The sequence below is a fragment of the Chenopodium album genome, chromosome 5, assembly GCF_948465745.1.
Source record: "Chenopodium album chromosome 5, dcCheAlbu1.1, whole genome shotgun sequence".
NCBI classification, from domain to species: Eukaryota; Viridiplantae; Streptophyta; class Magnoliopsida; order Caryophyllales; family Amaranthaceae; genus Chenopodium; species Chenopodium album.
In genome coordinates, this window is record NC_137838.1 from 72,742,402 (window position 1) to 72,812,240 (window position 69,839).

The 69,839-nt window shown below is 32.3% G+C and overlaps 4 protein-coding genes across 4 annotated transcripts; all 4 read left to right on the forward strand.

Annotated features, from left to right (window-relative positions):
• Positions 1-15,548: 15,548 nt before the first annotated feature.
• On the forward strand, positions 15,549-25,650 carry LOC145633121 (uncharacterized). Its single transcript, XM_081685407.1, has 6 exons — positions 15,549-15,658; positions 16,059-16,571; positions 17,496-18,001; positions 22,976-23,114; positions 23,783-24,280; positions 24,971-25,650. Exons 1-6 carry the CDS (start codon positions 15,550-15,552, stop codon positions 25,489-25,491), a joined length of 2,286 nt encoding a protein of 761 aa, XP_081541533.1. The 5' UTR covers position 15,549; the 3' UTR covers positions 25,492-25,650.
• A 2,421-nt stretch (positions 25,651-28,071) lies between these two features.
• Positions 28,072-30,767, forward strand: LOC145631002 (protein TEEBE-like). The gene is made up of 3 exons (XM_081683112.1): positions 28,072-28,167; positions 28,983-29,480; positions 30,063-30,767. The coding sequence occupies exons 1-3, from the start codon at positions 28,074-28,076 to the stop codon at positions 30,578-30,580; spliced, it is 1,110 nt and encodes a 369-aa protein (XP_081539238.1). The 5' UTR covers positions 28,072-28,073; the 3' UTR covers positions 30,581-30,767.
• Positions 30,768-32,870: 2,103 nt separating this feature from the next.
• LOC145632249 (protein TEEBE-like) lies at positions 32,871-35,072 on the forward strand. Its single transcript, XM_081684573.1, has 3 exons — positions 32,871-33,015; positions 33,587-34,084; positions 34,478-35,072. The coding sequence occupies exons 1-3, from the start codon at positions 32,919-32,921 to the stop codon at positions 34,996-34,998; spliced, it is 1,116 nt and encodes a 371-aa protein (XP_081540699.1). The 5' UTR covers positions 32,871-32,918; the 3' UTR covers positions 34,999-35,072.
• Positions 35,073-36,011: 939 nt separating this feature from the next.
• LOC145632248 (insulin-degrading enzyme-like 1, peroxisomal) lies at positions 36,012-54,140 on the forward strand. Its single transcript, XM_081684572.1, has 26 exons — positions 36,012-36,575; positions 36,686-36,761; positions 37,445-37,512; positions 38,624-38,715; positions 38,835-38,908; positions 39,046-39,089; positions 39,402-39,453; positions 41,529-41,651; positions 41,743-41,855; positions 41,941-42,103; positions 42,900-42,992; positions 44,059-44,144; positions 44,321-44,407; positions 45,771-45,874; positions 47,759-47,861; positions 48,057-48,152; positions 48,254-48,443; positions 48,682-48,743; positions 50,475-50,579; positions 51,389-51,590; positions 51,670-51,878; positions 52,317-52,441; positions 52,514-52,565; positions 52,655-52,741; positions 53,294-53,416; positions 53,500-54,140. The coding sequence occupies exons 1-26, from the start codon at positions 36,453-36,455 to the stop codon at positions 53,749-53,751; spliced, it is 2,904 nt and encodes a 967-aa protein (XP_081540698.1). The 5' UTR covers positions 36,012-36,452; the 3' UTR covers positions 53,752-54,140.
• The last annotated feature ends 15,699 nt before the right edge of the window (positions 54,141-69,839 follow it).

A 69,839-nucleotide genomic window follows, 5' to 3' on the forward strand; every position in this document is an offset into this window, starting at 1 on the left:
AAAAATATAGTTAGGTCAAATAAATTAAGGTTAAGGAAAATATAGGTGAAAAGAATGTATTATCAGTTAACCTGGTTTTGATGTTATATGTCCAATTTGTTGCAACAATAGGCTCCACACCTATTAATCAATTCATGTCTTGTGTCGATCATATTTAGAAAAATTTAAGAAACTTAGATTCTAGAACTCAGCAAACTATTTGTAGATTGGGATGGATTCTTCCTCATCTTGTTTAATGTCAAAAAAATATTCACTTCTTTTTTTTTTTTTTTTTTTTTTTTTTTTTTTTTTTTTTTTGCCAAAAAACCATGGATTATAAGGCATATAATTAAGTTATAACCTTCAATTTTTCATTTTTTATTTGTATTACTTTTCTAGGTATAAAAGGAGAGATCATCGAGATGTTTTCTATGAACCTCATGAAACCTCGATAGGCCATTTGGGTGGTTTGAACCATCAACTTTGCCTCTAAATAATCAATTTAGTCGTTTATTTACTTAGTCGTTTATTTACACACACCTTCCTTAATCAGAACAATTTAGTCGTTTATTTCGGGTCTGTTCTCTTCAACTTAATTTCAGTTTAATTCAATTCATCTCCAATCAGTTCAGTTTAGTTCCTAATTTCCTTCTCTCATAAACTATGCAGTTCAGTAAATCAGAACATGCCCTTCTTTTGAGTTATCATAGGATTATATAAATTATCGATTATTGATCATATACGGCTCCAAACAATATTATATGACCTCAGTATGCATGCTCCTATCATCTTGAAATAGTTCGATACCAGGTCCTAAAACCTTCAAAACTAGTTTGAAAGCAGGATTATAATCTTCAGTTTTAGACAATTTTTGGACACATTAAAAAAAACCCAATTAGAGGTATTACCCATGAACCTCTCTACATCCGGGAGACAATTTGGGTGATTCGGTTTTTTTTTTTTTTTTCTTTTAACTCTCAATTAAATTATTTACCTATACACTTTCTCTCATTCACTCAAAAACACCACAAGTATTATGTGACTTGATGAGGGTCGAATAGTTTTCAAACAACATTACATGTCTCTAAAATACGTCCACTACGATCTTGTGAGTGTTCGACACCGGGTTCTGAAATTTTCAAAATTGGTTCAATTTCATGTATGATATAGCCTTCAAATTTTGCTTTTTAATTTAAATACCATTTTTAGATTTGGAAAAATTACAGATGCTTCATGCTAAAAAAAAAAAAAAAACAATTTCTAAGTGATATTTTGACTTACTAAAGGTTTTTAACTATATATAGATAGCATCAAGTGCATGCATATATGCAAATTTTACAATAAGGTTCATCTACATTAGAACCATTATTTAGTTTAAAAGAAAAAAAAAAAAAAAAAAAAAAAATATTTGGATATGAAGGAATATTTTTCCCCTTTAATTCTTTATTCAATAAACATGAAGATGAGCAAGATATTTTAATTTTTTTACTAGACAAAAGTATAGAATATATTCTAGTTAATTAAACTATAGAAAAGGAAACTAGATGACTAACCCTAATTTAATTTAATTTTCTTAATATAAGAACTATATAAGATCCATCCCTTTTGGCTTGACTGCGGTTTATGATTATAGGAACGTTAAATAAAATCTGTTACTAATGATGTTACCCATAACACATGACATTGGCAATAATTTGACTCATTAATAACATTTTAAGAGCTACCCAATCTTTGCTTTCTTCATCATTTGATTGACTATTATCTTCCATTGTTCTCTTTTCTGAAACCAATACCCAACTCGACCCCACCAAAATTATTAAAAAAATTAAAAGAAAATAAATTAATGATAAAAAAAATTAGAAAGAGAAAAAATGTGAAGGCATGCAACTATATATGCAAGGTAGAAATCTATATAATATACTTTAAAGAATAATCCGTACAAATTTTTTTGTATTGTTTAATTAGTAAATTAGTAGACAAATTAGAATCACATCGCCTATAACTTTTGACTTTGGTTGAAACAAAATCATGTTATTGTTTGGTTGGTCACACAAGACTACAAGAGGTACAGAATGTCAATATTTATACATAAAAACAACCACATTATTGTCAAATACTAATGAGATGATCTTCTGAATAATTTTTAAACATGAATGCCCTTTTTATAGACTTTATTTATATAGCTTGCATTGTACATTTGTACGTAGTATGGATAGGTAATTATTATATAATATATTTCAATAATTCAATTTACCTTGTGGCAAGGAAGATTAAGGTATGGTTAGATTTATTTTTTTTTTCAAGAAAAAAGGTAGATTAAGGAAATTTTGAACTTGTTTCAAAAAAAAAAAATTAAAAAAAAATTTAAAAAATAAAAAAAATAAAAAAATAAAAAAATTGAACTAGATATATAGTTTGTTTGCTTGTTTTCTCTTAATAAGACATTACTAATAATTTAATGGATCGGACCTCAATTTACAATAATAATAATAATAATAATAATAATAATAATAATATATAAAACTTTTACCAACTTTGTACTCTGTACATAATATGCTTATATATGTTATAGAGTTTACTCACTAAATTATATCTTTGCTTATATACTTCCTTTGTTTATTTAAACATAGCAATATTATTATGAAAGTTTCACAATTATTACTCCATCCGTTTGTAATAATCGTAATAGTAAAGGTGGACACAAATGACAAAGTATGAGAAATTAAAGTATAGGGACTAGGAAGGGACTAAGGGCCTGTTCTGATATACTGAACTGAGCTGAACTGAACTGAACTAAACTAAATTGTTTATGAGAGAAGGAAATTTAGAACTTAACTGAACTGATTGGAGTTTAACAGACTGAAATTAAGCTGAAGAGAACGGATCCTAAAGGGAGAATTTTATACTCGAAATGTAAAGTATAGTTGGCATGCATGGATCTATTAAATTGTTAGTATAAGAGAAAAAAATATAATAATAAATAAAAAAAATAGTGTGAGTGGGGTTGATATGAAACAAGTAATAAAATAGTAGTGGATCCCTACCAAAATAAGGTTACAACAACTTTTTTGTGTGTCCGACCACACCGTGTGGCAGGGGTTACTTATAGAGTTACTTATTTAGGAGTTACTTGTATGAGTGACTTATTTAGGGGTTATTTGTATGGGTTGCTTATTCAGAGGTTACTTGTAGAGGTTACTGATTTAGGAGTTACTTACTCAGTCAGTTAGCGTGGTTTATGTGTCAGAGCAACCCTTGACTAACCAAGTAACCCTTAACACTACTAGAAAATAGCTGAATTCCGACGGACTGCTTCCGACGGACCCAATATTCCGTCGGAAAAAGGGAAATTTACGACGGATTTTTTTTTCGTCGGAAATTTCCGACGAATCCATCGATTCCGTCGGAATTTTTGTATTTTCCGACGGATTTATAGTCCGTCGGAACATAATTTCTTTTTAAAAAAAAAAACCATTTCCGCTACAAAACCCTAAACGAACTTGAGAAGCCAACCCGCCTCTTTTCTCTTCTCCTATCCACTCTCTCTCTTCTCCCTTTATGTTCCTCTCACTCTCTCTCCTCTGCTTCTCTCTCCTCTCGTTCTCCTCTCTCTTCTCCCTCTTATCTTCTTCTCTCGATCTCCTCTCCTCCTCTCTCTGTCTTTCCTCTTCTCTCTGTTCTCTCTCCTCTCGTTCTCCTGTACTTTCCCCTCTTTCGACCACCACACCACGGCATCAACAACAAAACACCACCGTCATCAACAACACACCAACGACATCAACAACAATTAACCACCGACATCAACAACAACAAAGGTTAACTAATTGAAAGGTTTTTTAGGCCAAATTCGGCCATGAAAAGTTTAGATCTAGACTTTTCATGGCCGAATTTGGCCTTGTTAACCGTTTCCGTGGTGAAATTCGAAGCATATTTCAATTTCAGGTATGTTTTATGTTTTAATTTTTCGATTTTTGTTTCCGATTATTATTTTTTATTTTTTTTTAAATATGGATTTCGGTGGTGGTGGTGGTGGTGGGTGTGGCTGATGTGCGTGCGTTTAGCATTTGCAGTGGTTTGTGGTGGCTGTGAGATCTGGGCTTAGGTGGGGTTGGGTTTGGTCGGGTCTGGGTTAGGGTTTGGGTGTTTAGGTGGGTGGATCTGGGTATGGGTGAGGGTGGGGTTTTGGTTAGAGTTCGGTCAGGGTGAGGGTAAGGTGGTGGTGGTACTGTGGATAGGTTAGGGTGGTTGTGGTGGTGGTGCTGTGGATTTGGGTATGGGTGGGGGTGGTGTTGTGGATAGGTTAGGGTTAGGAAGTGGGTGTGGTTGGGGTTGACAGGGGTGTTTTGGGTGGTTAGAGGTGGTGATACGCCGTGCCGGTGGTGGCGCGACGTATTTTTTTTATTTCTTGAAATTGTTTTCCGACAGAATTTCCGTCGGAAATTTCCAACTGAATTCTAAATTCCGTCGGAAATTTCCGACGGATTTTGCCGGTGCCAGAAACTGACTCACGACGGAAAATCCCGTCGGAATAGTGTTTCCGACGGAAATTTCGTCGGAAAAGGTCATTTTTCCTACAAACGCTTTTCCGACAACCATTTCCGACGGAATTCCGTCGGAAACACCTTTTCCGACGGATTTCAAGGTGTTTTTGACGGAATTTTTCTGTCGGAAATGGGCCTATTTCTAGTAGTGTAACCGTATAATTTACCCCTGAATGAACGAGTAACCCCTGATCAAACAAGTAAACCCTAAATAAGTAACCCTAGAATAAGTAACCCCTTACCAAACGAGTAACCTCTGAATAAGTAGCCCCTACAAGTAACACCTAACCAAACGGGTAACCCCTTACAAGTAACCCCTATCACACGGTGTGACTAGTTACATATAAAAATGTGTGTTTTTTTTAAAAAAATAAAATAAATTATAAGGTAATTATCTTCAAGGGATACTGTGGTCATTTTAATTTTAAGCTTTATGAGTGATTTTTATTATTATTTTTTTTAAAAAAAAAAAAAAAATTAATTTTATTTTTAAGACAAGTAACTTTTATATCAAGATAACTATGGTCTACGGATCATTTTAGGGCAACTCTAATTTCTATGTACAGTATTATAGTATACCTCTGATTTTTTAAAACTTTGTGTTTTTAATTTAGTTTTCTGTATAGGTTTAATCCATTTTCTTGGGTGTATTCAGTATTAATCCATGTTTTTCCATAAAACAATTTATCCAAATTTGACACAACCACATGCTCTTGGGCCTTGTTAGATTCCCACAATCGTGTATCACTTCAGTACTAGGAGCCTAGGAGTAGCAGATTTGCAAATTGTATAATGAATACAAATATATACACCTATTATAATTACAAGTATAAATTTTTCTCTACTTCTTCCCTTTGAATTGGTATCTTTTTTTTTTTTTTTTTTTTTTTTTTTTTTTTTTTTTTTTTAATTATCTATTGGCTTGATGGGAATGTTTCGTCTTAACTCTCACGTCCTCTAGTTCTAGTTTAATTATACAAACAATGAATCATTTTGAAAAGAAGAAAAATAAGTAAATTGTTAAGGTCTTTTGTTGGTAAGTTATAATTAAGGCCGGCCATTTGATAAATAAAATCGAGATATAGAAGTGAGACGTTCTCCAATAAACTAATTGACTGGAATAAATAATGAATTGAGCTGAGGTGAACTTAAAATAAGTCCAATAAAACAAGGTCTAAGTTTGAATACATTTTCGATACCTCATCAAGATAAGTGGAAAACTCAAACAGACTTAAATAAGATGGCTCCTTAAAACGATTGAGAGAAAAAGTTAAGATTTTTGAAGTCAAAAAACCGTTGAAAGCATAATTGATTATCTTGAAGCTATTATCATTGGGAATTAATCGTCATCCAACATGGCCTACGACATAAGCGAATGGAGATCGATTCCAAACCATGTCTTAGTGCTAGGCGAGCATTCTTTCATTATTCACACTCGATACAATATGAATTGAAAAACATCAACTAAACCAAAAACTTTAACATATGGTTAAATTAAGTTCAAAATTTGGTTATGTCAATGTATTACGTATAAGAGTACAATACTTGTATAATTAAGAAAGAATCATACATAATAGTTTAAGTCTCAACAAAATATGAATTACGTTTATCATTATTGTATTAAAACTAAACTCAATTAAGAAAATAAAGTACGCCCTAACTTAAACAAATTATTATCTTCTTTTTTTTGAAACAACAAATAATTATCTTCTTTGCAAAGAAAATAGTCTCTTTTTTTTTTTTTTTGAAAGAAAGAAACACCTAGTCTTAATAGTGTATTTAAAAAGAATTGGAAAAAAAAAAAAATCAATTAATGAGGAATAATTTTACGGGTTCTCTGCTACATGCCTAGGAATGCTCCTTGCGACCTTGCCTGAATGGCTACACTAGGATCAAAACCAAAAATGTCATATTCTTTGTTGGTAGGCCATCTTCTGTCTTTGGCTGTGATTGAGGAACATTTTTTTTTTAATTTTTTTTTATTATTATTTATTTTTATACCGATTATAAGGAAATGAAAATTTGAAAACTAAACCTAGCTTGTCTCTAACTAACGTAGGACCAACTTAATTAATTAACTCATAATCATGAAATTATAATAAGAACTCCTGAAGTAAAGAAATTAAGCTTGGGGGAGTGATGACTTCAGCCATAATTAGCTATGAAGTCCGCGATTATGTCTCTTGGTTATAAATATCTAATGGTGGAAAGACATCAAATTGAAAAGAAAAAGGATGACTCTAGACATCAGCAAATCAAATCTGCAATATAGAAGTGAAATGATTAGGATTTGTTTTTTTCGGCTTAATTTCAGTTCAGTTTAGTTCATCTCCTAATTTCCTTTTCTCATAAACAATTCAATTTAGTTCTATTCATTTGAGTTCAGTTCAGCTCCAATCAGTTTAATTCAGCTCCAATCAATTCAGTTCAGCTCTAATCAGTTTAGTTGCGTTCAGTTTATTAGAATAGACCCTAAGAGAATTTTTTTTTTTTTTTTTTTGACAGCCATGAAAAAGGGAATTACCCCCTACAAACATAAGTAATATAAAAACAATGAAAAACAAGCGTAAGCTCATTGATCTCCTTTGTAAGCATTCTGCAACCTTGCCAACCTGTGTTGATCCCCTGAATCCAGCTGAGCGTTCTTTTGTCTGCAGTTTCAAGCTTCAAGTGCCAACATCTTCGTCGAGCTGCAGCCTTTAGACCTTGAAGAACTGTCTCTAAATACCCCGCTGATGTGTCCTGATGTTGAGCATACACCATACCTTGATCTTGATCCATCCCAGTGCTATCAAGCTTCCATATCCATCTGCTCTGTCCTTTCCTGCTGCCATCCTGTTTTATGAAAAGTCTGGTCTGCTCACACTCACCATAACCTGTAATCAGATGAATGATGTTTAAGTATAATATTAAAACTCACATTGTTTCTTTTCTCTATTACTCCCTAGGTCTTAAAACCAAGCTAGAAAATTAACCCCTTAATATCTTCACAAAGTGTTAAAATCTCAGCAAGAATGATGCCCGAGTTGAAGCCTATAAATGATAATTTTTGTTAATTACTTTGTAATCAAAATTTTAATCTCTTTGCAAATCGGGGTTCCTGCATAAATAATAATTTTCAATGTCCAATCAATTGATTGATTTTGGTTGAAATATATGTAATTCTTGTATTACAATACATGCAATATTATCATATGTCTCGCATAGTATTATTAAAGGTGGACACAAACAAAGAAACAAAAATGAGTTTGAAAAACTTTAAATTAATTGATCATTTGTTAGGTTAGAGAATAAATAGATGCTAAGATTGACCTACCTAGGCAAAATGTAAACATCTTTAGGCACAAACAAACATATATTACAAAGTATATTTTTCCAATTATCTAGTACGAAGAGCAACATAAAAAAACAGATCCGAATCAAAATCTTTTTCTTTCTTTATTTATTATCTTTTTCTTATTAATAACTTTCTTAGGGATGGACTTGACACCACTTGGAAGTACCCCTCAACCAATACCATGTGCAAGAGCCATGGTGCAAACAAGCCCCACTTTTCAAAAGAAATTGCCACACTCTTCAAACAAATTAATGAAAATTATTAATGGTGATGGTATATTCTCCTTCCGTCCCTTAAAAATTGTTCCATTTCGAGTTTTCGACTTTTCATAGTCTATCATGTACGCCTTAAATTTATATTTTATTATAACAAAGGTTGTTAATGCGCAAGATACGCTCGCCATAACTAGCCATGTTCAGTAAGCTCTTACAATTGGCAATAAAATAAGGAAAAATATATAAACAAATATTTATAGGGGTATAATGTCCACACACTATTAATCTTAGGAAATTTTGTTTTTTACCACCTCACAAAAACACGAAAATCTCTTTTACCACCTCCCAAAAAAAGTATTTTACTTTACCACCTCATAAAAAACACGAATATAGGTTTTACCACCACTTAACGGTTTCCATCCAAAAATTCCGTTAAGTGTGGCCCACAGTAACACGTGTCAGCATTTTATTTGTTAAAAAAAAAAGAGAAATTAAAAAAAAAAACAAAAAAAAACCTAAAACTACTCCGGCCACCACCGCGGCACCACCCCCGCGCCACCGCCGCCTTCCCCCCCAACTCACCACAGCACTCCCCGAAACCACCACCTGCGTCGCACCACCAGCCCCAACCCACCTAAACCCTCCCCCTCCCTTTCCCGCAACCGTAACACCCCCAAAAACCACCAAACCCAAAACCCTCCTTCCCTAATACGGTCACGATTTCGGCCACAAATGGCCGAAATCGGCCGGTTTTAAGGCTGAGTGGCCTTAACCGGCCGATTTCGGCCATTTGTGGCCGAAATCGTGGCTATTTTGGGGGGATTCGTGGTCATTGAGGGTTGTGGGTTGGTGGTTTTTGGGTCGATTGCGGTTGCGGGAGATGGAAGGGGGCGTTCAGGTGGGTTGGAAGAGGGAGGGGGTGGAGTTGCGCCGCCAGTGGTAGGTTCGGGGGGTAGTTGTGGGTTAGGTGGTGGCGTGGTGGTGGCGCTGTGGCGGTGGCTGGGTAGCTTTAGAGTTTTTTAATTTTTTTTTCTTTTTTTTTATTTTTTTCTTTTTTTGGCCAATAATAGCACGACACGTGGCTTTATGGGCCCACTTAACGAATTCTTAAACGGAATCAGTTAAGTGGTGGTAAAACCTATATTCGTGTTTTTTATGAGGTGGTAAAGTAAAATACTTTTTTTGGGAGGTGGTAAAAGAGATTTTCGTGTTTTTGTGAGGTGGTAAAAAACAAAATAGCCTTAATCTTAATAGTTCAAAAAAAAAAAAAAAAAAATATTAATGAGGGAAAATAAATAAAACACACAGTTTAAGGATAGAATAGTCCTCACACTATTCATAAATATTTTTTTCTCATACTTTTTGGAAGGCAGAGTTATTTTGGTACAAGTCAACAAGATTTCACGCATAAAACTACTAATCATTATAGATTAGTAGATAATATACCGTCAAAGACCTTAAACTACCAAAAAATACAACATAGTACAATCTTTTGGAGATGTATATCTAAAATCATGTTGCTTAGGCCCTGTTCTCTTCACCTTAAAAAAATAGTTTCAGTTCAGTAAAATTAATTTCAGTTCAGTAAAATTAATTTCAGTTCAGTAAAAATAATTTCAGTACAGTAAAAATAAGTTCAGTTCAGTAAAATTCAGTTTTCTTAAAGAAGAATTATAATAGAAAATCAGTAAAAATAATTTAAGTTCAGTAAAAATAATTTCAGTTCAGGAAAATTAAGTTTTCTTAAAGAAGAATTATAATAGAAAATCAGTAAAAATAATTTCAGTTCAGTAAAAATAATTTAAGTTCAGGAAAATTAAGTTCAGTTCAGTAAAAATAAGTTCAATTCAGTAAAAATAATTTCAGTTCAGCAAAATTAAGGTGAATCAAACAGGGCCTTAGTCCTAAACTCCTAAGTTTATGTTTTTTTTTTTTTTTTTTTTTTTTTTTTTTTTTTTTTTTGACAGTAAGTTTATGTTGTTTAAACTTATTATGTTCTGCACATAATTAATTTGATTATTTTTTAGAGTTATTATATTTGTGGATTGAAATTGTTTATTAACTCTTGTTTTTATCTAAACATATAAAAGAAAATAAGGTGAAACAACCATAAAACTTAGTTAATTATTATTAGAGGAACTTTTCTATACATCCAATGTACAGTAATTTACTGTACATCGGGGATAACTTTTATCAAATTTAGGGTAATTTTTACAATTTTTTGTGTAAGTTTTATCAATAAAGCATAAATATTTCGTAACTATTATTTTATGTTAAGGTAAATTGTATTCAATTTAGGGTAACTTTTGCTCAATATAGGGTAGCTTTATAATGATTGTACAATATTTTATTGTACATCCGATTTATTTAAAAAATTTTGTGATATTATTATACCCTTACTCAATGTCCAAATTCTTTTTAATAGAATAAGAATAAGATATGATTTTAGTCATTATACAACAACACTTGTTATACTACCTAATAAGTTTTTATTAAATTTAAGTATTGGCATATTAAGACCAATCATATATCGTAAATTATTCCTATTTTTGACCAATCATAATTTGTAATTAAATTATTCTAGGACAATAATGTTATGAGTAGTACACGTGACTATTAATTCCGAACAAATGCCGATATATAAAAAGAGGTGGAAAAGGTAAAGAGGTTTGTGGGGGATGGGGGGAAAGCAGATAGCATTACAGTGTGGGAATCTAATAGAGAATTGATTGAGAAAGAAGCTTTAGCTTTTAGCAGACATGCATCATGAGCTTTGTATCATCATTTGTCTCTCCTATTCGGGGCATCATTTTCTCCATCCCTTTCATTCTTGTTGGATCATGCTCAATTTCATGTTCATCCCAAGTAATTAATTATATGAAATTAAAGCATAAATGGGTTATGGGTTATGATTTATGAAATATTCTTCATTTAAATTGGCATTTTAACTGATCAAAATTTATATTGGCACAATTTGTATGATTAAATTTGCACGTAATGTTTTGTCAAAAAAAAAAAAAAAAAAAAAAAAAAAAAAAAAAAAAAAAACCTGTAATGTGCATAAGGAAACTTTTACTGAGCGTAACTTATATTAATTGACAGGAAACTTTTACTAAGGGTAACTTATATTAATGGACTGATTTTACTATACTTGTAAAACTAATACCCTTAAAAAATAAATAACCTAGAGAGTGCGGACAATAGATTAATACTCCCTCCGTTTTTAAATACTTGTTCCACTTTTCTTTTCCGACCGTTTTTAAATACTTGCTCCATTTCCTTTTTTGAAAACCTTTTATAATATTTAATTCATTTCTCACACTTGGTGGACCCAACATAATACTCTGTCTCCTTCTATTCTTCCACTACTTTTGCTTTTTACAATTTTTTATTTTCTCAACTACCCCATTACCTACCAAGTGAAACTCTTTACCAGAAACCAGAACTTTCTCTCTCCTCCTTTCTCTCACCAAAACCCTAGCCTCCATTGTTGAATTTTGAAGGGGCTTCCATCGATTTTAATCTGTGGAAAACCCCAATCCTTGTTTCTTTATTGTTTTTTTTAGGTTAATAATAATGTTTCCTCCTTTTGGGAGGAACTTTTCTCCCTCGAATGAAAAGGTTTCCGATCTCCTTCGAAAGACAAGGGTTTTTCGACCTCCTTCGAAAGACAAGGTTTATCTCCTTTTTTCGAGGGAGAAATTTCTTAGTTTTGAATCCATGGTAGCAGATCTAATGGATTGTCGTGGAGTTATTTCGTTGGTGAAAAAGTTATCAAGTTATCGAATACGAACAGATGAATCAGAAGAAAAACATCCTCACGGCTACAAAGGATCGTTAGATTGCCTCTCTAACAAGGCTGTAATTTTCAGCGATATAAGCGGGAGATGCTCCGCAGTGCAAGATCTACTCGACGATCGTAGTTTTTATGAAGGAAAATTCTATTTGATTCAATATCTTATGTATTTGTTAACGTCGAATCTCTATTGTAGATGTCGTATGACTTTTAATTAATGAAATATTTTTGCTATTAAAAAAAAAAAAAAAAAAAAACTACCCCATTACCTCCATATTTTATTACTTTCTCCAATTTTTCCTAAAACTCCACGCATGGAGAAATGAAACAAGTATTTAAAAACGGAGGGAGTAATATTGATATGAGTATATAGTGTATACTTTATGTGCAGTGCTTAGTTAGTTCGAACTTATAATCATAAATAATGCTTGAATTAAGCCATTTAGTATATGCAATTGATTTACATCAACAATAATATTTGAACAAGCAAATCAAATTGATACTCAAAAATTTGAAAAAAAAAAATTGTTTGAAATGAAAAACTGTATGAAATATCCATTTGTTTGTATTAGTTCTCAAAACTACAACACGTATTTTTTCATCTTATCTCCATTAATCTCAAGAAAAATTAGATCAGATTAGTTATAATAAGGGGTGAGAAGATAAATTCAAGAAAAATAACTTTAAATTAGGTCTAATAAATATCAATAAGAGATATGAATATCTAAATTTGAGTTACGACTAAAATAGATTCTAATAAAGTTCATGTAAATTATTATTTTTTTTAATAAAAATTACCAAAATTACTCCCTCTGATCCATAATATAGTGTTTGTTTCTCATTTTTCAAGTAAATTAATTAAGAAAAGTAGATGTTGAGCTAGGCTTGTAAATTAATTACAGTAGAGTATAATGGTGAAACAACTTTACTTATTCAACTCTTATATGATCTAAGGAATATAATATAATTAGAGCAAGTTGAGATTAGTCTGAAACTAATCATGCATGAATGTTGAGATCAAGGGGAAAAAAAAAGGTTGTTTATCAATGAGTAACTAATTAATATAAGCACATACTTTCAAAATAAAATTAGAACAAATTTGATAGTGGTGAAAACAAATGATTTTAAAGACAAGATTCTAAACAAGCACAATATTTTGGGCACAAAAAAAAAAGAAAAAAAATATATTATGGAACAGAGGGAGTAATGATACTTTGATTAGCTCAAGGGGGTTCTTAATGAAAAATGAATCTGAATTGTGTTTTGATATGGGTTCAGAACTTTTAGTTTTATGGGCTTGTTCTGGTAATGTTGGGCCTTGATGTAGTGGAAATTTAAAAATTAATGGGTCACTCATACAAATTCTTCTATGGACCCTACTCCATCTAAAATAGCTAGACCCCTAATATAACACAAGCTTATATAAATGAAACACAACTTCATTCTCTTCTTCTTCTTCTTCCTACCATCTTTACAATTTTTTTTATTTTTTTTTATTTTTTATTATAGAAACTCTCTCTCTCTCTCTTTCTCTCTCTTTATTTATTTATCTATTTATTTATTTATAATCTAATCACTTTTTATTTCTTTATTGAATTTACTTCATTCTTTTTTTTTTTTCAAATTCTTATTTTCTCTCTCCTCTGTTCTTTCATTTTTCTCCATTAAATTTCTGCATTTAACGTGATGGAACAATTTTAAATTCCCAAAGATATCAATCCAGGTTTGTTATTATGAACTCATTGTGATCAATATTGATTTTTTTTTTTGATTTTGAGATGAATTTGTGGATGAAATAATTGTTTTAATATTAATTGAATTTTGAAAGCTAGTTTGATTGATTTCAATTCGTAATCGATTACCTGATTGTTTTTACAGTTCTCATTAATTTGTATGTATTTTTTTTATTTAAGATGAATTTGTAGATGAAATCATTGTTCTAATATCAATTGAATTTGTTGAAGTTAATTCGATCAATCAATTCGTATCTATTATGATCGATTATCTAATACTTTTGAACATTTAGTAAGCAAAATCTGAACAATTGCAAATTTTGAACATTAAAAAAAAAAATCCTGAACATCAAAAATTTTGAACATTTAGTGAAAATATCTGAACAATCGCAATGTACCACGCCTATACTTTTGAACATTCAGTAAAAAGATCTGAATAATTGCAAATTTTGAGCATTTAGTAAAAAAATCCGAACATCGCAAATTTTGAACATTTAGTAAAAATATCTGAACAATCGCAATGACCACGCCTATACTTTTGAACATTTAGTAAAAAAATCTAGACAATTGCAAAATTTGAACATTAAGTAAAAAAATTTGAACCTCGCAAATTTTGAACATTTAGTAAATATATTTGAACAATCTCAATTTATGCCTATACTATTAAACATTTTGTAAAAAAAATCTGAACAATTGTAAATTTTGAACATTTTGTACAAAAATCCGAACACTGCACCACGTCCATACTTTTGAACATTTGGTAATAAAATCTGAACAATCGTCTATGGTCCAGCTATCATCGATGGACCAGGGTGCACAATAGACTTATTGTAAATCTTTGGGCCAAGAAACAATTGGGCCAAATTGAAATTGAAAGCAGGCTCATAGATCAAGGCCTTTTCAGCCTAGTTAGGCTCGATAATTATGGTTTTGGAATTTAGATCCGTGAACCTCCCTTACTAAAATCACCAATACTTTGAAAATACTGTACATATATGCGTTAGGGTGAAAAATCTATGGTGGACGATAAGAACATGTATATTATTGGATTTTCCGGCATAAGTTATGGCATCTAATAAGGGAGGAAGTCGACTAAGTCATAGAATGAAAGTGCTATATATATTAGTGCACATGCATGTACTAATAGAGTAATAACAAGTAGTAAATTGGAAATTATATTCGTAGAGGATAATGCCTAGCTAATTAATGGTATGTGTCTGTATCCAATTATGCATGGACTTTGATTTCATATCATTCGTAAAAGTTGAGTATAAACTCATTCAGTTAATATGTCAATAATACAGTACGTCTTCAACGAGACAGAGTTTTTTCTTAAGAAAATAAAATAATTTTATTTTTGATGTAAATTCATTACTACTCCATCTATATATAAATATATCATATGTGTATGTGACCCATGGTGCACACTACTCCTAGATTAATTGTCTGCTACTTCATTTGAGTTATTGGATATGTATTTGACTATTTATTTGGTATTGCAATTTGCAAATGATCAAAGTCATCTCTTAAGAGGAGACTTGATCAATCGGATCACGTGCAAATCAGTCTACATTGAATTTGAATTCCTTACACAAAACAGTGAAGGAGAGTTCATGTGGTTAGAACACTCTTCCGGTTTTAAAAGATCGTAGGATCGATTCTCATCTGCCCTTGTGTTTCTCTAAACTCCATGAAAAATAAGATTGTCTTATTTTTATCTCTGTAACTATTTTGGTTTACATATTAAAAGAAGATTGTCTTATTTTTTACAAAGTGTTATACACTTATACTACCTCTGGTTTTATAATTTGTAATAGGATATCTTTCTCAAGAGTTAAAATATTATATAATTACAATTATCTTATTGTAATAATTGCATTATATAGTGTTAGTCTGATTATCCAATTTAATTGCACATTTGGTCTCCTCTCTTCCTCTCAAAAAAACAATGGCTTCATTTCATTCTCTTTGCTTTGTGTTACTCTTATTGATGATAAACAGTCGTTTTACTTGTATTTCTGCTCAGCTTGCTCCGGTGAGCGTCGCTCCTAGTGACGGTGAGTTTGCCTATCTTATTGTATGATAATCTATTAACTTTTAAGAAATTCTTAGAAGAGTAGGTGTTGTTCTTAATACGTGTTTTCCTAAATCAAAGTGCAAAAAGACATTGTTAACTAAATTCAAATCTATGCACCATTCTACGGGTACGAAGAACGTATTTTCTAGTAATTTTTTTTATTTGGTGAAACATGTTCTCTAGTGAATTCATTTATAACGTTGCTATTATAGACAAATCTTTTCACTAGACCAAACCTTGCTTGGTTATACTATCTCTGTTACACATTATGTGGAACGATTTGACATAAAGCAGAGATAGAAAATGTCTAATCGTTGCATATAACCTGTAACGGAGGTAGTATATAACATTCGACATTAATAAGTGTTCCTTCTTAACAGGTCTTCTACCAAATGGAAATTTTGAGGAAGCACCAAACCCATCAAATTTCAAAAAAACAACAATAGTAGGAAAATACTCCCTCCCCAAATGGGTCAAGAAGGGCGAAATACGATACGTATCAGGCGGACCTAAACGAGTCGGGTTTACATTCGACGTACCACAGGGCGTGCACGCGGTGAGCATAGGGAACGAGGCGTACATACTACAATACCTTAGGGTAAAGCCATGGGCATACTACTCTGTTAGTTTTAGTGCAACAAGGACTTGTCCACTAGACAAGTATTTAAGGGTAACAACTTCTTATAGTGATACAGCAGATTATGCATTTCCTAATAAAGCATTGTATTCAAGGAAAGAAGCAGACACTTTTGCTTGGGGTTTTCGGGCATTTTCTAGTAATACTGCTTTTATTATGTTTTCTAACCCAACTGGTGACCCAAAGTACTACGCTTGTGGACCACTTATACAAGCTGTTGCGGTTAAGGAATTATTGTCATCAACTCAAACATCAGGTAATTTTTACTGTCTTAATCATTCAATTTATGTTAGTTCAATCAATTATAATTTTGTTATACTATTATTTGTTAATTGTTGAATATGGTTTACATGAGCGTTACAAGAGGAAGAGGGACCAATGGCGTATTTAGAAAAACAGAGTATTTATTAGTGGTGTTAAAGTAATATTGATGATCTAATTAGATGTCTAGGTTCAATTAGTTAAAAAATGTTATGAAATGTTCTCAAATTTATAAGATAATTTCCCAAAATTTTCAATTTAAATTGGGGTCAATTGACCTCACACCACCACCACCACCGATTATACTTTATTTGTTCCTGAAAGTTCGACTTATTTTACTATTGTATAAATCATAGAATTTTGCCAAAGTTGTATTATTTTAATCACATAAATAGTGAGCGAGTTGAACTTTTAGAAATGGACATAGTGTGTAAAACTCCTAAAGCATGCAAGCATATACCGTGCACTTGGACATGGCAAGGACCTACAGAGTTATTACAACAAGCATGAATCACCTCACTTCTTACTTTGATTCAAACAAACATTTTCATTGATTTTTTGAATTTTACGCCTTATTTTTACTTTGTTTCTAATTTCTATTGTGACAACATCTATGCAATATTTGTATGATCTACTTTACCCTGTAGAAACCTACTAGTATTTCATAGATTTCTTACTTTTTATCATGTGATTTTTTTTTTTTTTAATGAAAAGCTACATTCATAATTGAGAGTGACTAAGGGTCTGTTCTGGTTTATTGAAGTGAACTCAATTGTTTATAAGAGAAGAAAATTAGGAATTGAACTGAAATTAAGCTGAATAGAACAGACCCTTTATATATATATATACATTCTCTTCAATCTAAGGATGAGTTAAATTTTATGAATTTGAACTTACTCTGGTTATTCTCCTTTTGCAGGCAACCTCATACAAAATGGGAACTTCGAAATAGGTCCTCATATTTTACAGAATTTCACAACAGGGGTTTACATTCATCCATACTCTTTGAACCCAATTTCTCCACTCCCAGGTTGGAGGATCGAATCCCGGTATACCATTAGGTATATCGGCTCAAAAGACTTTTTTATACCATCAGGAGCTTCTGCTATTGAACTCTTAGTGGGAGGAAAAGAAAATGCCATATCTCAAGACATAGATACAACACCAAACAACTTTTATAACCTTACCTTCACTATTGGAGATGCCAAAAATGGTTGCATTGGTTCTATGGCGGTTGAAGCAGCAGCCGATAAAGAAACCTTCAAAGTATTGTATGAGTCTCAAGGCAAAGGTGGTGTTACTTATGCAAATTTTAGGTTCAAAGCTGTCTCATTTAGAACTAAGATAGCATTTTGGAGTGTGTTTTATCATAATATTATTGGTGATACTAACCGTTTCTGCGGTCCTGTCTTGGATGATGCTAAGGTTGTACCAGCTCCATAACTGCAAGGGATTGTAAAATAAAATTAATAGTCACCTTTACAAGTATGATATCTGTCAGGGGTGAAGCCAGGTTTTTAAACTTAACGGGGCCGAAATTTATACTTTGTATTATTTTATAGTATTGTATTATTAATTATTATTTCATTGCATTATTTATGGTTGTGCACTATTATAACTTTATAAGTTACTTTTGATCGTATTTTTACTAATCCCTTTATATATTTTTTGAGTTGGAAATACTAATTATATGAAAGATGTTAGGATCAAAAGAAATATAGGGAAAACTAATGAATCAAAGAAATGTACGTATAAAAAAATGGTGCAAAAAGAAATAAGTAGGATCAAAAGAAATACAGGGGAAACTAATGAATCAAAGAAAGGTATAAAAAAAATGTGCAAAAAGAAATAAGTAGGAGGAATCGAATTTAGGGCCACTGCAATTAAATGAAAATCTCACAAATTCCACAACCACTGAACTAGGACTAACAACAACCATACTTTGTTCACATTTAATTTCAATACTAATATTGTAACTTGTAAGGGGGGTCAGCTCTAACAATTATGGAAATTGGCGTTTGGGCCACGGGAGTCGGGCCTCCACCAGCCCCCCTGGCTCCGCCCCTGATATCTGTCCCCAGTTTGTAAAATTTGTTAATTTCTTTTTTGGAAGTCTATTAATGGCTACATAAAATTTGTACTTATTGTAACTATTTTCAATCTCAACCGTTAAAATATTAATAATTAATCTTGTCCATTCATAAATTTGACTTTTAAATTATAAATAATTTCAAATTTATTTATTAAAAAAAAAAAGCTGAAAAAATAACTACTTGTCGCTGTTATTGATGCAGTTCCAAGCATTCAACCTTCAGCCTAAATCTCATTTTACTCCGTAATAGGTATATTATGAAGGAGCAATTATCATGGATTGGACTAGATTAAAAGTATAACTAATTACAATTAATTGAAAATTGGTAACTAATCTTGAAAAAAGGAATACAATTTTGTACATTGGATAGTTTTATATGAACTACATGGATATATACTGTTCATAATTATTTAATTATTGCTCTCCATAACTCTTTCTTTCATCCTTGCACTAGCTAATTGATGGATTTCATGTTAATTAAGTGGATTATTTTGTTATTCATACTTAATCATAGAAATTTTTTTAGGTATTTTTATGGTCAACTTAAATCAACGGTCCTAATTTACATAATGATAATCAAGGGTGTAGATTTCATTTTATTGTAGCCATTGCAAAACTGTCATTCTTTATAATGTAAAATAATTCAGTTTGAATAAACCACTATATGTATATATAAAAAAAGGTGATTATTATGATTTTGTATGTCAAATTCAATCAATTAAAGTTTACATGAAGTTTTTGAATTGTTGTTATTAGACGATTTCAAAATCATGCACTAGTTTGTATTTATTATACCATGAATAATCTTCAACGCCAATGCATTTTTTATGTTGTATAAAGATATCGTCCTAGTTAAACGATGTATTCTATATGTATAGAGTAACATTGTTTTTGACATCAGAACAGGATTCATACTTTGTATATGATAATGATCTTGAACAACACAACATACTATAGTTTGAAATATATGATAATGATCTAGAACAACACATCATATACTTGAGACCATTCTTCTATATTACCATGAATTATACTAACACATATCATCATGTGGACCCGAATCTAAATAAAATTCACGTTTTAATTATCCAACTGCAGCCCAAAACAAATTAATTAACTCCCTAACTATCCAAAATTATCATCCCATATATCCTATTTTTGGGCTTCCATGTGCACGCAACATATCTATTGGTGCACATGTACTTTGCTGTATTATAAGGATTTATTTTCCCTCCCTCTTTAATAAATCAAATCTTTTCTATATATGTTAGAAAAATTTAGAGTGAAATTATAATCTTACCTTCTCCCTCCCTCAATAAAATCAATAAACATTCTACAAGATGGAAGGGTGCTTCAATTCCTATAATACTACCAAGTGTGTTTTTTTTTTTTTTTTATTTTTTTTATTAACAACTGGCTTCCCTAATAAGCAACCATACCTATTCTCATGAAATTATATACATTAAAGACATTGAGAACGACATCTATAATTCCTAACAAGAACAATTAGCTATTTTCATGCATAAAGGCTCTTACATACTTTTAAATAGGGTTCCAAATCAATTAAGAATAAACTCTCATTGCATACCTAATCACATTCAACAACACTATTCCTAGTTATTTATTGATGATAAAACCAATCCTAACAAAGTAGAATTATAAAATTAATTAAATTGGAAATTGAGAATCAATTAACACATCAATCTATATTAGGGTTCAACCTAAACCTAACTCTAGATTATAAAACTACTCACACATGATATTTAAATAAATAGATTTAACAATAAGAGAAGATATAATAACAATAATAAGAAAGTAAAGGATAAGAAAATACTTGAATTGAATTAAGGGTAATGCTATACATAACTCTTAGGGTTACGAATAAAGATTTAATATCTTTCCTTTTTTTGGGTATAAGTTTAGAAATGCATGACAAAATCAAATGCAAATAAATAGTGTAATTAATGAATATATAATTAATACTTTATTCTTTTAGCTACTTATTATACATAGCCCTTAAGGTTATACGAGTATATAGTATTTTTCTTGAACTAATAACAATAATAAGAAAATAAAGAAAAACAAGTGCCCCAAGGCCCCCAACACGACTAAACTAGATACGGAGTATAAGAGGAAGAATTAGGGTATTGCAATAACAAGTGTTTTCGTGCCGCATGATATTATTGGCAGGTCAGTGTACGCAATTGGCTTTCCAGTGGCTTAAGTTGCGGCACCAAGTAAGGTTTACATTCAATTAAGGAACATGCTGTACTACCATTTCCAGGTGCTGATTGCTGGTTTTCTTTTGGAGGTTGTTAAATTTCTAAACAATATGAAATGGGCCTGGGCACCCGAACAAGGAGGAGGAGAATTTGGTCCACAAACTAGGCTTTGGAGCTTCCATAATAAAACCAATTGACAATAGTAGGAGTAACTCCTCTATCTTATAAAGTGGAACCACCTCTCCTCTTTCTCCAATGTGGGACACTCACAAGTGGGCTACAATGAGTTTCAACAGAGATACTAGTTTATACAAGTCAAAAACCAATTTTTATCACTAAGCAATACGGAGTACTAATGTACATTTGTACGTGCTTACTATCAACATTTTTTAAGTCCACCCTAGCTTAGTAATTTATGTAAGAATATCAGCGTTGACATATGCATGCATATCAAGTAAGATTTGACTCATTTTGGAAGAGACTTCTCTTAGGTCTTACAGGTCTAAAATTCAAATTTCACCAAGTGAAAGTACATAAATTATAGGTGGGGACGGATTATCTTACCTCCTAAGCTACTTCCAAGTACTTGGCATGCAAAAGTTAGACATTAAGCCGATTAAGGTCCTAGCAATTTGGAAATGACCTTTTAACCTCAGAAGGGGCACTTTGTATGAGGGTAGGGATCCATTTACCCTTTCCTCTCACTTTTAAGGTACAAGTGTCTAGCTATAAATCGATTTCCTTGTGAAAGATTTTAAAACGCGAGTTCATTAATTTACTGAGAGATCAAAGTAAATTTTTTTTTTTACTAAACAATATAATCAATAAGTGGAGATCAGATAGATTCTGTTTAGGTGAAAATTACACAGAAATGGAGGCATCATAAAATTTGTAAAAGATTTGCTAATTAATCCTTATATCAGCTTGCAGTTGAACGAGAGGAGAGATTATGATCATCTTACATAGTCCAGCCTATCAATTGCATGAGGTCACGTGCCTATAAATCTAAGACAATAACTCATTTGACTTACAAATTAATTTAAGTGTACTTTATCTCATAATTAACTTATTTACTAGTGATTTCCTCAAAAAAAAAAAAAAAAAAAAAAAAAAAAAAAAAAAAAAAAAAAAAAAAACCTTATTTTCTAGTGATTTATTCCAGTTATAAAGTTACACCCTTTGACTTACAACCTAAGTGTACCGTACCAGGGAATCATGTATAAAATAATGTTGAAGGTCAAGTTTATGAGATCAGACAGTGAGGCGAGTGAGCAAATAACACCTTAATTACAAAATACAAATTAAGTCGGTTTAAGTTCAACGAATGCATAATTTGATTGTTTTGACTTTTTAAAATAAATTGAGGTGTTGACTTTTCATTTGGAAGATGCATGGATGCATAGTTCACATGCATCGTTGCATTGTTAGCCATATCCCAACATTGTATATTTAATTTGTAGACACAAACCAGACACTTTCCAACACCAGTTTAGTTTGATTTCGCTCTTTGAATAATACTTGATTGAAAACTACTTTTTATAATCAATTTTAAAAGGTTCATTATATTAGTTGAATACTAATTGATTACTTGTCAATATTACTTGTATCTGCTGTCTATGAATATCAACACATATCGATCTATTAAATTAATGCACCATAGAAGTTACTTAATTCATTTATTTAGTCGTCTAAATATATATAAGGCACATTTATTTGACTATTTATGAATACTGTAACGTTTTCCAAAAATGTACTAAATTACATACATACATGTAAACATAACAAAATCAAATATATTGGATCTCAATCTCAATCCTTTTTACTGTTATCCTCTCCGTGTTTGTGTCCTATCCGCTTTCATGCAATGCATATTTTAAATAAAACAAATCGAATATATAGTTGAGTAAAAAAGTTAAGAGAATAAAACCTACTAGGATGCAAAAAAAGGAGACAAGTTAACACCTCTCATGGCATATATTTCTCAAGTCATTATTTCACAATCAATGCTAGTATCATGATGGTGAATTAAGTACAGCTTATTTATATGGTTTATTTTTCATCGTTCATTGCAATTGCACATTTCAGGGATCTCTTCTCCCTCTTTCTCTCTTATACAAGAAAATTATGATGGCTTCTTATCAAAATCTTTGCCTTGTTATGCTCATTTTGTTGATAAGCAGCAGCAGTTATTTTGCTTCTCCAGTTAACACCGCCCCTCGCGATGGTGAGTTTGGCAAATATTATTATTTATATTTTTGTAAATTTTAAACAAGTGCTATAAAATAGCAAATGTAGTCATTGTTTCGATGCAAACTTGATCTTTTATAACGGTGAAGTCGTGTCAACATCGATCACAAATTCAAACATTGCAAACAGATAATTAATGTACTATGATAAATTAGCTTAATTGGTTAAAGTATATATGTATAATTTTTTTTTTCTTAGAGAAGTAATGCATAATTTTTCGACAATGCAATGATATCCCCTTACAAGCTCAAGTTCTCCATTAGCTCATGTAAAAGTAATTTACGACCTACAAACTTGCATATCTATAGTTGCATTGAGCTCACTTATAATAAGATAGATATGATTCGTATGAAAATAGTAAACTATATTACTAGAATAAATGATAAAGTGAAATTAATGAGTCATATTAAGCAAAAACTTAGCCTAAAGTTCATCAAATTTGAGATGAGGAGAAAAAAGCCTAGGTCATTACTTATTATTTAAGAAAAAAAACGGAAATTCTTCCCCAACATTATCGTATGTAATTAAATCATATTTATTCCAAATAATAGAAGTTCAAGTTTTGTGTTAATCAATTTTTGTTGATCTAATCATACATCTAAACACTAGGATACTAATCTTTGAGTTTTTTTCCCAAATAAATAGGACTTCTTCCCAATGGAAATTTTGAAGAAGGACCAAAACCATCAAACCTCAACAAGAAAGTAATTGTTGGCAAATACTCCCTTCCCAAATGGGTGAAAAAGGGCTTAGTGCAATATATATCAGGTGGACCTCAACCAGGTGGCTTCTACTTTGCTGTTCCACGTGGCGTCCATGCAATAAGGTTAGGGAATCAAGCCTCGATATCCCAATTTTTAAAAGTTAAAAAAGGATCATTCTACTCTCTTACATTTAGCGCGACAAAGACTTGTATAGAAGAGGAGGTTTTAAGGGTATCGGCTTCAAAAGAAACCACGGATCTACCCATTCAAACAATGTATAGTAGTGATGGAGGTGATACTTATGCTTGGGCATTTCAAGCAACTTCTAATATTGTTAAGGTCACTTTCTACAATCCTCATGTTCAAGAAGATCCTACTTGTGGACCACTCTTGGATGCTATTGCTATCAAGGAGATGTTGCCTCTCCCCAAACCAATAGGTATTACAATTTTTATTCATTTACTTAATCCTTTCTCTGTCCTTAAATTGTTTTTCAGTTTTAACTTTTTTGTGAGACAATCACTGTCTAAATAGAAAGAACTTTAGAGACAACGAATATTAAATATATATTATCTACAATTTTAGCTTATATTTTACTCCGTAATTATTTACAAATATTTTAAAAGTTATTTTAGAGATTATAAACTTTGATATCCTTAACTTTTTTTTAATTTAACTCCATAAATGTCGTATAAAAATATATAGAACTAGTGATCGATCCAACTAGGTGAGATCAATTTAGATTAGCAAAAAGTATGTAATACTTGAAATGTACGCGTTGATGAGGGGATTGAACGATATCATAATGTTAAAACATTTACCATCATATACTTGCATTATGACATAATATAATACTACCTCCGTTAAATGTTATGTGTAGCTTTGGAATATTTTATATCTCACAAATAATACTCAAATTTGCACATAATATTTAACGAAAGTAGTAATAATATATATATATATATATATATATATATACTCAAATTTGCACATAATATTTAACGAAAGTGGTAATAATATATATATATATATATATATATATATATATATATATATATATATATATATATATATATAGATTTTAATTTTTTTTCAAAATTGAATTTATGGAAATTACTCTTTCATGCAGGAAACATTGTTAAAAACGGAGACTTTGAAATTGGACCTCACGTATTCAACAATTTCTCAACCGGTGTACTTATATCTCCACATTCAATGGACGTAGTTTCACCACTCCCTGGCTGGATTGTCGAATCCCTTAAACCTGTCAAATACGTCGATTCAGCACACTTCTTTGTACCTTCAGGGTCTGCAGCCATTGAGTTGATCGGAGGAAGAGAAAGCGCGATAGCTCAAATCATAAGAACAACTCCTAACAAGCATTACCTCCTAACCTTCACCATTGGAGACGCGGAGAATGGTTGCACCGGACCAATGATGGTGGAAGCATTCACGGCAATGGAGAATGTTGTAGCTCACCATGAGTCCCATGGAAAGGGTAGTTTTACACATGCAAGTCTCAAGTTTCAGGCTATGTCATTTAGAACTAGGTTAACATTTTGGAGCTCAATGTATCACACTAAAGCTAATGATTTTGGATCAATGTGTGGTCCTGTCTTGGATGATGTTAAGGTGGTACCTCTTTATTGATTATTGCCATAGTAAATTACCAAGTAATTAAAATGATTTTCATCAAATTTATTCACAATATCATGAAATATATGTGTAATAATTTAGAATTATTACTTACCTTTATATGTGTACAATCGTACATTATATATTGAGGTTATTGATTTCTTTATAGTAACTTTATCGATCCTCAATTGCACATTAGTTAATAAAATGTGTTTGCGTCCTTGACTTCCTTCTTTGATTATTTCCTTTTAACTGACTTAATTTGCTTGTAATGCCTTTCAGGATGGTAGGCTCTAATTGGACTAGTTGTCTGGAATACTAAGGCCATATTTAGTTCACCCTATTTTTACTTATTTCATTAATCATTTCATATCAGGTTAGCAAAAAAAGAAAAAAAAAAAAAAAAGATTAGATCAGATCAAATAAACAAAAATAAGGTACACTAAACAAGCCCTATTTTAAGAGGTAACTCACAATTATTTTTCAATCATGGAATATCGAAGTTAATCGAATTATCTTGAGGCATTGCTAGCTAGGGAGCCTTCGAGGAAGTGTCATATCTCTTTCTATAGGAATCCATATGATCTACTATATGATCTGGGAACAATGAAGGGGGACAAAATTATCAAATTAAACACAAAGAACAAGTTCACTTATGAAAGAGAAATTTCCCTGACTCAATAGGAGAAAAGGCCGGGGGCATAATATTTTTCTACATAACCACGTACTTATAATTGAAAATAATGGCTTGTATATATGGATAGTTAGTTTTTTTTGGTGTTTAAATATGGATAGTTAGTGGAAGTGTTGCAAAGATATTTAAGCCAAGATGTCTCCATGATATAAGCTACTCCGAGTTTGGCCTTCTATTATCTCTCAATGTACAACTTTCCCCATGAATCTCTACCTTTTCAAAAGTTTGAGATAGCTTTTAGCCTTTTAATTATAGTGTTTGTATAATTATACTCTTTTTTTGAGGGTTGTATAATTATACTCTTAATATTTACTTAGTTGCCCTTATTAATGTTATATGCCTCTTGTTTAAAACTCTTAAGAATAATGTTTGACATTTATACCCCTATATAATTTTATTTTTTTAAATAAAACATATTTTCCCTTATTAGTGTTGGTTACAAGCTTACAACTAATTTGTAACATAAGGTCAAATTGAAAGAGCTCGCTGATAGACTAACTATAGCGTGCGCATTAACCATCCTAGTATATATCTTTAAATATCTATGAATTCTAAATGTAAAATAGTAATATAGTTAAAATATACGGAGTAAAATGAAAATAGCTCAACAACATTATACTTGATGGTGTTTACACACTTTTAAGAAATTTGTATTATACCTGGTCAAAATTACTATATTCAGGAAAAGTATTATATGCTTATTATTTGAAGTTCTAATGGCTACATGCCTACATATATCATTACCCTAAATTATATACCAATGCAACTACGGTACAATAGCTTATTATTAGTTTTCGAGCTTCTCGTTACGTTCCTTTAATATATGTTAATTAACTAAATTAGTTTGGATTTTCATGGCACTAAAGTGCTCTATGGAGCTTTAATTTTAATATGAAGATTGGAATCTTGGGTAAGTGCTATTTGGAATTTTGAGCCAAGGTGGCTCTCTAATAATCAATCTCGAGTTCGTTCTTTATTTGAAGTATTTGTTAATTACCTGTTGGATTATTTATTTATATTACTTAACTGGTATACAATAAATAAAGAATGAAGGAAAAAAATTCTTAGCATATTTGAATGGTTATACTCTGAACATATACTACTTATGTATTAGTATATTCGAAGTCATTATTCATGACAAATATTAGAGCCCAAAGTGAGAATTCATCCTAAAACCAATTGATATTCAAAGGAGTAACAGGTGTAACACGCTTGGATTATAATCTAAAAGCTTACTTTCTTTTTCAATATATGGAACAAATAATACTTACATTTGCACTCAAGAATCGATTTGTTGTATTGTCTAGGCCAGAGGCGGGGCTATAATGCTAACATACACTGAAAGTGGCCCGGTGTAACTTTGTTAAATTGGACTCTAAAATCATTTTTGTAGGATAATTATGTTATTTAATAAAAAATCGGGGCCCTTTTATATTAGTTTCACTTAGAGGCCCTGTGCGACCGACCACCTAACACATGCTTAGAACCACCCCTGGTCTAGGCCACCGTTGCTCTTTATACAACACAAATCAAATAAAAAAGAAAAAAAAAAATTCTAAACAGAACAATACGTTTAGCTTGAAGTTGAAGGTGATAGTTGACTAGAGAGTTACGAGCTCCCCCAGATAAGTATGTAAAACGAAGCTTATTAACACAAACACCAATTTAGAAAGAAAGAGGAAGGATATTAGAGGCAATCCAACATAACTCACGGCTTATATAGTGGACTAAACCACGAGATATTTCAATTTCCAATTCATTTTCACTCAAATCCTTATTCTTTTCATGATAACATTCAATAATGCTACAGCATCTCTCGAGTAGTATATATTGTTAATCTCATTGTTTAGATTAAGTGCACATTTTTGAGACCTCGGTCGTTCTCTTTTCCTCTCCTCTCAAAATGGCTTCATCTTCGCTTTGTCTTGTTTTCATATTCGTCTTGATAAGTTGCAGTGATTATTTTGCTTCTTCAGTCAATGCTACTGTGCTTGATGGTGAGTAATAATTGACAATGTTGCGTATAACAATAGTGAGTGTGTAATGATGTAGACGAGTTTTAATTTGATGTATTCGGTACCATCATCTATGCCTAAGACTTTATCATAATTTATTGTAGATTGTATATAAATGGTTTTGTGTGTTTCTTTTATTAGTTGTATTTATGGATAATATTTTAATTACCACTTGATCATTGTTTAGTATGTTATTAATCAATGTTTTTTATGCTCTCATTTAGAATAATGTGTTACTAGCAAAACTTTGAGGACTAACGTATTATAGATATAGAAAAATATGCAAGAGTTCATACTCCGAAGATGTATTTATTGATATATTTGCGCAATTGTATTATAAAAGGTCTAATTATTTCCTGTAAATTTTAATGTACACATCAATTTCTAAAGTTTTTCAAACTGTTAAAAGATGAAAAATGAAGTATAAGGCTAAATATGTAGAGATAAATGTAGATATATTACGTTGATTTAAGCATTAGTTACATCAATTTACACGTGATATTTTCAATTTGTCATATACGGAGTATATATTTAAAACGTCAATCTACAAATATGAAGTAGTAAGAGTTACAATACAAGCATGATCTTGTTTTTTGGCTTAGTGAACTTTGAGACAATTTTATGTTCATCATACGGAGTATACGAAAACTACAAGAAGAACTCGAGTCCGATTGGGCCGGTTAATTAACCCTACATTGGCTCGCTTTTAATTTTGAAATGAGCTATGAGTCTCGGATATTTACTAGTGAGACCAACAAGCAAATGTTTAATTAACATGTTTTGTATGTTACAAACAGGATTTCTTCCAAATGGAAACTTTGAACAAGGACCAAAGCCATCAGACTTAAAGGGCACAGTAATCAAAGGAAAATACTCCCTCCCAAAATGGGTTAAGAAGGGCTTGGTAGAATACATATCAGGTGGACCTCAACCGGGTGGCTTCTTTTTCGCGGTTCCACGAGGTGTCCACGCTATAAGGCTAGGGAATGAAGCCTCTATACATCAATATGTAAGAGTTAAGAAAGGTTCATACTACTCCCTTACTTTTAGTGCAACAAGAACTTGTGCCCTAGATGAGGTCTTAGGGGTTTCGGCTTCTAATGACTCCGCGGATTTACCTATCCAAACGTTGTATAGTAGCAATGGAGGAGATACTTATGCTTGGGCTTTCGAGGCCACTTCTCAAATTGTTAAGGTTGCGTTTCATAACCCGGGTAAGGAAGAAGACCCTGAATGTGGACCGCTTATGGATGCCATTGCAATCAAAGAGATGGCACCACTTCCTAAACCCACAGGTAAGATCATTTTGAACATTTTTATATAATTGAGATTTATGCAATTGGTTTGGTTTGAGACTTTGAGTCAGTTACAATTCTTACATGAAGTTGAAAATAATAACTAAGGAGAGGGGTACAAACTTCTGATTTATTGTGTACACATGCTAAGTGTTTAGCGCTAGGCCAGGGCCGACCTGGATTTGCATTGGTGTAGGACAAAAACCCTACCCAAAAAGAGGAAATTTCCTTACGGGCATTTTTGTGAATAAATCAACAACTTTTTCATTATTATGGGGCTCACAATTGAATAAAGTTGAGGAAAGTTGTTGGTTTATTTACGAAAATGTCATATGAGTTTTGTTTCTCACTATGAGAAACTGGGGCATCCCCAAAAAAGTATCTAATGCAAAGATTAAACTTCGTTCTCGTCAACTTTCAATGTGGTTGGTGTTACAAAGTGGGAACTTTTATGACAAAATTAAACAATTACTCTGCATTAGTTATTTGTGCTATTTCTAAATTTGGTTTATTATATTTTCATAAGCACATAACCTTTAGAGGTATGTTTAACAATTTTCTTTCGTATTTTTTTTCTTTTAGGAAACATGGTGAAGAATGGAGACTTTGAAATAGGTCCACATGTATTCAAAAACTTCTCAACAGGAGTCCTCCTCCTTCCACATGCCCATGATTATATAACTCCACTTCCTGGTTGGATCATTGAATCACTAAAACCAGTCAAGTACATTGATTCAACACACTTCTCTGTGCCCTCAAAATCCTTTGCTGTCGAATTAGTCGGAGGAAGAGAGAGCGCGATAGCTCAAATCATTAGAACGGTACAAGATCAATTCTACCTCCTCACCTTCAAGATTGGAGATGCCAAAAATGGATGCAATGGACCTATGTTAGTGGAAGCATTCGCGGCCAAAGATACTGTTAAAGCTACCTATGAATCCAAGGGAAAGGGTGGTTTCACTTCTGCTAGTCTCAAATTTAAGGCTATCTCAGATAGAACTAGGTTAACCTTTTGGAGTTCTTATTATCACAACACAGTTGATTTTAGTCACATGTGTGGCCCTGTCTTGGATGATGTTAGGGTTGTGCCCCTTCACTAATTGCAAGGGACGAAAGGAATATTACGTATGATTAAATATTATTTTGTAAGTGATTATTACGAATGGAATAATAATATGTTATAGGGATTAAAGCTAGATTATTTTGTATGCCGCGATTTCTATACAAGGAAATTTAAGACATCATGGTTTTAACAAAGCATGTATTATGAAATGAATTTATCTAAGATATAGTATTGTGAAATGATCTTCTGTACAAGGGTCTTGGAATATTTTGACTGAAATTTATTTCTTTTTATTTATTTCAAAATACAGCTAGCTTATGTGTAGGACATGTTTTTACAAAGTGTAAGTCATAGACTTACCTTATACTTTATTAGCTTCTATTATCCAATTTGCCTAACAAATTTAGTTAACCTGAATTTAATACTCTGATTTGTAGCTCAGAAAATGATCCATTTATTAATTAATTAAACAAGGGTGTAGCCGTGTATCATTTCCGGCTTTTCCTTAAATTAGCTAATTCAAATCAGACCATTTCATCTCCCTTGAAAGATGATGACGAGTTTTTTTGGATGTTTAAAGGGCACTTTAGAACACCATGCGTAGCTAGTATACGTTTTGACATTTTTTTTAGCATCTCATGAAAATAGTTTTTTTTTTTTTTTAAAACACGGTAAGATACAGGGGTGCTCCTCCTATCACAAGAGGGGTGGGGTGAGGATCGAATCCAGGTCACTCCTAGAGTCCTGGGGAGATGCATGATCCTCACATTCTATGGTTGTTAGCTTATGCTAGTTATGTATAGTATTTGACCAAAAGGCAAAGATAACTTGTTAAATAGCTTTGGAATCTCAACGGAATTCTCTTAAAGCCCCACTTTCTAGGAATGATATGACCAAATATTTAGCAACATTCTAAGGTGAACCAGCTAGTCTATACTACACTCCATAATAATAACGTATTAACTAGCCACATAATACATAGTTTTACTACAAAATAATATCTATAGCAATTAAAGTTGAGGTCTTAAGTTCATGTGATCAAAGTATATATTAATACTAATATATAATATAAACTCCCAACAAAAGTAGAGTGTTGTTTGTAGTGTAGTACGACAAAAACCGAGCAAGAAGGAAGGATACCTTAAATAAGAAGCAATTCTTAGTATAGGACAGTGTGAGCAGTAATTAGTGATTAAGAAGAGACAATGTAACATATCTCACGGCTTATTTGGTGGACTCACGCACTACATGATTCCATTCCGATCCTTCCACTAGTCTTCTGTCTTCTCATTATTTCTCTTCACATTCATTGCTGTGCCAGCCTCGATCTCATTGTGTTGATTATGATTTTGTGATTATGTACTCGGAATTTCGTATCCCTCATCCATCCTAATTTAATACGTTATTGCATAATTCCTCTGTTCACAAATATTCGCCTTTTATCAATAAAAATTTTGACTTAATCTTATTGGTTGATAATGAGAATTTGTGTACGATTGATCGATAGCTTATTAGCTTATATATAGTTAGGTTCAAATCCCTCACCCCCATTTATAATTTGTTTGTTTTGTGACTTATTCGAACAAAATGAAAAAGTCTTGTATTCAATATTAGGATGTCATTAAACAATTTCTGTATATAAAATTGGAAATTTTAAACCCGGCCTTAACCCATGCAATGTTTACCTTTCACTTGCATTCTTTCTCTCAAACACTCACTTCATATTCTATGTGATGTGAACCTTTTAGAGTTTTAGTTTTTACCCACACACTGGCTACATGTTACCTCGACCTCTAGTATGTGCCCGAAGTTTGATAAAATGATACTCCTTTAACCATTTTAAATTTTCCAATTTGAGATGTTTAAAAATTAGAGTCAAATTTCCAATAAACAACTAACAAAATGCGTGGATTTAATATACCACTAAACTTAATTTTAATTAGTCAAAATTTATTTAGAAAAGATGGAGCTGAATTGAACTGGATTGAATAGAGTTGAAATGAATATTTTATGATAAAAAAAAAAATATTAAGAGTTGAACTTAACTAAACTGAATCAAAAATTGAAATTAAAATGAAGTGAACAGACCCGTAGTAAACAAAAATTAAAATCAAATCTTGTCTAGATCACTAATTTTTGTGGCTCATATACTATACTCATAATAATTAAAATGGAATAGAGAGAGTGCTAAGAAAGGACCGAGAATAGTTTAATTTATATGTAAATTAACATAAATTATAATTAATTTCAGAGTCAATGTATAATGTATATGTATATATAATGATTCTAACTTCTCAGTTTTCATTGCACTTTCACGTTCTCGGAAGCGCCATTTTCTCTTCTTTTCTCTACAATCGAGTATTCCTAAGATCAAAATGGGTTTGTCTCCCCTTTGCTTTGTCTTTCTTGTGCTAATGATAAGCAGCAGTGATTATATTGCTTCTTCAATCGTCTATGCAACTACTCCTGATGGTGAGTTTTACTTATCTATGCTCTAACTTTACGTTTATTTACCATCTTATTTTATATTTATTCATACCTCTTCTAGATTAAATACGAGTACAAAAAAAAAAAAAAAAAAAAAAATCATCATATTCTTGTGTTTATATCGAAAATGACTTCAATTGACATGGTTGGGAGGTAGTTAACGGGAAAAAAGGTGGGTCATGCATGAAGACTAGCCCACCTCACATCTAAGGATTGGGGCATATTTGATTGACTCTCGTCTCTTATTATGAGGGTCTAAGTTTTATTGGGTTGAAACTATTTACGTATAAAAAAAGTTTAAACATAGATCTACATCTTATTCCTAAAACTTGGGGACAAAAAAAGTTAGTCACATAATCACATTTCACTTCCTTTCTAATAATAAGCGACGTGTGACATGTGACACGTACCAATAACATTTAAAGTCTCATATTGCATTTACTGATTAGGTATCTCCATTATTAATAACTAGATTATAAATGAGTAAGTTGCTAGGCTTATAAGTTTTGTACACAATGAGTTTTACTTATATGGTGAAATCAATATCTATTTGTAGGATTTCTCCCAAATGGAAACTTTGAAGAGGCACCAAAGCCATCAAACATGAAGAATACAGTAATAATTGGTAAACATTCTCTTCCCAAATGGGAAATCAATGGCTTAGTAGAGTACATATCAGGTGGACCTCAACCAGGTGGCTTCTATTTCAACGTGCCACGTGGTGTACACGCGATTAGGTTAGGGAATGAGGCCTCTATCTCCCAAGAAGTAGTACTAAAGAAAAATTCATACTACTCAATCACTTTTAGCACAACAAGAACATGTGCACAAGAAGAGTCTATTAGGGTTGCAGCCTCAGAAACCACAGTAGATCTCCCTATACAAACATTGTTTAGTGGTGATGGAGGAGATACTTATGCTTGGGCTTTTAAGGCTACTTCTGAGAATGTTAAGATCACTTTGAAGAACCCTGGAATTGAAGAGGATCCAGCTTGTGGCCCACTCTTGGATGCTATTGCAATTAAAGAGATATTGTTACCACACTACATTGGAGGTAAATTTCTAAATGTTTATTGCTTATAAGTTTATGACATCTACATTGTGGGTCATCTACACATACGTTTTTCCCTATGCTCCATGTTATTTGACTGTTTAACTAATTGTTTATATTTATGTCATTCGATTATTAACACACTATTACAATATTACAATAGATGACAACTAACTTAGTTGGTTAAAATCTTAAGAATGATACCCAAAATCTGAGATCAAATCTCGTTTACATTATTATTTTGGAGGTCCACTAAGTAGTTGACTGTTACATACTAATTCTGATGGCCGGGTTAAAAACCCTTGTGTTGTTATACTACTAAACATTTGTAACATGTTAAAATAATTTGAGGGTTATTGATGTTTCATTACAATGTTCACCTTAATCTTTTTCCAGGTAACCTAGTTAAAAACGGAGGGTTCGAAACCGGTCCATATGTATTTGAGAAATTCTCAACAGGAGTCCTCATCCCTTCACACCCCCATGATTCCGTCTCCTCACTCCCTGGTTGGATCATTGAATCAGCAAGGCCTGTAAAGTTCATCGACTCGAAACATTTCTACGTACCCTCAGGATCATCTGCTATTGAGCTCGTAGGAGGACGAGAAAGTGCCATTGCTCAAATTATATACACCAAACCTAATGTATCATACCTCCTTACTTTTAAGGTTGGTGACGCCAAAAATAATTGTCCTGGTTCAATGGAAGTTGAAGCATTTGCTGGTAAAGAAAATGTTAAAGTACACTTCAATTCTGAAGCTAAAGGTGGATTTACAACTGCTAGTCTCAAGTTTCAAGCAATTTCTGATAGAACAAGAATTACATTTTGGAGTGCATATTATCACACTAGACTTGATTATGGCTATATGTGTGGTCCTGTATTAGATGATGTTAAGGTTGTACACGATATGTACTAGTGTGAGTTGATTAAATTAGTGTCATGTTGTTGAATTTTATTTGATGAGGTTTATTGATAATGATTTGTATGAAGTATACCAATAAATTTAATTCTGTTTGGAAAAAAAAATATATATTTTAATTGATAAAACTGTTTTACAAGGAATAACGTTGTATAAAAGGTTGGTGGTTTAACCGTAGGGAACTTTGGGGGAGTACAATGAAATTTTTTTTTACCTTACTCTTCACCCCACACAAAAATTGTCTAGCTTGTTAACAAGCTAGGCCGGATTGACCAAAGTGGGGTTATGACCTTATAGACTTATAGGGACCATAATATACTACCATTCATATGTGATAGGCCACAACCTACCCGTGGAGTAAAATGATCAAGCTCTTAAGTAGCAACAACTCGACGAGCAATATGTCTTTTAGTCTCTGTTAGAATATATTTATCATATATTTTAATTTTGTACTCGATATATCACTAAGTTAGGCCCGGTTCACTTCACCTAAAAAAAAATATTAATTAAAAATAATTTTAGTTCAGTAAAAATAAGTTTAGTTCTATAAAATTATTTTCAGTTAAGTAAACATAAGTCCAGTTCAGTAAAATTCAGTTTTCTTGAAGAAAAATTATAATAGAAAATCAGTAAAAATGATTTCAATTCAACAAAAATAATTTCAGTTCAGTAAATTAATTTAAGTTCAGTAAAAATAATTTAAGTTCAGCAAATATAATTTTGTTTCTAGAAAAATAATTTCAGTTCACAAAAATAAGGTGAAGTGAACGATGTCTTAGTTAAGGGAATATTTGGCGTATAATAATAATATAATATCCTTTCCTAGTTTGTTCCCTTAATTATAACCTAGGATATGATTACTCTTGTATTTTGTATATAACCGATACGTTGCTAATGAAAAAGTCAAGCAATTAATCTCTAATCACTTTTAGTCTCTTTACTCCGATCTATCTAAAACTCTAAATCACAATCAATAAACATTATTTTAAATTCTATTACAACATCGACTTTTGTCTCTTTGAAATCTAAGAATTTCATTCCATCTAAAACCTAATTTATATGATCCGACTTAAATCCAAAATTTTCAACACCTAATATACTTTAGATTACCTAATGACACACCTCGACCATACACAATCAGCTCATAATAGTAAAAAATGACCTTGTATGTATGAGATCCTCTTTGTATATTCTCCACTTCAAAATTTTCATTATCGTGTCACACTTCACTAAAGCGTTTACTAGACTTAAAATTTGGATATTCGACTTTTTCAAACCCCATGAGCCACGCCTAGGCGCCGAGACAAAAGTCACACCCCCCAACTTCACGGCAAAAACTCAAACCATTTATAAAATACGAAGCAAAAAAAAATCACAAAAAAAAAAAAAAAAAAAAAAAAAACTAAGTCTCCTTCTTCTTCATTTCTCTATCCTCTCCGAAGAAATCAAAAATGGCGGTTCATGAAGAAATGGCGGAGATACTGAAGCCTCGAACTGATAAAAGAGATTACAGAAGAATTGTTCTCCCTAATTCTCTTGAAATTCTTCTCATTAGCGATCCTGATACTGATAAGGTCTTTTTCAATTTCTTGAGTTGAATTTCAATTAATTGATTTTGATTTTGATTTTGTTTTTTTGAATTTGTTGTTGATGATTTGATGTTTTGATTGTGTTTTTTTGACAGTGTGCTGCTTCGATGAATGTTAATGTTGGCTCATTCTGTGATCCTGAAGGTCTTGAAGGACTTGCTCATTTTCTCGGTATTTTCTCTCTCCTTTTTGCTTTCATTTTGCTGTGTTTCTTGCGGAATTGGATGATTGATGTTGTGTTTATTGATTGAAGTTGAATTTGTTTTCCAATTTCTTTGATTTCTTGATCAAATTGCGTGTCGAGGAGATGTGTTGCGATTATCAAAAATCGGATGTTATCAAGATCGTCTGTTTAGTATTCTAGGTCTTTGAAGTAGGGGATAGTAAGTTAGTAGACTTTAGTCAATAGTCAGTATGACATTGGAGTGAAGTGAATATGATATTCTGAATGTTATTAAGATCGTCTGTTAATCGATTAAAAAAAAAGGATGGATAAGGATGGATGTTAATCGAGTTTCTTGAATAAGGATGGATGTTAATCGATTAAAAAAAAGGGGTGGCAAAATCAGTAGGGTGTTTAGTTGTTTGTGAATTGTGACGATTGGCAATTGGCAAGCTGAGACCACTGCTTATAGTTGGATTGGTCAACTATGATGCTTGATAATGGAAGAGAAATCGTTCTTATTCTTATTTTACGTATGCTTATGTTATTCCATGACAACGAATGTCATGGAATATTTTGGTTTTATTGAGTTTGGTTGTTTGTTTTGATTTTGCATGGTTAGTCTGTTAGGAGCAAACCAATATTTTTGGTTGTAAAATAACCTTTTCCATTTCAATGCTGTTTTTTGCAGAGCACATGTTGTTTTATGCCAGTGAAAAGTACCCTATCGAAGATAGTTATTCCAAGTACATAACAGAGGTACTCAGCTTTTAATTAAGAAAAATATCTTGGCCTTTTAAATGTTATTCGGAAAGATCTAGAATCTGAAATTGGTAGTTATCAAGTTAAGAAACTAGTTTAAATGTTTCTTAATTTTGAGCCATATATAGGGCATTGCCTTACTATGATGCTTATAATATACTACTACTACTTTTATGATTGGAAAATTTGTCAGAAACTACACGCTTAATAGGGGTATTTGGAAACAACTACCCACTAAAAAATTTTATCAAAAAAACTACCCCTAAATTTAAAAAGTTAGAGTAGCACTACCCATTTGCATTTTCCGGCGAGAATGTCCGGCGCATGGGCCCACTTTTTCAATTTTATCATATATGGGGAGCATTGTAAGGGCCCCTCCCTCCGCCATTGTTTTAGTTTTAAACCTTGTCCTGTGTTGACATTGGTTATAGTGTTGCCTTGTAAGTAACCAAACCATCATGTAGAGCAAGTGATTCAAGTTGTTTTTTTTTTTTTTTGTTTGTGAAGGCGAAGGAATGAAGCATCTGTCACCTTTGACCTTTTCCTTCTTTTGATCAATGTTTATAGTGACATACTGGCATGGCTGTCCTAGGAATAACCACCATGTCTTTTTCCTCAAAGTAGGTCTACGAGCTGGTCTGAAGACAAATTTAGTCAATGAAGCTTTTATCTTTTCAATGACACTTGTTTGACCATGGTCCATCTGCCCCTCTGGTGTAAGGGATCTTCTTCCCTTGTTTCTGCCAGACATTGTGCTATAGGCCTATAGGGAAGACCTTTTTTTTTAATTGGCCTAAATTGCACGCACTAAAATGGTAAAACAACTACGTGGAAATGCTGATGATTATATCCTAATTGCTGGTGGTATGGTTGTACCTAATATGTGTTGGTGCATCATTGTTATAAAATTGAAAGTTAATCTTGCAATTAGTATCAGGCTTAGAACTTATCCTTTTTGAACAGACCTGACTTCTGATGACAGGTCATATTATGCTTGATTGCTTGTTAGTTGTTACAGTACAAGCTAGCTTATAATTATTGTTAGTAGATAAGATGAAAGTGTGTTCTATTGCTAATATAAATATATTAATTTTTGTTTGATGCACAGCATGGTGGCTCCACAAATGCTTTCACTGCATCGGAGTATACCAATTATTTCTTTGACGTCAATGCGGACTCGTTTGAGGAAGCTCTAGATAGGTTAATGGCGGTTTCTTTTTCTTATCCCATTAATGAGTTCAATTGCATATGCAACTACCTTTCTGTTTCTTTTTTATATTGTTTTTTGCAAGTCTCAACCCAGATTCTTTTTTATTCAGGTTTGCACAGTTTTTTATTAAGCCACTCATGTCTCCCGATGCTACCATGAGGGAAATCAAAGCTGTAGATTCAGGTACGTTGGATAGCTGCCACATTGCTGGTTAAGGCTTGGATTTCTTTTAATTTTGTAAGGTCCTCAACAAGATTATATGTTCAGGTATTCTTGTTTTTGTCGTCCTATTGACAACACTCTTTCTGTGTTATCCTTAGAACATCAAAAGAACTTGCTTTCTGATGGTTGGCGCATAAACCAGGTATTATGTTATATTTTTGTCTCTTTGTATAATACCTTGTCCAGTTGAGATATCTCAAATTCATTTGTGATGTTTGTGCTACTTAGGTGCCTTTTTTCTCTCACTTGATGAATCTAGGAATATATGAATTTCTTTTTGTTAAATCAATCAGTTTTGGGTCAACATAGATTTTGTATTAACGATCAACTTCCACAAGTTTTGTGTTTTAGCTACATAATTCTTTGTTCATTTTTCTTGTTTGATTAAGTGTAAGATATTTTCTCATTTTAATAATAATTCATATCTAATGCATGATTTCGTCCTTGTTTGCAGCTCAAGAAACATCTTAGCTCACCAACCCATCCCTACCACAAATTTAGTACAGGTAATTTGTATAGATATGGTGCTTTAAACATGTAAACATCCTCAGCTTGTACAATATTGAAGTTAATATTGTATTTTGGTTTTTCTAATGAGTTATGATGGAGTTCATCCATGGCTCCTGTTTCAGTACACGAAACCTTGCGTCCTTGCTTGCTTGCTTGTTAGATCTCTCAAGTTTGAATCCATAGTTTGAGGCATTGAGCTGCTTTTTTTTAGAGTAATTTGTTGTCGGCACTTGGAATGTTGGAAGTAATCAAACTCATTGAAAAATTCACTTCATTAAGTTAGAACTACCTTCTATGGTCTGAGTACCCTGCACTAATCAATAGGTTAGCAGATTCTTCGCTACTGAAGGTGAAGTATAACACCAGGAGAAGAGAAGAGATAGAAGCAAAGTAGATGTGTGCTTTTGTTGATGAAAGAAGTTACATTAAAAAAACACTGTAGTGAATGTAGTAGAATCAAACACTATAATTAGGGTTTGAGAGTGGTTTTAAAAATAGGTTTTCAAGAAAGTTTCTATGAAGTGAATGGATGGAATATGGATTATATTAATTAAGGCCATATGGCCTTCTTTATGTGTCACTTGAATTCATGTTTGTATTATTTTCCCCTTTAACCTTTATACTAGTGTAGCTAAGAGGCAAGAGAGGTCTATGAAGGAATTTTGTGGTTTTTGGTAGGTGAGGAGAAGAGGGATCATCTTATTAATTAAGGTTGTATCAATAGAGCTAAAGAAATGTGTCACCTATCTATTTTGGTAATATGGTCTATTGTACAGATGTGGTTGTAGCGTTTTCTGGACGAGCATGGCTCTCTTTTGACAAAGTGATTTGGAGTCTGTATGGTTGTCAACTTAATGGTTGTGATGTGTTGGCAAGGTCTTAGGTTCCTTATAAAAACACTTGGAAATTTGTTTCACAATCAGGGTTTTTTCCTTTGGATAATGGAGAATGTGTTTTTTGATTGGGAGGATCTCATGGGAGAAGCCTATGTATTGCTTCCTCTTCTCTTTAAAGTTAGTCAATTTCTCATTATATCCCCCACCCCCTCCCTTGTGATGGTTGTTGATAGGTTTCTTGGAACTTTCATTTAATGAGGATCGAGTATGCTTCTTTATCTAAATTCCATGATAAAGTTGTTGGCTAATTCTTCGAGGTCAATTGCTTGGCCTTCCCTTTACATTTACAACCATTGACCATGAAATGCGAATTACTCAATTTTGTTACGCTTCTGAAACAAGTGTATATGTTGTATTGCTAATTTGTGGAAATCTAATATGTCATAATAATCTAGATCACACAATGATTTATCCCCTCACGTGTGTAATTTGGCTGTGAGGAGTTGAGGAATCGTTAGTTTTGCATTGTTACGCAGCTTTAATTTTCCCTGAAAGAGGTTATTTGGTTTGGTACTCTGGTTAGGTTACATTGGATCATTGGATTGGTCCTTTTTTTTTTTTTTGAACGGCAATGGATTGGTCCTTTACTCTTCAGTATTATTTACATATACAGTGATTTGATTCAGTTTGGATTATATTCCAGTTTATCATCATTTTTCTTTTCTCTCTCTCTCTCTCTCTCTTTTTTTTTTTTTTTTTTTTTTTTTTGAGTAGAAGTTTATCATCATTTAGTTGATCATAATATCATTGAATTTTTAGGGTGTAGTTTAGATCAGGTCAATATCCTTTTAATTCAAATTGGATTTACCTAGTTTTTCATACAGTTCAGGTGAAGGTCATAGTACTTTGTATCAGGTTGGTTTTCATATGTGTAAGTGAAGGCATCAGAATATACAAGGCTAACCAGCAATTGGTTTTGCCAGGCTTCTGCATTTGCGATATTGACATTTTACATGCATTGACTATTGTTGACAACATAACAACATCTATTTATCCAATCTTACACTTCAAAATTTTTTAGATAATGCCTGCCCATTGAATATCTTAAAAGAATTCAAGAGTGGTGGCTGGTGGGATGTAAGCAACCTTCTAATTATTATTAAACTATTCAGTTGGGCAGCTCCTTTTTCCAAATGCCAATGTATAGTTATCTTTTGAGTCGGTCCTATTTGCAGGAAGCTGGGAGACCTTAGCAGAGCGGCCAAAGGCAAAGGGTATAGATACAAGAGATGAATTGATTAAATTCTACAAGGAATATTATTCAGCAAACCTGATGCGTCTTGTTGTCTATTCCAAAGGTTCTGATTGCTTTGCCTTTGTCTATGTTAAATTGATTAATGCCATAGTCAGCTTACATGCTAAAGAGTCAGTTTAATGTGTAAATTTTAGATAGTCTCGATAAAATTGAACGTGTGGTGGAAAGCAAATTTAAAGATATACCAAATACTAATAGAAACGCTCTCAGCTTCCCTGGTCAGCCTTGCACATCAGACCACCTTCAGGTTAGTTTACACTGTGCTCTATTAGTTGTATGTTTATGCCAAAAAGGTTATGCATTAATATGTGTTCTGTTTAACTTGTTTGTAGATCCTTGTTAAAACTGTCCCAATTAAAGACGGCCATAATTTGAGGTTTATGTGGCCTATCACTCCTAGCATTCGTTACTACAAGGAAGGACCTTGCAGGTATCTTGGACACGTTATCGGCCATGAAGCAGAAGGATCATTGTTTTACATCTTGAAGAAATTAGGTGGGTTTGACACATCCGTTACATGCTCCTGAAAACAAGCTTTCTAGGCATACTTTGTTTGAATTGATTTCGTAAATACCTTTGATTTGAAAATATATGATTTGTGTTCAACAGATGTGTAGTAATTTATTACTCCATTAGTCCACAATAATATACAAGCGTACAATACATCAACAATTATTTTAATGTAATTTAAGGCAAGTATTGACTTATCTTAAAAGTATATCTTCAGATTGATGTCTGGTCATACAAGAATTGATAGAAATTGTGATGTTTTTGATTCCGTAGGAATAAGCTGCATATGAATGTCTAGGGTAACTAAACATCTTAAATTTGTATCAAGATTGAATTTTATTAAAATTTCAGTAGCTATAAGAATATATGAAGGATTTAACACTAAATGGATCTTGATCTCATAAATTTTGTAGCTAGTGTCTTGGTGATCTCATTGAATTTCCAAATTAACTTAAGTTTCTGAATGATATGGTGTGTGTGTGTGTGCAATCAGCTCTTGAAAGAGATACCAATTGTTGTTTTCTGGGTGAATCTTAAATTAGCAGTTCTGTAGTCTAAAGGAATTTTGTGAAGGGAAACACTCGCGTCTTTTTGCATCAAGGGGCTTTGATATAATCTTGATCCAAATTATCTCATTGTCTTTAAAATTTTAACTTTAGGTTTACACACAGTTGTACCTTATGTAGTCTCTCAACCTGATTGGTTTCAACATGGTTGCTTCTTTGATATTTCCATTCACTGTATTTAGCTCAACAACTTACATTAGAGTGCATGCTTGCAGGTTGGGCCTTCGGATTATCTGCTGGGGAAACAGACTCCTCTAATGATTACTCTTTTTTTAAAGTTGGCATTGAGCTTACAGATGCGGGGCATAGTAAGTGCTTAATTAAGTTGGCTTTATGATGTTGATTTTGAATGGGGGGAAGTATATGTGTATGTTCTTTATAGACTGATGATAAAGTATTAAAGTTATATCAGGGAAGTTTGAATAAATGGCATTAAGTTATTGTTGTTATAGTTAACACCTTTAACTTGACGGACAAACTTTTTTGCACAATTGTGGCACCTCCCCCGCCTCTTTCCAACCAAAGTTACCACCACCACTCTCAAAATGATTGACAGTTGGGTTCATTTTAAACACATAATTTCAAATGTCCTCCAAATTTTCCAAAAAAAGGTTATAGAGCTATGTTATATTTTAATAGCTTGCTGTTTTTCTTTTGCATTAGTCGTTACCCAAAATGCAAATAATGTTCTAAATCAATGCAATGACAGTTGGAATATATACATTAAGAATTCTGCAACTTGCCAGATGATCAATTAAGGGCTTCTAATTAGATTTTAAAATTAGTGATTCACTCCTTGGATCTTGGAGAGCCGGAGTTGCTGAAAAACTTTATATACCAGGTGCACCATGCACCCAAGGGTAATTTCTGCTCATTTGATAGGTTTTTTTATTCTCCTTTTAAAATATTAAAATGAGTAAACCAAACATCCTTGGGAGTACCTACCTCTATGTGCATCCGGGTGTATATAAAAGGTTCTGCAGAGTTGCACCTGACGATGTCATTCATTGTAACATGTTTTTGTTAGTTTCCAAATTGCATTTATGTGTATGATACCTTGTTTAGGTTTGGATGACTAAAATGTTCTTTATATAATGTGAATTTGTTGACTTACAATGTTTACGGAGTTGATCACTAGTCAGGAATCGGGACAATCCCCACCATATATGCAAAACTAAGCAGGTTGACCCCTAGTAGATCTTTTTCCGCGAACCTACCAATGCATAGAGGAAGATCTCGATTGGATGGGGGATGAATGAAATAGAAAGTTTTAAATAATTTTGAATTCTAAATCGGTGGATAGTTGGATACCTTCATCTTTTAGCTTTTCTCTATGGTGTGGATCATTTTTGGCCTCTATCTAATCTATTTCAGAGAACATGCAAAATGTTGTGGGCTTGCTTTTCAAATATATCCAGCTTGTACAGAAGTCAGGCGTTTGTGAATGGATTTTCAATGAGGTTTGTTGTGAATTATCTGATCTGCCTAACTCTTTTGTTTATGTTTCAGACATTCATTTGGTTTAAGTAATAATATTATTTTATGTATCAATCAGCTTGGAATCTTTGTACTGTGTTCTTTACTTGATATCTTTATTTATACTCTGGGATTCTAAAGTCCTTTCATTTTTGTGTAGCTTTCAGCGATTTGTGAGACCTCATTCCATTTTCAGGACAAAAATCGTCCCTCGGATTATGTGGTTGATATTTCAAGCAATATGCAGGTAAGAACTGGTTTTTATTTTGGAAGCTGGTATGCTTACATTTTTTAACCTTGTGAGTCACTTTAGCAAATTTTTCTAGCTTGCCTGGAACTTTTTTGCCAACTTTATTCCCATGGTGTTCATTACTAAGATAACTCATTATCACTGTAAACGCCTGTGGAAGCCCTAATATATGGTGTTCTGAAAGAATTCATGCTTATAATGATTTTTTAGCTTAATTACTTAAGTCAAATGCTTGATACTCCAAAAATATGTAAACATTTTCGTGAATTGTCTGAGTGTGATACCTAACTATGTACCCATGTTTAACAAAGCAGTCAAATATGAGAACCATAGGCCAAAGGGATTCTAAAAGATTTATAAGTTCTTATATATATATATATATATATATATATATATATATATATATATATATATATATATATATATATATATATATATAGGGGGAGGCTCTCGTGAGAATTTTTCTTATGTGAGAACACTCTTTATGTTCTAAATTTTTACTCGTATGTTCTAAATTTTAAATCTGATGTTCTAAACTTTTCCTTAGGTGTTCTAAATTAAATCAAATGTTCTAATTTAGTACTCACATGTTCTAAACCATAAATTAGTTAAGTTTGATATTATAAATTTTAAATAACTTGTTCCAAAATTTTAACTTATATGTTCTAAATTTTAAAATGTGTGTTCTAAGATTTTTAATTATATGTTCCAGATTTTAAAGCGTATGTTCTATTTTTTTACTCGTATGTTCTATATTTTTTACTCACACTTTCTATATTCTATATCAGTTTGTTTAAAATTTTTAATCATATGTTCATAATCTTAAATAAGATGTTCTAAATTTTACACATGTTTAAAATTTCATAAAACAGATTTTATAAATTTTTAATCACTTGTTCTAATTCTTAAATCAAATGTTCTAAACATATTACTCACATACATGTTCTAAATTATTACTCAGATGTTCTAAATTTTAATTTCAGACACATGTTCTAAATTTTTACTCACATGTTCTAAATTAAAAATCAGTTCTCATATAAGTATGAATTCTCACATATGAATCTATTCTCACCGGATCCCTCCCCATATATATATATATATATATATATATATATATATATATATATATATATATATATATATTAATCAACTCTGAATATATTCCTTCTTTTCTTCCCCAGCTAGAGAATTTGTGTTTAAATTCAAAAAGAATAGGCTCAACAACACCTTTAAAAAAAGATTTCCGAATTTATGAAACTTGTGTGTGTGTGTGTGTGTTGGGGAGAGGGGGGTTGGTTAGGTTAATTTTATTTTGCAGCATCTACATGCTTAAGTTTCCATTCTCTGTGTATCATTACAGTTATATCCACCTAGAGATTGGCTGGCGAGATCATCATTGCCGTCTACTTTCAACCCAAGCACTATCCAAATGATACTAGATGAACTTAATCCAGAGAATGTGAGGTAAATCTGAATATTCTGAGAAGAATGTGGCTATTGTAATGATTTGGTGCTTCATTATATTTCTCTTAGATGTTTGAAAGTTAGATCCTTCTTCCATTTTTAAGTATTTAAATAATCCCTGTACACTAGTGAGCTATGCACAGAAAAAGCCTAGTGACGTGGTGGGACACATGCTGCTCAAATTGCTCAATAAGTAAATTAGGCTTTTTACAGCTTCTTCTTTGGTTAATCTATGACATCATCGGCTTGGCTTGGTCATCTGTCTCTTGATTGTTTGGGTACTTTAGTTCGTGGCGGTACCCTAGGTAGTGTCCCTGTGTCGGAGTTGTCTCCATGTATGGCCTGTAAACTGGGAAAACTTTTGGCTTTACCTTACTTCCACTTCTTTATGTGTGATAGGCTTCGTCGCAGCCTATGCTGTGATGGAGAGATCGAAAGCATTAGGGTCGTGGCGTAGTTGGAGCTTAGATCGTCTTATTTTGTCAAAGATGACTCGTACTTTGCAAAGGGATGAATGGATGCTACCTGCAATGAACGTGGTGGTTCAGATTATAATATTTGGTCGGAAGGTTAATTCGATAGATAAAGCACAAGGCTTGCGTACAACGTAAATGGCTTTAGGCAATCACTCTCCAAGACTCACTACAATAATTTTCTGCCTGACGTCTTCTAATTTAGGCTATTCTATATATACTACTTGATTGCTACAAGCTTTGGCCTACTGCCTTGATTGTTAAGCATTGACTACTATTTGTCATCTAGCTAAATTACCACAGTGAAAGATAAAAGGCTGCCTGCAATTTCAGAACTGTTGCTGCTCATGGTAGTGGGTGTGTGTTGCCTTGTGTTGCTTGCTGTTTCTGTCTTCTTCTTCTGCAGTAGTTCAGAATGTGTGGAGGTGGTGGTTGGTGCATTGCACTACCACAAATCACATAATATTAATGGATCGTCATTTTTTTTTATTTGGGGAGGAGGGAGGGGGAGGTCCATTGACTTGGTTCCGTAGCTACTGTCACAGTTTCCTTTCCAATTCACTTTGTTTGAATTGTTAGAGTGAGAGCTATTTAAGGGTATCTAAGACTGGAGAAACCTTGTTGGAGAATTTCTGAAATATATGTACTTATGGAAAGATCAAATGTGCTTATGATATTGATTTTCGTAATGAAAGTCCCTTATTTTTGTGTCAATTAATTTTTTGATTTGAGAACTAGGATCTGATACCTGATTCTTAGCATTTGTTGCATTATTTCTGTTTAACTTAATGTACATTCTGTCTCCAGTGTATTTTATTTTGTCATACACAATCATATTTCGCTCTCCATTTTCTTCTCAGCTTTGGTTGTTCTATTAGAAACAGTCATTTTGGTTTATTGCAATCACTATTCTGTGGACCTTGGAACATGATGCTCATTGTGCTCCCAGACCACTACTTTGGAACTTGTTAGAATTTATTAACATAAGATAAGAGAGAACATATTTGAATACAGAGGGAAAAAAACTCTTATGTGTAAATATTTAGAACATTTACATTACATTCTATTTATTGTTGATGTGGTTCAATGAAACTTCTTCAATGTTCCTAAATGTATTTCTAGAATATTTCTGGTGACAATGTGTGTAAATGAAGTTTCTTCTCTGTATTTAAATGTTTTTGCTTCATGTTGAATTGTTGATGTTAAGCAGTTTCCTCCTTTTGTTCATAAGTTTTATCTGTATATTCAAAATGTTGTGGTGTGAGATCAAAGTCTCTGATCCATAGAATATTAATTAATAGGTATATTAGTAGGGCATTTGGAGTTAATATATTTGAGTTTATGACATGTCTTTGCTGTATACCAAGTTTACTAATACAGAATGGCTGGTTACGTGTCACATTCATGGCAGGATATTTTGGGAATCAAAGACTTTTGAAGGGCATACAGACTTGGCTGAGCCGTGGTATGGAACATGTTATTCCCATGAGAAGATTTCCTCATCGACAATTCAGGTGGCTTGAGTTCATTCCTTACATCTGTGTAATATTATTGTTTCGCTTTGAGGCTCTAAATCAATAATGTTGAGTAAATAGATAGAAGAAAGATTATTATGGAACCATTTGTATTATGAGGTGTAATTTCTATTCGTATCAGTAATGTGATTATGTTTGTTTGTCGGCATTTATTTTAACTTGGTTCCTTTGCAGCAATGGATGTCTGGTTCTCCTAATGAGAATTTGCATCTACCAGCAGCCAATGTATTCATTCCTACTGACTTATCAATTAAAGATTTCAAGGATAAGGTATAGGAGTTCACACTATACCTATTAAAGTATTAAGCTATGCATTGATGCTCCTTTTTTTTTTTTTTTAACCATGATGATTAATCTTAATATTGAAGCAGGTCACATACCCCACTTTGTTAAGGACATCATCTTATTCCAGATTATGGTACAAGCCTGATACGATGTTTTCCATCCCTAAGGCTTATGTGAAAATAGATTTTCACTGCCCACATGCTGGAAACTCCCCCGAATCAGAAGTCCTTACTGACATCTTCACAAGATTGCTAACAGATTACTTAAATGAATATGGTATGCTGTTAAGACATTGTTTTTTGGTAATTTTCCCTGTTGACATCTGTCTTTCCTCTTATTTTTCTTTTTTTTTGTATCTGTATTTTTTAAATTGCAGAATGTGAGAGTGCTACTGCATGCACGTTATTCAATATTTTATTCAGTTGGCTTACTACTTTCATAAAGCTTTTGATTTGATGTTGGAACCCTTATTTACAATATGTTGTAAACGTGATGTCTGCTGTCTCTTTTTCAGCTTATGACGCTCAGGTTGCTGGTCTTCATTATGGGATTAACCATACTGATTGTGGTTTTGAGGTATTACATTCATTTTTGTAATTAGATAAATATTCATAGCTAAAGGTGTGTGTACATATAAATTTTTTCCCGTGAAATGTGCATGTGGAAGTGAAAGCATAAAAGAATATCCTGTGATTCTTGTCTCATCTTCAAAACATCAGTTATTGGTTAATTTGTAGGGTTTAATGCCTGGTTTGTGAGGGATGTTAGTCATTCAATCTTGTCTAATATTTGGTGGTTCCGTGCTTTGAATTGTCAAAAATATATACACTTAGATGTTGCTTCTTGGTTTTGGTTTATAAATGAGCTCTAAAATTATGAATTGTAATAAGTTATAAAAGAAGCTCTTGTTTCCTATGATGAGTGATAGCAGAAATATTCGACAAGGCGAGAAGCATCATTTTTGTATCACAATCTTCATGGAGGTTTAGGCTAAGTTTGGTGGGGCAGAAAATATTTATAATTGTAAACTTTGCATAGAATGTAGTTTTCTAGGGTATTTTAATGAAATTTGACACGCAAATTAGGAACCACGACAACTAAACAACGTATATAGCTTGTGTGTGCTTTTTGGTAAGGGCCAATCATTGTGGTTTTTCTGTTGTCTTATTTCTTTCTATTGTCTAATGTTACTTTGTTATGTTAGTTTCAAATTAGTAAACATAAAATTAATTGGAAATTCCATTTCCTTGTTATCACTTTTAGTTCAGAAAAGTATTAACTATTCTTCTGGTGTTTGAACTTTTTTATGTGCTTAGTGACACAAGCAAGATAAGTATATCTTATCTTCATTAGGGTCTCATATCCTTGGTGGTTGGGGGGTTACTAAGAGGCTTTTTTTTTTAGAAACTTTGAGTGAGAAGATTCTCTATGAGTTGGATCGGTGGATGAATGCATTTACCTCTTAACCAGATAGGAGACTCTTTTTAGGAGCTCGTTGTTTAAAACTCCTCTTTATTACCTTTCCCTTCTTTTTGTGCTTGTCAGGGCTATAAATAAGGATCATCCTTTTTGCTTGGAATTTGATGACTTATCGTATGAGCAGGGTGGGTTAACACTTCAGTATTGTGGTGCCCAAGAATATCTACCTGGTTGGAAAGTGGTTGTGTAGATTCCCTTTGAAATCTGTTTTTTTTTTTTTTTTTTTTGGCATAGGGTTATTAATGGTAAACTTCAATCTTAAAGCAAACCACCATTGAAATGCGCTAATTGGCACAGGGTTTCTAATCTTAGCTATGGAAGTTTGTCTCCTAGGTATCTTCTTCTTTTCCTTCACTTGATCTTTCTCTAGGTGGGCAATTGGGCAAAATGCGAAGTTTAGGATTATTCTTGAGCAAGAGAGAGCAAACATTCTCAATTCTTTGTAGACTTTGGTTTTTTGCATTAAAGTATATGCCGGTGCTTTGTAGACTTTGATTTTTTGTATTAAAGTATATGCCAGTGCTTTGTAGACTTTGGCTTAGAGTGCTATTATTGAATGAATTGTGACAAGGATGATGAGGTGAAGTTGTTCCCGTGTGACCTTTGTAACTTGTGGTCAAAGACAAATAATGCTGTCTTATTGTAATTCTTTCATATGTCCATTGTGTTTGGTCCACTTTCAAATTATGCCATGTCCTCTGTTTTTCTTTGCACTAATTGCTGTATTTTTTCTTCTTAGTGTCTTTTTATTTTTATTATAAATCTTAAAAACATGTTAATCAATTACCTTCATAAATTTACTGGTGATTAATTTATTTGGCTTTGCAGGTGACAGTGACTGGGTATAATCACAAATTGGGGATCTTGTTGGATACAATAGTTGATATGATTGTTAAGTTCGAAGTAAGATCAGACAGATTTGCTGTTATAAAGGTAATCCATAGCTTTCTTAGAGTTCGACATCAATTTTTTGCTTTAAAGTCCTTTGGTATGAAGTAATTTCATTAAGCTCCCTCAAGATGCAACTCAACCAAGAGTAGTAGGCGTGGCAGAATATCATGTATTATTTGATCAGGGTTAATTGTTGATTGGCCTCACGTTGTGGGATCTGCATTCTAGTAAAATGGCAATGTACATCTGAAGTATAGTTCTCCATTGTGTACAACATAGAAGAGAAGCATTGATTTTTTTTGGTGAGCACCCAAAATATTCTCACTCTACAAAGCCTGGCTTATACCCAAAATATTGATCCTGAGAATCGGCCAGGCTGATCTTTTGACCTTATTCCTATGTTTAAACCATGCTAATACCTAGCCTGGATAAGTCATTGGCTCAACATAAAAATGACCAAGTTTTCTGGATTTAGGCCGGTTCAATGCTTCAATCCCTAACAAATTGGCCAAGGTATTGTTTGAGCTAGGATGTATCTTTGAGAGTTGAGACAAATTTTATGGCTCATACTCAGACCAGGTTTTGTTTTAATTAGTTCTTTTTGCGACAAAAACTGGCAATAAAGTACTTAAATGATCATAAATTGGTTTCATATGATATATTATGTTATATGCACAGACTTATCTGAAAAGGATTTTGACCATAAATTGGTTTCATATGATATATTATGATAGTGCTTGTTAAATCACTATTTACTTACTAATTTGTATGCACATATATATAATCTTCTATGTATATATAATTAACTTACGATGATAGCAGTTGTCTAAACTAATTCTTCTGCCCCACAGGAGACTGTATTAAAGCAGTATCAAAATTTCAAGTTTCAGCAACCGTATCAGCAAGCAATGTATTACTGCTCATTGATTCTACAAGACAATTCTTGGCCTTGGATGGAACAACTTGAAATTCTACCCAATCTGGAAGCTGATGCGCTATCCAAGTTTGTTCCCTTGATGCTCTCAAAAGCATTTCTGGAGTGTTATTTTGCAGGTTAGTATTCCTAAAATTACTTGAATGTATGCATCTTATATCAATCTTCTATTTACTGCTAATACTGGTAAGTTTTCAGGGAACATTGAGCAGGGTGAAGCTGAGTCAACTATTGAGAAAATCGAAAGTGCTTTTTTTAAGGGTTCAAACCCTCTTTGCCAGCCACTTTTTCCTTCACAATATCAGACTAATAGAGTTGTGAAGCTTGGAAAAGGCAAACGTTACTGCTATAGTGCCAAAGGCTTAAATCCAACTGATGAGAATTCATGTCTTATTCACTGTATTCAGGTAATTTCCATGTGCAGATTATGTTTTATTGTTTTTAATCTTTTTGCTTTTTTTTTTTAGTCTAAATGATTTCTTTAGTGCTTTATAATCTCTGTCGATGTTGCTCTGCAAATTTGCAGATTCATCTATATCAATATGACTGAATGTGCCAAGGCTTTCATTAGATTTAATAGCCATTATTTCTCCCATGTAATTTAAATAGGAATATTTTGTTAAGCCAAGTCTATTAGGTTTAAAACATGACTATTTCGTGAAGCTAAGTAAATAGATTTAAAATATGACTATTTCAGTATTTCATTAATTTAAGTACATTTTACAATGAATTTTGAACTTGCCATTCTGCAAAATGTTGTCTCAAAATGTTGAATAATATGTTAATGTGGGATGGAAGGAGTGTATTTTGGGTTTTAATATGAACTACTACTTAAATTGTCATAGGCACATCAAGATGAATACCTGGCAAATGTAAAGCTTGAGCTTATTGCTCTTGTTGCTAAACAACCAACGTTCCACCAGCTTCGATCTGTTGAGCAACTTGGATACATAACTGTTCTTATGAAGAGGTGAAGTTTGTGATCCTGATTTTTGGCATTTTAAACTGTTGTGATGTATTTACTGACATTGCTCTCTTGTAGAAATATTTTTGGCATCCATGGATTGCAATTTATCATCCAATCTACAGCGAAGGTACACTAACTGCAATCAATACATGCATATGTTTGCTGGAAAGCTTGTCGATGACGCCATGTTAATCACTTTGCTTTCCTACCATACAGGGTCCAAGCCATATTGATCAAAGAGTTGAGGCATTCCTTAACAAATTCGAGGGTGAACTTCGCCAGCTTAGTGAAGATGAATTCAAGGCAAGTTAGACATGTTTTTAAACACTTATCTATTAGCACTAGCCAGAATTAGTAAGTACATAAAAAAGCTTTTTTTTTTTTTTTTTTTTTTTAAATTAAGCTTTTGTTAAAGATGAAAATATGTGACAACTTGTTTCAAAAATCAATTGTTTAATATCGATGAAGAAAATTCTTACAAATTTTCACTTGAGATGAAATGGTGCGTGATATTATAAGATTTTGAATAATAGTAATAACAGCGATAACAATGGCAGTAGTGGTAGTAATCTAATATAATTATCATTACTGCTATTCAGCTATTGACATGAGATGATGAGTTCTTGTTGAACACACTAGATATCTCTATCTGGCATTTTAATAAGTGAATATGGGAATTTTATATATGATAATATCCCGTTGTTTTTTTCCCAAATTATAAACGAATCATTTAATGAGGCTGCAAGGGGTGATGGGGAAAGATGAGCACGTGCCAGTCTTGTTTGTTCATGATCTGCTATTCTGCTTTCTTGATGTGTAAATCACTTCGACTAATTGTAATTTTATTAGAAACAGAAAAATCTCAATTCGCTAGTTGACAGCAAACTGGAGAAGCACAAGAATCTGAGAGAAGAATCTAGATTCTTCTGGAAAGAGATTACTGATGGGACTTTCAAATTTGACAGGAGAGAATCTGAGGTATGTGTGCCATATTAACATAAAAACCTTAAAAACAGGATTTCCTTTCGGGTTGTACAGCTCATATTGGTATGTCATGACAGGTCTCGGCATTAAAGCAGCTGACCCAGAAAGAGCTAGTAGAGTTCTTTGATGAATTCATCAAAGTTGATGCTCCCCGAAAGAAATCACTGAGCGTAATGGTGTACGGATCCTCACATTTATCAGACTATGAAGCCGATAAAGCTAGCACAGAACAAGCAAAGTATGTTCACATTGATGATATCTTCACTTTTAGAAGAACACAACCACTATACGGCTCATTCAGAGGTGGTCGGACTCCTACTAAACTGTAAGGATTACATACAAACTGAGGAGAAACCGAGAAAGGGACTGCAGTCAAAGGCTAAGAAGACTTATCATATCTTGGTCTCTTGGATGAATTTCTGATGTGTGTTGGTTGATGTAATACACTAGTACAGAAATAATACAACAGTAGTACCTATACTTCTTTTTTTGACTAGAAGACATTACCTATAGATAATTTTTTTTTTTTTTTTTAAAAAAAAAATGTGTTTTTATTTTTTCATATACTGTTTGTTTTTACGAGCAATTGTTTCTATTAATAACATTGCATCTATTAAGTCAATGTATGTACTGTAAAAGTGGTTTGCTTGTACGAAAACATAACTGTCTTTAACATATGTATAAATACTATAATAGGGATTGAGTTGGAGATTACAAAGGTAATTGATTTTCTATTTGTTTCGTACTTAGAATAGCTATTTACCAATCTAATACGTTGGTGACGTTCTATAACTATGGAGTATAATTTGTATTAATATACTTCTGTATTAATATAGTACCTCCTGTTTCCTAAACACACTTCCGAAGGCGCCAAAAGAACCATGGCAATAATGTTATTAGCCATTTCCTGCATAAACTATATTCTGTGCACCTTCCAAAATTACCTTGTTGTGTAAGGCGAACCAAAATCAATAAATCTGAATCTGGAGCTCAGTTAACAATGCTGCTATTACTCTCATCTGCAATCTGATCATAAGACAAAAAATATGCATATGTTGATTAATTAGAATAAGTTATAAAATTAGTTTTTATTGATCAGAAGTTTCTGATAAACCACAATCACATGCTTTCTTTGAAGAATCTGTGGGGTCCACCTTTCGCTTAAAAACAATTTACACCAATAAATAACAATGCCTCTAATTTAACCTTACGTGATTACTGAACATTAGTAACAGTATTGCTGTCTGTATGAAAAACAATTGACATGACTTATCAAAGGAGATTATTAAAATCCATGCACCCAAAAACCTAATACTCATTAACTGTAGATTAATTGGCCAATATTGGAACATTCATTGATTTGTGATTATAATACTAGAACTAGAATAGACAAATTAGCCAGGTAATGCTACTGTAGATGCTTAATAGTAACGTCCTACTCCAACATAAACTAGTCAATAGTCATACAATCTAATCATCAAATTTTTTATTTATTTATTTTTTATTTTTATTTTTATTTTTTTTTTTTTTTTTAATGTGAAGTCAACTTTTGTAGAATAGCACAATAAAGTTCTATTTTCTTTTCTAAATTTCTTTTTTTTTTTTTTTTTTTTTTTTTTTGACAACTCTTTTCTAAATTTCTCCAATAAATAAAACTACATAGAAGTACTCCCTCCATATTTTGTACTCCATTATATAATAAGATACAAAGCACGAAGTAATTTACTTAAAACGCCACCTCTAAATTCTCTTCCCATTATTTGACTTTTAATTCTTGTCCTTATCTTAAATATCACCCAAAATCTTTTTGCAATCCATTTTACAGTTAAATGTTGATATAATTTACTTGTATTTTCTCCCAATGGATTAACAAGAGGCGAAGGTTTATAAAAAATTTACCGTGTATATAAATGGGTCAATCCGGCCTCCTGCCCCAGTTCGCTTAACTTCTTCCATCCTCAACAACCTGCAAAACGCCCAATTCACCAACACAACCCAACTCAAACTAAAAAACCACAAACTTAAAACACTTCAAAACTAAAAAGTTGTGCAAAAACATACAACTGTATTATTCAAACTCAACACCAAAGCATAAAAAGGCGCCAAAAAATTGACTAACATTCTGAGAGCTTTACTGGTGTCAGGGCTATCACCAAGAAGTTGCCTAATGCGGACTTCAGAAGCACACCCCTTACATGACAATAACCTTAGAATTGCTTCTGCTCTGCGGCTTATGTAAGTTGGTCCTGTACCTCTTCTTCTCTTCTGCTCCACCACCACGGCCGCTGCTGCCACCTTCCCTCGATTCCTTCCGCTAGATATCTCGCTCGTACCGCCACTCGACAAGCATGAGCTCTCGGTGGTAGTGGTGGTGGTGCCTTCTGTGATTGCTTGAGAGGTTGATGCCTTATTTGGGGTTTTTGCTGGTGGTTTTGCCCAGTTTTTTTGTGCGGATTTTTGGTCAGTGTATCCCCTGTAAATTACTTTAGTCCTAGCTCTCCGAGCTACCTGTTGAACAAAATTAATTTTTTTCAATCCAATAATTTGTTTTATAATCATGAAAAAGAGCATGAAAACTTCATATACTATGTACCGGAATGATAAGCTCATATTTTTGAATGCTAATTTCTTGAATTAATTACCATTTACTGAATTTTTTGGATGGTATGAAAATTGAAGACACGAAATTACACGAGTCACATTTGATTTCAAATAAACAAAATCATTTACAGGATATATGAGATCATATTTATGCTTTGTAATTTGGAAAAAGTAACAGAAATTAGTTTCATTGATGATTTTGAATTCAAATTCCTACATGAGAAACTCATGAACTTGAAGAAATGGAGTAAGATTGTAAGAAAGTGATTTGGAAAACAGAGACTCCAAAAATGTTATCAAAAATCAAATCTAGAGCAAAAAAGAAGCTTAATCAAAACGCTACTTGAATGTTTGAAGTTTCAATTTCTGAATAAAGCTTCAAGTAAGATTGTGCAACAATGTTTTCCAATAAAACGGTAATTTTTTAAAATTCATCAATACGTTTCAAATTTTACATTCAAATTTGTAAACCTAGAAACCGAATTTTGATGAATGTGAAATCAATTGAAAAACATTCAGATAACAGAGCATCAAAATTTTTGTTATTTCAAATTACATTATGTAAAATTGTTCGAATTTATGATTCAAATTCAATAAACTCACATCATTCAATTAATACTTCTAAAATCAAATCTAACTACATCAATTCCAACTACTAGTAAATTCCAGATCAAACTCAAAGCAATTAACGCATGCAAATTGAACCGAAATTCAAAATATGAATCACCAAATACTGATAAACAAATTATAATCAAGAGGAATTCTCAGCAAATTAGCAGAATGTTACTGAAAATGAACTCATTAATTTTCAGATTATGCTCGACAGTCATAAAATTTGCCTTTAATAAAAGATAAAAGTAAACAAAATTACAATAGCAGCTCAATCGCAGAAAATTGTATGAAATTTAAGCTATAAATCTCTTCGGTTTCCTCCAATAGCAATAATCAGAGGATACAACAAATTCAAATTCAAATTCAAAATATGATCCAACAAAAACTAGTAAATTTGCAAATATTCCAAATCAAACACTAAGCAATTAGCGCATGTATATTAAAGAGAAATTCAAATTATGAATCAGTAAATAGTGATAAATAGAATATATCAAAAGCAATAAGCACAAATTGGCAGAAGATTGCAGAAAATGACCTAATTAACTCATAAATTTTGCTCGACAATCATAACAATTACGTAATTAGCTGAACTTAAACAAAACATCAACTCAATCGCAGAAAAATTAATTAAATTCGATCTAGTAATCCTCCAGCTCAATAATTAAGCAGTAATCAAAGCATAAAACGAATTTGAATTCGAATTCAAAATGTGATCCAACAAAAACTAGTAAACAGAGTATAACAACGAACAAATTCACAGAAAAAATCCAGAAAACAAAAATAGAGAGAGAAAAATTACCTTAAGCTTCATCGAACGGTATCGAGCAACAGCAGACGCCATGAGCTGCAAACGATGAGTCGAAACAGAGTAATCGCTCGTCAGCGAAGAACGACATGGCGTCGTATCACTACTCTTCTCCAAGCTAATCGTCTCTTCTTCAACTTCAACAGAAACCTCACATAATTTTCTCTCAGAATTTTTCGCAGATTCCTCCTGCAAATTCAACCTGCAAAAATCAAAATCGATCAGAAATTCGAACAAAATTTCGATCAAAAATTTTAAGAAATCAAACAATTTTGATCGAAAATTTCGCATTACAATGAATTTGTTGTTGTTTTTGTTGTTGTTGTTGAAGTTTTTGGGAGAGAGAAATTGGTAGAGAGAAGGAGAAGAGCAGAAGCAGCTGTTAGTTCGAGTTCAGTTGGAAAATCTTCCATTTTCGTTTTTTTGTAATTTTCTCTCTCCTCTGAAAATGGCGGGCCTCTGAAAATAATTTGAATTTTTTTCTACTTTCTCTCTCTTCAACGGTTTATATTTATTACGTGGTATGGGAGAGTAGATGAAAATAAATGATCAGACGGCTGAGATTTTATGTTTAGCATGTGATTGAAATGGAAAATTAATATGGGAATTTTATGTTTATTTTTTTAGTTACTAATGTAAAATGTTACAAAATTGATTGGTGAGGTTTCTTTTATTACACATTTAATGAACAATTTTTATTTTATTTTGTAGTTTACTAGTCTTGCATTTAACTACTCCATAAACTCATAAATCTACTAATATATGAGAAGCCGCCCCTTTTTTCCTTTTCTTTCTTCTCTCTCCTCTCTCCTCTCTCTTCTAGGGTTTTAGTTTTCTTGGCCGTTTAGGCCGGAAATAGTCTAATTTCTTCGAAAATTAGACTATGGGCATGTTCATATTTATTGAACTGATTGGAGCTGAACTGAACTGAACTGATTGGAGCTGAACTGAACTGATTGGAGCTGAACTGAACTGAACTGAAAAATTAAAATGCATAAAAATATATGAAAATGTTTATGAAAATTAATGATAATATATATAGTGGATTGTGAAAAATATAAAAGTGTTTTAAAAATAACTCTGTATTTTAAATTATTATATTTTAAATTATTAAATTTTTGTGTATTATATTTTAAATATATATATATATAAATAAAAAGTATTTTTCAATATTTTACTGTAGTCAATCGTTGCTTATTGTACTCTACACAATTTTGTTCGTTTACATGAACTAGGGATTCCATTCACGCACCAAGTTGAAGTCATGAGACCAACAGAAGATCATACTATGTACGATGATAACAGAAAAGCAGCTATGAATATTGTACGAAACCAAATAACTGATCAGATATGGAAGTCAATTCAGAGGAATGCCGAGGTGATGGAGCAACTTAATGAAGAAGAAGAAGACGAAGAACTAACCGATTATGAACGCTAGTAACTGTTGTGTAGTACTCTCATTTTGTCAATGAGTTCAACTATAAAAAAACATGTGACCATTTTGAACGACGAATATAATTTAAAATAATAATAATAATAATAATAATAATAATAATAATAATAATAATAATAATTATTATTATTATTATTATTATTATTATTATTATTATTATTATTATTATTTTATTATTATTATTATTGTTATTATTATTATTATTATTATTATTGTCGTCGTTGTAATATACTAAAACATCTAAAACAAAAAAATTAACAGCTGAACTGAACTGATTAGAGCTGAACTGAACTAAACTAAACTGAACTAAAAATAAGCAAATATGAACAGACCCTATATTCGACCCTTTTTCTTTGATTCAATTAGTTTTTTTTTTTAATTTTGCTTTACGTTTTGTTTTATTTTGTTCTCTCCATCTGTGAGAGTCTTTCCCAATTTTTTGGGATTTTGATTCTCGTCTATGGATGAGAATTTTATTTTTAGGGTTCTTATAATAATTGGGAAGGTGATTTGGATTCCTATGGGTATGGGATTCGTCATCAACTGGTCGATCAAAACATCAATGCAGATTGCGGAGGTCTCAACTTGGAAAGATGCAAAGACATCGAAAATCATTGCTCGCGTCAAGCTTGAAGCGGTGGAGTATGAGCTATGCCAAATATGCAAATTAGTTATGATTTTGATTGTAAAAGTTATGATATTTTCTCTAAATCTGTGGTTTACAGATCTTTATTATTGTAGATGCCATATGGCCCTTATTTAATGATATTATTACTTCCCGTTCAAAAAAAAAAAAAAAACTACTCCATAATATCCTTTAATCCCTTCCAAAAAAAAAAAAAAAAAAAAAAAAAAAGTCCATATCTTGACAAAGATCTTCTTTATTTTGAGAGTCTTTAATTAGCTTCATACAAGTATTAGAGTAAACCAAAAAAGAAAAAAAAAATTAAAAAAATATATATATAATTGAATTTTTTGCATGAATTTGAGTTTGAAATCAATTCTTTAATGAAATAAGTATTTTGTGTATTGCATTAGGCCATTAGTGATTTAAAACCAAACAATTTGCTATTATATGTTACTTGGTAAAGTTTTGGGTGAGACGAACCCACGTAAGTCCACCATCTTCATTCTCCTTTTTCCCCTTTCTCTCTCCTCCCTCCCATCAATGGCGGCCAGATCCTCCACCACTCTCCGCCTCCTCTCTCGCACCTCCCAACTTGCCGGTGATGAAGAATGATAGATGCAACTTGCTTTGGCGGTCAGTGCTTCGAATTCAGAGTTTCGAGATGATCTGGAGAATGACAAGATCCGTGCTACTACTTTGTTGAGTTTTGCATGGGAGGTCGAATTCTATTGATGATGGTCGAGAATCGAGATAAGGAGGATTTTGGTGAGGCGGCTTTGTCACGGAGGTTTTGGGTGAATTTAATTAATTTGACTTTGTGAAATTTTATTGTGGGATTGTTAATTGATGATGAAATGTAGGAGTTTGTTAGAGATGATATGAAATATGAGGGTTGAGGAGAGAGAAAATATTATAGTCATGGAAGAAGAAGGTGTTGGTGGTGAAGGAGAAAATAATGTCAAGTATTAGATGTTTATTTTTTGGTATTTGATTGTTATTGTTTGGTATTAAATGTTTATTGTCAGGTATTAGGGCGTGTTCTGATACGATTATTTTCAGTTCAGTTCAGCTCTAATAAGTTCAGTTCAGTTTAGCTCCTAATTTTCTTCTTTTATAAAATATTCATTTCAGTTCAGTTCTTAATAAGTTCAGTTCAACTCTAATAAGTTCAGTTCAATTCAATTCAGTTTAGCTCTAATAATAAGTTCGGTTCAGCTCAGGTCAATCAATGAGAACAGGCCATTAGATTAATATTTATTGGTTTAATATTTGTTAGGAATTAGAAAATCTTAGTTAGGAATAAGATTATTTTAGTCAGGGTTTAAATAAGATAATTTTAGTCCTCAGGAATAAGATAATTTTTATCAGGAATAAGACCATTTTAGTCAAAGATAAGATAATTTTTATCAGGAATATGACAATATTATCAATTTTATAAAATGTTGGTGCGCGGGCTTTGATCGGCTTTCTCAGACCCCCGCCTTTTTGTTGTTAAGCTTGGTCTCATGTGAGTCCGTTTTACGCAAAACCTTCTTACGTTACTTTTTGTTTTAAAAAGTGAGTAAAAGTTAATATATTATGTATATTCTTTTGGCCTTAATTTTGTTAAATTAGTTTTTTTTTAATAGCAAAAATATTTCATTAATTAAAAGTAATACGACATCTACAATATAAATTCGACTTTAAAAAATACATAAGATATTGAATCAAATAAAATTTTGCTTCATAAAACTACGATCGTCGAGTAGATCTTGCACTGTGGAACATCTTCCGCTTATATCGCTAGAAAATACAACCTTGTTGGAGAGACAATCTAATGATCTTTTGTAGCCGTCTGTATTCGAAAACTTGATAACTTTTCACCAACGAAATAATTTTACAATAATCCATTAGATCTAATATCATGGATTCAAAACTAAGAAATTAGAGGAGATAAAGGAGGTCCAAAAACTCTTGTCTTTCGAAGGAAATTGAAAACCCTTTTTTCCTTTTTTCAATTCTATCTTCATTAAGCTCCTCTTCCAATTCTATGTTTTTAGTTCATTCAGATTCATTTATTAGGCCTAAAACAATAAACCCTTATAATTGCTAATTGTACTATCTTGTCACCATACTTGATAAACTCCAAAACACCTCAATGAATAATTTATTTTCTCACTTTGTTTGACTTAGATGTATAGTGGCAAGGTAATACGAAATACTAATTAACCATCTCTTCATCATGATCTAAATATAACTATTTTTTTACGACTCCTTCAGTGTCGAAGTCATTGAACTATGAAGCCTATAGAGCACAAGCTAAGCTACCTACATGAATTTAATTACACAAGTACAGTTAAACCATTTCATCTTTAGCACGAGCTACATGACTTTAATTTAACAAGTAATTGTTACACCATTTCGTCTAGTCTTCTTGAATTTATCTGCCTTATACTACGGTAGTACGTAGCTTTGACATGCATGACTTGCAATGCAAAAGACTCGAACGCCATTGAGGTATCTTCACATTTACTGAACTAAACTGAACTGGTTACGTTGGAGCTGAATTGAACCCAACTGAACTGAATAGAGCTGAAATGAATATTTTATATTATGAGAGAAGGAAATTAGGAGCCGAACTGAAGTAAACTAAACTGACTGTATCTAAACTGAACTGAAATTAAGCTGAAGTGAATATGCTGTATTAACCTCATTAGCTTAAGATGCTGAATGAGGAGATTAGATGACTTCATTTTACCTACACATAGACTACTTTTATACTCACACTTAAAGTCTTGTTTGGTTCACCTTATTTTTGCTTATCTGAACTTATCTAATCTGATCTGGTCTAGTCTGATTTGATCTGATATGATCTGGTCTGGTCTGATCTGATTGTCTGATTTGACCAAACTTTGACTTTAAGTGTACAATAATCTATAAGGAAATACTATATCAAGTGGAGTCTTGTTAGATTCGTAATATGTGGATTTTATTAATATGTAATTTTTCATAATTTTTTTTCATTGCGGAATGAAAGATAATTAGCGATAAAAAAACTGCACACTGAACTCTTTCAAGATCACTTATATATTTGTTGAAACCCATTGTAACCCACTTGTGAGTGTCCCACATTGGAGAAAGAGGAGAGATAGTTCCACTTTATAAGGTAGAGGAGTTACTCCTACTATTGCCAATTGGTTTTAGTATGGAAGCTCCAAAGCCTTGTGGACCAAACTCTCCTCCTCCTTGTTCGGGTTGCCCAGACCCATTTCATATTGTTTCGAAATTTATCAATATTCAACGTGTGATATATTAGTATAAAAGTTATCGCCGGCGACATATCGGTATAAAAGTTAGTCACCGGCGACATATTAGTATAAAAGTCAACAAATTGGTATAAAAATTAATAAGTAGTAACATTTCACCCTTCTTTTCTTGCCATTTTTTTTTTTTTTTTTTTTTTTTGGTTGTTGTTGTTAATTCTCATTTTATGCTAAATAATTCTCTCCTCCATGCTCATTCACCTAAGATAATTGGCAAATAATGACAAAAAAATAAAAATAAAAATAAAAAATTGTGAGTTCAAAAAAAATCTCAAATGAATGGAAAGAGAAATTTATATAATTTAATGTCTCAAAAATTAAAATTGGCATGTAATAAGTTGTAATATTTAAGAAGTTGGGAGCAAATATATTTATATAAAATTGAATATTGGAAAAAAAAAAAAAACAAAGCTTGATATAATCTTGAAAATATTTAATCAAAGAGTTTGATGTTGTAATTTTTCTTGATTAATTATTCAGCATAATCAAGAATATTTCTCTATATTTTCCTATTTTTCCCTTTTTTTTATTCTTTAAATTTTTTAGGGGCTTTTAATAGTGTCCAAAAAAATTTAAATTATATATTTGAAGCCAAAAAATAAAAATAAAAAAAGTAAAGAAAAACAATATGTTTAAGCTACAAGCAAGAATAAAAATAATCATTTGTACAATATACGCTTATTCTTCTAATAAGAAAGAGGGTTAAATGTCATCACTAATAAACTTTTATACCAATATGTCATCACATGTTTACTTTTATACCAATATGTCATCACATGTTTACTTTTCCATTCATTCTCTCCTCCATGCTCATTCACCTAAGATAATTGGCAAATAATGACAAAATAATAAAAATAAAAATAAAAAATTGTGAGTTCAAAAAAAATCTCAAATGAATGGAAAGAGAAATTTATATAATTTAATGTCTCAAAAATTAAAATTGGCATGTAATAAGTTGTAATATTTAAGAAGTTGGGAGCAAATATATTTATATAAAATTGAATATTGGAAAAAAAAAAAACAAAGCTTGATATAATCTTGAAAATATTTAATCAAAGAGTTTGATGTTGTAATTTTTCTTGATTAATTATTCAGCATAATCAAGAATATTTCTCTATATTTTCCTATTTTTCCCTTTTTTTTATTCTTTAAATTTTTTAGGGGCTTTTAATAGTGTCCAAAAAAATTTAAATTATATATTTGAAGCCAAAAAATAAAAATAAAAAAAGTAAAGAAAAACAATATGTTTAAGCTACAAGCAAGAATAAGAATAATCATTTGTACAATATACGCTTATTCTTCTAATAAGAAAGAGGGTTAAATGTCATCACTAATAAACTTTTATACCAATATGTCATCACATGTTTACTTTTATACCAATATGTCATCACATGTTTACTTTTCCATTCATTCTCTCCTCCATGCTCATTCACCTAAGATAATTGGCAAATAATGACAAAATAATAAAAATAAAAATAAAAAATTGTGAGTTCAAAAAAAATCTCAAATGAATGGAAAGAGAAATTTATATAATTTAATGTCTCAAAAATTAAAATTGGCATGTAATAAGTTGTAATATTTAAGAAGTTGGGAGCAAATATATTTATATAAAATTGAATATTGGAAAAAAAAAAAAAAAAAACAAAGCTTGATATAATCTTGAAAATATTTAATCAAAGAGTTTGATCTTGTAATTTTTCTTGATTAATTATTCAGCATAATCAAGAATATTTCTCTATATTTTCCTATTTTTCCCTTTTTTTTTATTCTTTAAATTTTTTAGGGGCTTTTAATAGTGTCCAAAAAAATTTAAATTATATATTTGAAGCCAAAAAATAAAAATAAAAAAAGTAAAGAAAAACAATATGTTTAAGCTACAAGCAAGAATAAGAATAATCATTTGTACAATATACGCTTATTCTTCTAACAAGAAAGAGGGTTAAATGTCATCACTAATAAACTTTTATACCAATATGTCATCACATGTTTACTTTTATACCAAAATGTCACCGGTGACTAATTTTTATACTCATCTGTCACAACTTGCTAACTTTTATACCAATATATCACCGACGATAACTTTTATACCAATATATCATAAGGGTGCTAACTTTTATACCAATTTGGCTAATTGGCCCAACTTAATCCGGATCATTTAATACTATAAGACCACCTTGTAGGTGGGTTGAGCTAAGGGAAGAGAGAAAAAAAAAAGGATAAGGTTATATTACATGCTTTCATTTTCCATTTAGATTTGTTCAATTGATTTTAAATTGGAATTGGTTAGCGTAGGATCAAGTCATTGTCAATCAATATGCTCATTTTTCCCTTAAAAAAAATGTTCATTTTAATTAAATGAAGCTCTGGAGGGAATCGAGACTTTGGTTACCGAGGATATGAATATGGCTCTTGACAAGGAACCGACGGGGGAGGAAATCAGAGAGGCTCTTTTCTAAATGCACCCAAATAAAGCACCGGGGCCAGATGGTTTACATGCTTTATTTTTTCAGAAGTTTTGGGACATTGTGGGTAGTGAAGTGATTCAGTTCGTTAAAGCTTGGTGGCGTGGTGAGCTAGATTTAAATGAGGTCAATCGTACATGCATTGTCCTTATCCCTAAATGTAATGAGCCTAAGAGAATGACGGAATTTCGTCCCATAAGCCTCTGTAATGTCTTGTATAAAATTATTTCCAAAACACTTGCGAATAAGTTAAAGCCTTTGCTTGGTTCGGTTATCTCGGTAAACCAGAGTGCCTTTGTTCCTAATAGGTTGATTTCAGACAATGCTTTGATAGCCTTCGAAATTTTTCATTCTATGAAAAGAAAATGGGAAGGTAAAGATGGTTCGATTGCTCTTAAGTTGGATATGAGTAAGGCTTATGACAGAGTAGAGTGGAGGTTTCTGGAGAAAGTTATGATTCAAATGGGTTTTCGTATAGCTTGGATTGATCGGGTGATGAAATTCTTGAAGAGTGTGTCGTTTTCTTTCAAGTATAATGGCTCGATTTCTGGTTCATTGGTTCCTTCTCGTGGGCTTCGACAAGGGGACCCTATATTCCCCGTACTTGTTCTTGATATGTGCGGATGCTTTTTCTACTCTGATTTCGAAAGCGGCTAGAGAGAATAAAATTCATGGGGCAAGAGTGTGTCGGGGGGCTCCTAGAGTGTCCCACCTGTTTTTTGCGGACGATAGTATTCTCTTTGCAAAAGCTACATTGCCAGAATGCTCTAAAATTGCTGAAATTATCAGTATTTATGAGAGGGCATCGGGTCAGAAAAATAATTTAGGCAAAACTGAAGTCGCTTTTAGTAAATGTGTGAGTGTGGAGAGGAGAAATGCCATTGTGGGGACTCTTGGGGTTCGAGAAGTGGACAAGCATGAGAAGTACTTGGGTTTGCCGACAATTATTGGGAAATCAAAGAAGACTATTTTTGCGTGTTTAAAGGAGCGTATTTGGAAAAAGTTGCAGGGATGGAAGGAAAAACTTCTTTCAAGATCGGGGAAGGAGATACTTATTAAAGCGGTGGCCCAAGCGATTCCTACTTACATGATGTGTATTTTCAAAATTCCTGATGGTTTAATTGATGAAATTCACTCCTTGTTGGCAAAGTTCTGGTGGGGCTCTACTGGGTCGGAGAGGAAAATGCATTGGCATAAATGGGAGGATTTGTGTCTGCCGAAGTCTAAAGGAGGGATGGGATTTCGTGATCTACGCGTGTTTAATCAAGCGTCGTTGGCAAAGCAAGGTGGGAGGCTGCTGCATGATACTACTTCTCTGCTACATTGTGTGTTAAAGGCGCGGTATTTTAAACACGATTGCTTTCTTGAGGCTCGAAGAGGGTATGACCCAAGTTACAGTTGGCGTAGCATGTGGGGAGCAAAAAACTTGCTGTGGGATGGATGGAAGTGGCGTGTTGGTGACGGTAGGAGTATCCGAGTGTGGGAGGATTCCTGGTTGCCTGGTGACAGCGCTTATATTGTACCTACTCCGACAAATAATAGCAACCCGGATTTAATGGTATGTGATTTAATCGATATGAATTTGCATTGCTGGAAGGTTGATGTAATTTATTCAAATTTTATTGCTTCCGAAAGAGATGTTATCCTTGATATACCTCTGCCTTGTTCTGGCCAAAAAGATACTCTTTACTGGTGGCCAACGAAGGATGGTATTTATTCTGTTAAAAGTGGGTATTGGCTTGGGCGTATGGGGCAGTTGCGTGCGTGGGATCTTTTCCATGGGGATAACTCTAATTCTTTGTGGAAGTTGATATGGAGTGTTGGAGGTCCCCCTAAGCTCAACCACTTTTTATGGAGGGCGTGTAAGGGGTCGTTGGCTGTGATGGGTGTCATGTTTAGACGCCATATTAGTGCCTCTCCTAGATGTTCTGTATGTGGCTATGATGATGAGACTGTTATGCACTCACTCTTCAAGTGCACTTATGCCATGGAGGTTTGGGGAATGAGTGACTTTGGTGAGTTATTGAATAATGCACCTACGAGTTCCTTTGATACTATGTTTATCTGGATGGCTTCTAAGGTTAGCAAAGAACGGCTGAGTGTCTTTGCTTCTCTGGTTTGGGCGGTATGGCATTGCAGGAACAGTCACATCTTTGGAGGTGGAACAAGTGTTGATGCTGTTCGAATTGGTACTGGTTTCGTAAAGCTGCTTTACGACTACCGCATCTACAATGCTAAGGTTTGTAAGCAAAGTAGTGCGCCCTCTGCTGCTCTGAGGGGTTCCTGGCAGCCCCCATCAAGAGGAAAGGTGAAAATAAATGTTGACGCTCATGTGATGCAGGGGAGGGGAATTAAATTAGGGGCTGTGATTAGAGGGCCTGATGGGGAGTTGCTAGCAGCAGCAGTGAAACACTTGGAGGTTCTTTGGAGTCCTGCTATGGCAGAAGCGGGTGCAGCAAGATTTGGGGTTGAGTTGGGCAGCAGACTAGGCTACAATGAGGTGGTATTGGAATGTGATGCTATGCAAGTTGCTCGTGCTATTCAGACTAGGAGGATGGGGTGAGCTCCTATTTATCTCTTACTTGAGGATGTTCTAACTATTGGTAGTATGTCTAGTTTCTTTTGTTGTAAGCATGTGAAGAGGAGTGGCAATTCACTAGCTCATTCAGTTGCTCGTTGGGCAGTGAATACAAACTCGGAATTCATTTGTACCGATTCTTTTCCCCAAAGCCTTTGTACTTTGGCGGAAATTGATTTAATATGATCACTTTGTTTGCTTGGTTTCAAAAAAAAAAAAAAATATAAAAAATATATTTTAAAAAAAAACATATATGTGTTAGTTTAGATTGGGTCAAATAATCGATTCAAGTGATATGATTTCAAAATTCAGGTTGGGAATTTCGAATAATTGATGAGTATGAGCCAGTTTGCCAAGTCTTGTCAAAAATGGAGTTACATCTTGATTTGAATTAGTTTGGCGGTTTCTCATACAGTGTACATACCTTAGCTTGCTATCCACCCGAGCGTTCGTCTGTAAATTGAACTATACCTCCGATTTATATTTTTTGCAACTTTGGAATATTTTACATCTCACAATTAATGCTCAAAGTTGCAAAAAACATAGAACAAGGTAGTAATTATTGTATATAATCTGATATTGAACTAAATTTTTTTTTCCTACTTATTTCAATTTGACCGAACTTTTTTTTTTTTTGGATCCATAACACACGTGATCTGATTTGCATTGGTCTAATTATATGATATGATATGGTATGGTCTAGTTCAATCTAATTAAATTTAATAAAAATAACAAGATCTCAAATTAAAGTGAGTTGGACATTATTTAAAATCAGGCCAAAAAACATGATTAAATCATATTAAAAATATATTTTACTTTTATAAAACCTAATATTTAAAATACTTTAACCCTTTAAAATATTTAATTAAAATACTTGAACCCTTAACAATACATTTTATTAATACTTAAATACTTTATTAAAGTACATAAAAATACGGGGTATTACACGCAATAATGTGTATTTTATTAATATGTAATTTTTCATAATTTTTTTTCATTACGGAATGAAAGACACTTAGCGATAAAAAATTGCACATAAAACGATAATTTGGTCCGAACTTAATTTTTTGATCTTATCAAATCTGAACTTATTTTTTCTGAAATAAGTAAAGATAAGGTGAACTAAACAAGGCCTTACACATTAGGTATTTTCCCTATGTTTTATTTTATTTATACATTCTATTTAGAACTACGAGTATTATTTGTCAAACAAAAAGATTAAATCAAAAGAACAATAAGGAATAGAGGGAGTCATAACACCCACTTGGTATATTTTTATACCAACCTACCTATCAAATCAAGTAAGGCCACATAATAAATATGAATAACAAGTGTGATTTTAAAAAAATGTACAAATATAATAATTAAAAAAAAAGGAAGAAGAAGAAGAGGAGTTCATGCCATAATTAGGACTTAGGGAGCAAGCCATGTTTCACCAATGGCAGCAAACTCTATATTTAAAATGGTCCTTGAACCTCTTAACTAGTTAACTCTTTCAAGATCACTTATATATTCAACGTGCTATGGACTACCAAACAAATGATTATCTTCCATTAAAAATTACTTGTAGCACTACATCTTGACTAACATGCTTAAAACGTACTAGAGGTGTAAAACCTAACAGATCAACTTATTCCGGGTTATATAATACTATAAGACCACCTTGCAGGTGGGTTGAGCTAAGGCAAGAGAGAAAAAAAAGGATAAGGTTACATGCTTTCATTTTCAATTTAGATTTGTTCAATTGATTTTAGGTTGGAATTGGTTAGCGTAGGATCAAGTCATTGTCAATCAATATGCTCATTTTTCCCTAAAAAAAATAAAAAATAAATATGTTTATTTTAATTATTAAAATATATATATATATATATATATATATATATATATATATATATATATATATATATATATATATATATATATATATATATATATATATATATTCTTTTAAAAAAAAATATGTGTGTTAGTTTAGA

Excerpts from the sequence above, each read along its gene's own strand:
- LOC145633121 (XM_081685407.1), top strand. The coding sequence starts at position 15,550 with ATGGCTTCATTTCATTCTCTTTGCTTTGTGTTACTCTTATTGATGATA. Across the intron at positions 16,572-17,495 it reads GTCATCAACTCAAACATCAG|GCAACCTCATACAAAATGGG; the intron begins GTAATTTTTACT and ends CTCCTTTTGCAG. Across the intron at positions 23,115-23,782 it reads TAACACCGCCCCTCGCGATG|GACTTCTTCCCAATGGAAAT; the intron begins GTGAGTTTGGCA and ends CCAAATAAATAG.
- LOC145632249 (XM_081684573.1), top strand. The coding sequence starts at position 32,919 with ATGGGTTTGTCTCCCCTTTGCTTTGTCTTTCTTGTGCTAATGATAAGC. Across the intron at positions 33,016-33,586 it reads CTATGCAACTACTCCTGATG|GATTTCTCCCAAATGGAAAC; the intron begins GTGAGTTTTACT and ends ATCTATTTGTAG. Across the intron at positions 34,085-34,477 it reads GTTACCACACTACATTGGAG|GTAACCTAGTTAAAAACGGA; the intron begins GTAAATTTCTAA and ends ATCTTTTTCCAG.
- LOC145632248 (XM_081684572.1), top strand. The coding sequence starts at position 36,453 with ATGGCGGTTCATGAAGAAATGGCGGAGATACTGAAGCCTCGAACTGAT. Across the intron at positions 37,513-38,623 it reads ATTCCAAGTACATAACAGAG|CATGGTGGCTCCACAAATGC; the intron begins GTACTCAGCTTT and ends TTTGATGCACAG. Across the intron at positions 42,104-42,899 it reads TTACATCTTGAAGAAATTAG|GTTGGGCCTTCGGATTATCT; the intron begins GTGGGTTTGACA and ends GCATGCTTGCAG.
- LOC145631002 (XM_081683112.1), top strand. The coding sequence starts at position 28,074 with ATGGCTTCATCTTCGCTTTGTCTTGTTTTCATATTCGTCTTGATAAGT. Across the intron at positions 28,168-28,982 it reads CAATGCTACTGTGCTTGATG|GATTTCTTCCAAATGGAAAC; the intron begins GTGAGTAATAAT and ends TGTTACAAACAG. Across the intron at positions 29,481-30,062 it reads ACCACTTCCTAAACCCACAG|GAAACATGGTGAAGAATGGA; the intron begins GTAAGATCATTT and ends TTTTTCTTTTAG.